At 46.9% G+C, this 71,060-nt stretch overlaps 3 protein-coding genes and 1 long non-coding RNA gene across 12 annotated transcripts; 3 read left to right on the forward strand and 1 right to left on the reverse strand.

Annotated features, from left to right (window-relative positions):
* The first annotated feature begins 14,396 nt into the window (after positions 1-14,396).
* Positions 14,397-20,634, forward strand: LOC136489635 (putative disease resistance protein RGA4). Its single transcript, XM_066486213.1, has 4 exons — positions 14,397-15,230; positions 18,531-18,792; positions 19,017-19,087; positions 19,429-20,634. The coding sequence occupies exons 1-4, from the start codon at positions 14,397-14,399 to the stop codon at positions 20,632-20,634; spliced, it is 2,373 nt and encodes a 790-aa protein (XP_066342310.1).
* A 9,242-nt stretch (positions 20,635-29,876) lies between these two features.
* LOC136487234 (uncharacterized) lies at positions 29,877-34,546 on the reverse strand. 8 transcript variants are annotated; one of them, XR_010767188.1, is made up of 7 exons: positions 34,208-34,538; positions 33,291-33,346; positions 32,356-32,485; positions 31,879-32,184; positions 31,689-31,790; positions 31,428-31,613; positions 29,877-30,116 (listed from the first exon to the last, which is right to left on the reverse strand). XR_010767188.1 is itself a non-coding variant. In XM_066484356.1 (6 exons), the coding sequence occupies exons 3-6, from the start codon at positions 31,885-31,887 to the stop codon at positions 30,084-30,086; spliced, it is 327 nt and encodes a 108-aa protein (XP_066340453.1). In that variant the 5' UTR covers positions 31,888-32,184; positions 32,356-33,346; positions 34,208-34,538; the 3' UTR covers positions 29,877-30,083. The 8 variants fall into 8 exon arrangements, 2 of the variants coding, with proteins under 2 accessions (XP_066340453.1, XP_066340454.1); XR_010767187.1 differs by having other exon boundaries at positions 32,356-32,742; XR_010767186.1 differs by having other exon boundaries at positions 33,287-33,346.
* Positions 34,547-35,790: 1,244 nt separating this feature from the next.
* LOC136489636 (vegetative cell wall protein gp1-like) lies at positions 35,791-37,093 on the forward strand. The gene is made up of 2 exons (XM_066486215.1): positions 35,791-35,816; positions 36,553-37,093. Exons 1-2 carry the CDS (start codon positions 35,791-35,793, stop codon positions 37,091-37,093), a joined length of 567 nt encoding a protein of 188 aa, XP_066342312.1.
* An 8,641-nt stretch (positions 37,094-45,734) lies between these two features.
* On the forward strand, positions 45,735-48,141 carry LOC136485708 (uncharacterized). Of its 2 annotated transcripts, none has more exons than XR_010766527.1 (5): positions 45,735-46,088; positions 46,194-46,884; positions 46,994-47,299; positions 47,490-47,561; positions 47,632-48,141. It is a non-coding gene; the product is annotated as an uncharacterized lncRNA (long non-coding RNA). The 2 variants fall into 2 exon arrangements; XR_010766526.1 differs by having other exon boundaries at positions 47,062-47,299.
* Positions 48,142-71,060: the final 22,919 nt, after the last annotated feature.

The following is a 71,060-nucleotide window of genomic DNA, read 5'->3' on the forward strand; positions in this document are numbered from 1 at the left end:
TGGTTCTACGTGAAGACTTACGGGGTCCACAGCACAACAGAGGATGGCGAGGAGCTCTCGGAGTATCCATTGACTTCTCGGATGGAGGAGATGGCGCCACACATGCGCGTGGATCCACCGGAGGAGGTGTCTCCGACGCGGGAGGCCTGTGATCAGGCTTTTGCGGCAGCGTGCCGCTACTCTGGTGGCCGTGATCTGGTGGAGGAGGTCATGGCCTCCAACTACTGGCCCTTGGGCAAAAACAACCCAGCTTTTCAGCTAGAATAGGTCAAGGTTCCCGTTTTTGGGCCGGAGGCCAGGATTCCGTTCCCCCGCTTCGGTCGGTCTTTGGGGGAGGGGGTGACGGAGGACGGTTTCATCTCCGAAGTTGAGGAGGCCGCCATAGGGTTGGTTGGCAAGATTTCCGAGCATGAGTACACGTCTCGGATGGCCGTGGCAGGCACCATGCCACGGCTCAATCGAGTTTTTGAGGAGGTTGGGATCATCTACCGGGAGCGCGAGGTTCCTGCTAAGGTCCTGGCCTCGATTGAGAAGAAGAAGAAGAAGGCCTACGCAAAGAATGTTACAGCGGAGGCCGAGTCTAAAAAGAGGAAGGGTGCCGTCGGCTCTCAGACGCCTATGAAAAAGAAGAAGAAAAAGCGGAGCCCCGTTGATCGTGCCGGCCTTGTCTTCTGCTAGCAGTGCGGGCGCTGCCTCCACCGGCAGCAAAGACGTTGAGAGCTCCTCCGCCCTGTCAGCGGACGCTCGAGTTGCGAGCGGAGGGGATCACGGCTCTCCCGTAGCTCTGGTGTGCCCAACGAGCGGGGCTGTGAGCGGTGCCGGGCGTCCGGAGACCGGCGTTGTCCCAGCGTGCTCTTCGCATGGTGCTACGAGCGTCGGCGAACAGCCAAAAGATAGCGACGTCGAGCCTATGCCCGACGTTCTTGGCGGGCTGTGCTCAAGCTCTGAAGAGGACACGGAGGCCATCCCGCGGCATGTTCCTTTGTCCCCTGCCACTATCGCGCCTTCGCCTGTGCCTGCGGCCGACATCGGGCGGCTGGAGGCTGCTCTTGCTGAGGAGGCTCCGGCGGCTCGGCCTTCTTCGAGTCCTCCACCCGCCGGGCCGCTGGCTGAGGAAGTCCGGTCCTTTGGGCCTTCGCCACACGATACGGCGGAGACTTCTGCTCAGAGGGCGCGGCAAGCTACCCTGCCTGGGCTTTTTATGAGTAAGTTTGTTTGGTGCACATCCTTGTGTTTATTGTCTTCGCCCAGTTCATTCCTTTGCGTACTGTGCTAAGTGCCAATACTATGCATCTGCTGCTTTGTAGGTGATGTCATGGCTGGACTTCTCACCCTGGAGGAGCGAGCAGCCGCCGCTGGCGCTAGGTTCGGTCTGGGGCAACCGGGGCTGACGGCGCCGGGTCCGAGTAAGTAAAAATGTTTTTATTTTGATCATCATCTGGCCTGTTTGTGATCTGCGCTCTGACCTAAGCTATTGTTGTTGTTGTTTTTTTACGTAGGCTCCTCTGACACTTCTATCTCAGGTTGGGAAGAGTGTTATCTTGCCGTTCTTAGAGACGTCGGAGGTGGTCTTTGGCTGTTGGTGCGTTTAACGTGAGATTTGCTTTTCTCACCTCATCGTTTCGTGTTTGTTTGTTCTTCTTTGAACAGATCGCTTCAAACAACGTCTGAGGGATATGGATTTCTTCCAGCTTCTTCGCATTCACCTGGAACACCAGAGCCTGGTGCCTCTCCGGCGGTTTTGCCCCTTTCCTTGTTTTATTATTTTTTGTGTACGCTCGCTTCTAGACTTGTTCTTGATTCCGTTGCTGATCGCTTTGGGTTTTTTTTTCTGGTCGCAGGGGTATCACACGGGTGTTGTTATGGAAGAGCGTTGTACCCGTGAGGTCTCCGACTATGACGCCACGATCGAAGTGCTCAAGGTGGAAATCAAGCTCCTGGAAGGTGAAAAAGGGAGTCTGTCGGACTCTCTTACGGCTCTCCGCCTGTCTCTGACGGAGAAGGAGCGAGAAAAGGATGGCTTGAGGGTCGATCTTGCCAAGGCCCAGGAGGCAGACGTTTTGTCCGTCGAGCAGGCCCGTAGGGCGAATGAGCTGGCCGAGGGTCTTCGGCGAGAGCTTGCCTCCGAGAAGTAATCCGCAGCAGTGACGAGGGAGCAGCTTTCTCTGACGACGAGGCGTTTGGACTCAGTCAAAGGAGTCCTTGCTGCGACCGTTGGTCACTATCGGGCCACCGTCGTTGAGCTTGGAGGCGAGACCTCCGCTCCTCTAGAGGAAGACAGCGTGTACGCCCTCGCCTCCTGGCTAAAATGTCATCTTGCGAAGCTCCCTGGTCTGATCAACGGTTGCACGGACTACGGGGCGCTAGCGGGAGTGGCGAACTATGCCAAACTTTTGGCACGCGGCGGGTGTACGCATACCGAAAGTATTCTAGAGGGGGCGCTGCCTGGTCCGGAGGAGCTTGGTGAGACCTCTTTTGGTTTGCGAAAAACCTTGAGAAATTTCATCGGGCACTTTTGGGCTCCATTTGGGAGATCTGCTGCCCGGAAACTGGCGGAGGACAAGAGGGCGAAGGTACTTATAGTCTTTGTCGTCGCCCTTTTTTTTTGATGCTGCGGAGGCTTTCGTTGCTTTTGCCCCTGACATTCTAGCCTACGTTGCAGGATGCGCAGAAGGGTCTTGCGGGCAGGCCTCCGTCGGTTCCACGCTCGGCGACTGCGGTTGGTGCCTCCACCGCTGGTGGCGCTCTGAGGGGATCTACGATCGGCGGAGGCAGTGGTCGGAGGCCGCAGGCGCCGTGCCCACCCACAGCTGATGCGAGCTCCGCTCCAGGGACTTCCGCTGCGGCTAATATGCTGGAGGTCTAGGCTCTTTGTAGCATTTAGTTGTTCTAGCGTGTATCTCACAGTCCAACTGGGCTTTTGTGAATAAAGTTTATCTTGTTCTGAATGGTTTTGTGGAAAATTTTAACCTTGCGCAGGTTCCGAATAGGGAGCCTGCGCAAGACGTTGCTCCTTTGACTCTCTACAACGACGGTATTTACGTGAGCGGAGAGCTTTGGGAGTATTGGTGTTCGGCCTTTCCCCGCAGCATTGCGCACGACGTATTTGAGTCGGTTAGGTTTGACATAGACGATGAGCGCGCTAGGTTTACTCGCGCGCTCGCTTGGCACGGACCTCCACCACAGTAGTTAGGATTTTGTTTCAAGTTGGTGTCCTATAAGAATGTTTCTCGACGCTTTATAGAATACAAGATAGGTTCACTTTCTTGATTGTTTGTGCGGTGGCTTGAGCCCATCGTGGTAGTTTACATATCTCGTCTGGTCCCGAGCTCGCGCACCGTTGTCCTTTGCTTGGGCGATCGAGCGCGATACAGAGGTGGTGGCCAGGACCTTCGCCCTATTTTTTCTCATTCTCTGTGTTTGCTTGATGGCCGGGGTAGAAGTCTCCGTAGTTTTTCGACCGGCGGAGGCGTACTTGAAGTCCGCCTGGCAAGGTTTGCTTATTCGTCGTTTGATCCAGCTGGGGGTTTGGCGCAGCTTGTGCAGACGGCAGAGACTCTAGATATTTCTTTAGCTAGGTGTTTTAGCTGTCTAGAGGCATGGGTCTCCAACGCTGCACACCCGTGGGACATGGTTGATCTTTGGAGATGGCAGGTTAGGTCTCCGGTGTCAGGGGGATGTTACGAGTTTTCGTGCGATATCCCCCTGCTCCCGTAGGCCTTTGCTATTCATCACCGTGCCGTAGGCCCTCTCTCTTTTCCCACTGTCTCTGACTGTCTACCGTTGCCTCCGATTTTACGAGTTTTCGTACAATATCTATGGCCGATTTGGATATCTAAGGAGACCCCTGCCTCCATGGCTATCACTATGGCTTTTGCCTGCACTATGCCTTGCTCCCCCCTTGCGCCCTTACGCCTTATGCTGACCGAGTTTCTTAAGGGCACGGGGGGAATCCGTTTTTATAGTGGGGTGGTGGCTTTCGAGTGTTAACATTTTTGTACGTTGTTAGGTGGAACGTATCTTGGCTTTAATGGCCTGTATGTTGCCTGAATTATTCGTTCTCCTTGAGATCTTTGAAGTAAAGAGGCCTGGCGCCGCAGTGGTGGTAGTGTTTTGTCAGGCACTTTCTGTTTTTCCTGTTTTGGATGGCGAAGACCTTTTTCCTGGTTCTAGCGCCACAAATTTGTTGCCCCTGATGCTAGGTTTTTTTTTGCTAAGGTCGGAGGCCTGTTCCACCGAGGTTGTTGCCTTGATGCCTGACTTTGGTCAGGTCTTTGTCAAGGGTCAGAGGCCTTTTTGGCTAAAGATTTTTGCCTTGATGCCTAACTTTGGTCAGGTCTTTGTCAAGGGTCGGAGGCCTTTTTGGCCAAAGATTTTTGCCTTTGATGCCTGACTTTGGTCAGGACTTTGTCAACGGCGAAGGCTTGTTTGGCTATAGAGGTCATTTCAAATTGCCCTTGCCTATGGCTAGCACTTTGAAAGGACCTGTAGTTTTTGTTTACCGAATATTGCGGCGCCAGAGCTGGCCGCTTTCGGTTTTGGGATTCTTTGTGGCGTTCTTTTGGGGAATTACCTCTTTATACTTGTAGAGGATTTTTACATTGAGCCTGCCTCATTAAAAACCTCACCTCCGCTTGGAGTTCCCCTGTGAGGAAAAGAGTGCAGGCTCTTTTACATTTTGTTTTGAATGAAGTAAAAAAACTAAGGTAAATGCATGTAGGGGCCTCCGCTTATATTTTGCGGAGGTTGCCCTTTGGTACATTGCCTAGATGTAGTATCTACGAAGGCTGTCAATATTCTATGTGTGGGTTGTCGTGACACCTTCGCTGTTGGTCAAGTGGAAAGAACCAGGTCGGCCTGCTGCCGTTGCTGTGTATGGGCCTTCCCATTTCGGTTGCAACTTACCGACAAGTTGTGCGTTGGGTTTTCTCCTGAGTACGAGGTCTCCGTGTTTTATGTCTTTCCTTACCACCTGAGAGTCTCTCCACTTCTTGGTTTGGGACTTATATTTTGCAATGTTGTTGACTGCTTCCAGTCTGGTGGCTTCTATTGTTTTTTTGCATATTCTTCATCTTGCAACATCAGCTGACTTGTTGTGCGGAGGCTTTCGTGCTTTATTTCTTCTGGCATCATGGCCTCTTCTCCATAAAGCAGTTTGAATGGTGTGAATCCTGTTGTTCTTGAGACGGATGTATTGTGTGACCAAATAACTCTAGGTAATTCATCTATCCATTTTCTTTACGTAGGCCCAGTAGTGTTTTTGATATTGCTGAAAAGACTATTCTGTTTGCTCTTTCCACTGCTCTATTGGACTCTGGGTGGTATACCGAGGCGAAGGCTAATTTTGTCCCTATGCTTTTGCAGAATTCTTTGAAGTTCTCTGAATCGAATTGTTTTCCATTGTCTACTGTCAAGATCCTTGGTACACCGAATCTGCAAACGATGTTCTGCTAGAAGAATTTTCTAATAGTTTCTGAGGTTATCTTCGCCAGCGGCTTTGCCTCTATCCATCTTGTGAAATATTCCACTACCACTACTGTGAATCTATTTCCTCCTTGGGATGGAGGTAATGGGCCGACTAGGTCCATCCCCCATCTTTGCAGCGGACCATATCGGAGGTATAAGCTATGTCTCCGATGATGGTTTTGACTGTCCTGGAGAGAATGTTTGGCATGCTTTGCATGTTCTGACTGTCTGCTCTGCGTCTTGTATGTGTGTTGGCCAATAAAAGCCTTGCCTTATTGCCTTTGCTGATAAAGCTTTGGAGCCAATGTGTGACCCGCAAATTCCTGAGTGTATTTCTTGAAGCAGCTCTATGCCTTCGCTCTGCGATATGCATTTGAGGAGAGGCTGGACTACTCCTTTCTTGTACAGTATGCCATTTATGATTGTCTAATTTCTTGCCCTGGCCTGTATTCTTGCTGCTTTTGCTTCATCTTCTTCGGTGGTTTTGCCTTCTAGGAATTCTGTTATCACCTTTCTCCAATCTTCATTTTGCAGGTGTAGTATGGGTCTTAGTGCCTTAGATGTCTCCGCAGTTGCCGGAGACTTCAAGATCTGGTAAAAAGTGTTTGGAGGCAGTGGCAGGTTGTTTGCCGCAGCCTTTGCCAATTCATCTGCCTCTGCATTTTCTGATCTTGGGATGTGCTTCAGGGTGAAACCCTCAAATCTCCGCTCCAAATTTCTGACAACGGATAGGTATTTGATGAGTTCTGGCTCTCTTGCTGTGTATTCTTTCTCTACTTGGCCAGTGACCACTTGAGAATCTGTTTTGACTGTCAATGTTTTTGCCCCTAGGGCCTTTGCTTTACTCAGCGCTAAGATCAGGCCTTCATATTCTGCTATGTTGTTTGTTGATTTGAACTCTAGCCTTGCTACGTATTTCAGTCTAACACCGGAGGGTGCCGTTAGGATGGCGGAGGCTCTTGCTCTAGGCTTGGCCCCAGGCTCCATCCGTGAATGCTATCTAGCCTTGAGTTGTTGGTTGTACCTTGGGCTCTGTCGGAGGTGTCCAATCTGCTATAAAATCAGCTAATGCTTATGATTTGATTGCTGTTCTGGGGACATATGAGATTCCAAACTGTGATAGCTCTGTAGCCCATTTGCCTATTCTGCCGGAGGCTTCTTTGTTTCTGAGCAAGTCTTGTAGTGGCAGCGATGTTGGAACTGAGATTTCGTGGGCTTGGAAGTAATGCTTTAGTTTTCTTGATGCCATCAGCATTGCGTAGGCAACTTTCTCTACCTCTATATAGTTTAGTTTGGCTCCGGACAGTGCTTCTGAGATGAAATAAACTGGTTTTTGAATTTTGCCTGATTCTTTTTCTAGCTCATGGACTAAGACTGCGCTGACTGCATGGTCGGAGGCCGCCACATACAGCAATAGGTGGTTGTCCGATTCTGGGACGGAGACCATCAATGAGTTTGCCAGATACTTTTTCAAGTTATGAAATGCCTCCGACTGCTTGGACCCCCATTCAAAGTTGTCTCCACCCCTTAGGGCTTGGAAGAAGGGTAGGCTGCGTTCTGCTGATTTTGAGATGAATCTGTTGAGCGCTGCTATTCTTCCCGTTAGCTTTTGTACTTCCTTCTTGTTTTTGGGCTCTGCCATTGCCATTATTGCTCTGGTTTTGTCCGGGTTCGCTTTGATGCCTTCGCTGCTTATGATATAACCGAGCATCTTCCCTTTTGTGACTCCGAATATACATTTCTCTGGGTTGAGGCGGAGGCCAGCTGTCCTGAGGTTGGCGAAGGTCTCATGTAAGTCGGAGACATGATCATCCTTGTTCTTGCTCATGACCACTATGTCGTCTACATAGGCTATGATGTTTCTATCTAGCTGTGATCCCAAAACCTCCTTTGTCATTCTGGCAAAGGTTGCTCCGACATTCTTGAGTCCCTCCGGCATTCTGGTGTAGCAGTATGTCCCGAATGGGGTGGTGAAACTTGTCTTGTCTTCGTCTTCTTTTTTCATCCAAATTTGGTGATACCCAGAGAAACAGTTGAGGAGAGAGAACCTCTGGCATCTAGCTGCCTTGTCGACGGAGGCATCTATTCTTGGCAATGGGAAAGGGTCTTTCTTGCAAGCTTTATTCAGATCTGTGAAATCTATGCACATTCTCATTTTGCCATTTTTCTTTGGTACCAAGACTACGTTTGCAAGCCATTCTGAATACTTGACTTCCCTGATCACTTTTGCATCTAGTAGTCTTTGCACCTCCGCCTTTGCTGCCAGGATTCTGTCCTCTGACATTTTTCTCTGTTTCTGCTTTCTTGGTCTCATGTTTTCGTTGATATCCAGTTCGTGCTGTATGATATCCCTGCTGACTCCCTGGAGGTCGGAGGCTGACCAGGCGAAGATGTCCTTGTTTTTTACTAGGGTTGCCATGAGCTCTTCCTCTTCTGCCTTGCACAATTTTGAGCTGATTGTTACTTTTCTGTCTGGTAACTCTTTTTCTAGATGGATCAGCTTTGTCTCTTCTTGACCTGCCATATCTGTTTCTCCTTTGGGCATGTCTAGAGGCTCTAGTTCTTTGTTCGCCGACTCGACTGCATTGATGTTTCTTTGGGCTCTGTAGATAGCTTTCTCTATGTTTCTTGCTTCTTTCTGGCTGCCTTCGGACTGTGATAATACCATGGAGTGCTGGTATTTTCATGCATAGGTAGGCCATATGCAGGGCTACGTTGAATTTGGTTGTGAATCCTCTGCCCAACATGGCGTTGTATGGGAAATACAGATCGACGATGTCAAAAGTTATGTACTCGGTTCTGGCATTCGCTTGGGTTCCGAACGACACTGGGAGTGAGATTTTTCCTAATGCTTGTATCTGCTTGCCTCCGAATCCTATTAAAGGGGATTCGAAGGGCTATAGTTGATTTTTGCTGAGCTTCATTTGGTCGAAGGTATTTGCGAAGATTATATCTGCTGAACTGCCAGCGTCGATCAATATTCTACTTATCTCCCATGCTGCTATGTTTGTCTTGATCACCATTGCGTCTGCGTGAGGGTAGCTCTCTAGCTAGAGATCTTCTTCTGTGAAGGTGATTGGGACTCTGGACCAATCTGTGTTTCGCCGGGCCTTGGACTGCTACATTGTTTACCAGGCGGAGGTGATCCTTTTTCTGCTTTTTCGTTTGAAACTCCATTGATGATCCTCCGGTGATTGGCAATATCATGCCTATTGTTGGCAGTGCTCCATGAGGGTTGACTTGGTTTTCTGGGTTTGGCTCATTTTTTGGTGTTGGGGGTTGGTTGTGTGGTGGTGGCGGAGGCAGTTGCTGCATGTGGTGCTGTGGCTGCGGAGGCTCGAACCTTATTCGGTTTTGCTCCGGTGGGTTTGTTTCGAGGTAGGTTATATGGGGAGATTTTGGGTTTATGTAGGTCAGGCTTGCCTCCGACCTGTAGTTGCCCGCCGGAGGCTGCTGCGAAGGTGATGACCGCCATGCTGGTAGGAAGTTTGGGTAATAGGCAGAGGCCAGTGCGGAGGGATGTATTTGGGTTGCGTTTAACGCTGGGTACATTGGGCAGTACTGCTGGTGCCTAGTTGTGTATGTGGTGTTGACCTCTCTTGCTGCTCTGCTATGTCGGAGGTTGGGCAGTCTGCTTGTTCTTCATCCTTTCTTGTGTTTCTTTTGTCTCCGGACAATCTTTGGTGCTGTGCCCTACGTTTTCGCCGTGAAAAACGCAATATGGCCTGCGTTGTTTCTGGCTTTGGTTTCTGTTCTAGTTTTTGCCTTAGGTAACCTTGCCGACCTTGGTTCCTTGTCTGGGTCTCCGGCCGTGTTGGCGCTGCCTGTTGCCCTTGCTCGGGGTGGGGTTGACCCTCGATACTGAGCACTTGCCCCTGGCCTGGCTTCTGATTTGATACATTCTGGTTCGTATAGGTTTTCTGGGAATTTTTGCTGTTATTTTGTTGTCTGTTTTGACCTTGCTCCTCCAGCCTCTTGCGTAGGTCATTGTCTGATCTGCAGTACTTCTCAAACTCGTCATACAACTACTGAATGGAGGTTGGTTTCTCTCTTGCTAAGTGTGCTGCGAACGGCCCGATTCGGAGGCCTTTGATCGCTGCTTCAATGGCGATCTCGTCTGGGACATCTGGTGCCTTCGCCTTTAGTTGCACGAATTTCCGGAAGTAGTCATGTAGTGTCTCTCCCTGCATTTGCTTGCACTGAAACAGATCTGTGGAAGTCAGCGACTATGCTGTTAGCCCTTTGAAGTTTGCCAATATCTTGTCCCGGAGGTTCTCCCAAGAATAGACTATACTTGGTTTGAGCATAGAATACCAAGCCAGCGCGTCGCCTTCGGCTGCAATGACAAATGACTTTGCCATGACGGCGTCGTCTCCGCCGGCGGAGGCTACTGCTGCCTCATAACTCATAATGAACTGATGGGGGTCAGTCTTTCCGTTGAACTTAGGTAGTGTGATTGGCTTGTACGCTGTTGGCCATGGCTACTGTTGTATGCCTTCAGATAGTGGGGACTTGGGATCGATAGGCCTCCGCATCACCTGAGATGGCATCATCGGCTGGCTGATCACTGGCATAGAACCTTGAAGCATGGTTGTAGTTGGTGTTGCTGCGGAGGCTAGGATTGCGGAGGTTGTCGCTGGTACTGCATGCTGCATACTTAGCATCTCAGCATGTAGGACTGCCAACTGCTGCCTTATTTCTGCTGCTTGTGATGATGCTTGAAATAGCTTGCTGATTAGCTAGTGAATGCTGCTGCCATTCTGTCCCTCTCTTGTTGCGCTCTTTGCAACTGTGCTTGCAGCTGTTGCAGTTCTTGCTCAGGTGTTGTGGCTGAGTTTGGTTGGGCCTCCGGATCTTGAATCTCTCGGTCTTGGGGTTCCGGTGGTTGACCCTGGGCATCTTCTCTGGTGTCATCCTCCGCTGGTGAGGTTGCGTAGGCGCTACGAATGTTGCGCCTAGGCCTTCCTCGCTGACCCGTGGTCACTACTGCTCTGGTGGTGGTCTTTCCTTTCCCTGCCATCGTTGGTTTGGCTTGGCCCAACCACGGTGGGCGCCAATGTTGAAACTAGCGGTTTCAAACTACGTGGAAGAGACCGAGGCCTCCGCCCGTCGGACGGTCGGCCTCGGGCGGAGGCTCGGGATAAGGACGATAAGGGGGAGAGTGGTGAGTAAGGGAATGACACGGAAAGTTATGGTTTCGTTAATTCGTCCACCAACCAACCTCCACGGTTACAAGTGTCCCCTATTTATAAGACTCAACTACTACATAACAGAATTTATTACAATGCCCTTCAACTGCTACAGTACATTCCTGGAATATTCCGCCGCTAGCCTCTTGTTCGCGGGGCAATCTTGCCATACCGTCTTCAAGTGATGGGCTTCCATGAGCAGCCGGCCCACTGTAGCTCGGTCTTCGGCCTAAAGGCCTAGGTCCCCGGCGCTGGCCTTCATCTCCCGGGGCGTGTCGCTGCCTTGGCGGGTCTCCGCCGGACAGTCAGAGACATTACCCGTGGGTCTCCGCCCGGCCGCGCGGGGGCCATGGTTCTCGCCGCTGGCCTCCGCCCCCGGTCCGGGCGGAGGCATCATCTGCAGGTCTTCGCCCGGCCGCTGGCCTCCGCCCTCAGGGGCGCGCCGTCGCCTTGGAGAGTCTCCGCCGGTCCGGGTGGAGACATCATCCGTAGGTCTCCGCCCGGCCGCGCAGGGGCCATGCTGGCGCACTCGCGCGGACCGCGAGCGCCTGCGCTTGAGTACCTGCGCACACTTAGGCAAGATCGTTTGTTTGATTAGTTTAGAGATAAGGCGGCCTCCGCCCGTAATACCGGAGACGCCCGCCTGAGCGGTCGGCAGGATGTGTGCCTGGCCTTGGCGGAGTCCGCGATAAAAAGGAGATTCAGCACCCTTCGAGCATAGCCGGGAAAGTTCCTTTAGTCAGCGCCGGGCCTCCGCCCTAAGACGCTCGAAGACGCCTTGGCAACACCCCGCTGTCGGGGGCCTTCGTCACCCGCCAAAGCCATGTTACAACAGCATCCAGTTTAGATATGAGTTAGCTAATCTTAAGGTGATTTAATTAATCTGGTGCGTGCACACTGGCCCCTAATTACATTGGCTGCTCATTACAATCAATATAACGAAATACCAATTAAATGAGCTTGCAGCTATTCCTATGAGACTAATCTGTGCTGGGTTACTTGTTTACGTAGGACGTCCTCTGGAGCCATGGCCGCCATCCTGGATGCTATGCCGCCCTACGTGACGAAGCTGATAGCGGACATGGTCACAGAAGAGGTGGCCATGTTGCTGGGTGTGTCTGGCGAGACTGAAAAGCTCAAAGATAACATGTACGAGGCATAATCTTAGAGAACTTAGAGAACTAAACCTGTACGAGCTCACCAACCTGACACATGTGGAGAACTTCACTTCAGTTGTGGAACTTGACGTGTTTGATTGCCCTAAGCTCAAGAGGATCAGCGGACTCCCCATGTTGTAGAAGATTAGGATCGTTCACTGCACAAAGCTAGAGGTTCTAGAAGGTGTACCAGCACACGACAGCCTCGTACTGGAGAACTCCACCATGGACACGGTTCCAGAATACCTGCAAGCTGTAAACCCAAGGTATCTCAAGTTGTATTGCAACAAGAAGCTATATGAATCCTCCTCATCTCCAGGTAGCTCCGAATGGGACAAGATCAGCCACATTGGAAAGCACAAGATTGTCTGCCTCGAAGATTGAGACACAGGCGAAGACTGGTAACTGCATAGCTGCATCGGAGATGGCTCGTGTGTTAAATTGCATTATTTCACTAGGCCGGAAGTGGGTTTTCATATTAGTAATTATTGCTTGTACTCTGATTCATTGCAGGAAAAGCTTTCATTGGACCAAAATATATGGTGATTAGACAAAGTGTGGCTACAGCCTGCCCATCCGACGAGAGGTCATCTACAATTGTTAACAATCAATTCTCTTAGAACAAAAGAAAAACACAGTGCTTGCGTTCACCTTTTCCCTGTTGAAGTCAGGTGCTACAGCCTGCCCATCCGACGAGAGGTCATCTACAATTGTTAACAATCAATTCTCTTAGAACAAAAGAAAAACACAGTGCTTGCGTTCACCTTTTCCCTGTTGAAGTCAGGTGTAAGTATGTTTATTATCATCTCCTATATTTGTAACTACAATTTTTCTCTCACTTAGTACGTAGTTTCAAATGTCATTATGCACTGACCGTGTAAACTAATGTATGCAGGGATCCAGGATCCTTACGACAGAGCCACAAGATGCTAGCTTGCAGTGGCATGAGAGCATATGACGCTGAAGCAGGGGAGGGAAGTGGAAGCGATGTACCAACTCTAAAGTAAGGCATAACTTGCCATGTGCGCAACTCTGACCTGCTGACGGCATGCATGCTGTCTGTGTACAAAAAAAACCCTGCCGCGAGATTCCAGAAGGAAGGAATTGTAAGTGAGACACAACAACTCTAAAGTTTGGTTCTTAAGAGTGTGTAACAAGCATTGTATCTTCGTCTCCTTTCTTCCATTAACATAGCGGCTGTGGTGGCAGATGTATTGCCTTTAACAAAAGCGGCTGTGGTGACAGTTGTCAGCAGCGTGGAAACCCAAGCTCTTCATCAACCTAGATCCAAAGCCCAGTATCAGTTCCAGAAGCAAGGAAAAGAACAAACTATCAAGCAAGCACAAATTAAGTTATTATATATTATAGTTAATTAACAGTACGTGCATTTATCAATCATCAAGCAAGGCATAACGTGCGTGCAATATATATAACAGCAGCATGCTGGTTCCATTCTAAGTTTGGTACTCGATTCTTGTAGCAAGGATTGGATCGTCGCCTTTTTTTTCCATTTTCCAGCTGGTCCACCTTATATATATAAGCTAAGGCTCATGCCTGATGCCTTGCCATTTGCCTTACACCCTCAAGAGCAGTTAGCCCAACTGAGACGCAAGCAGTACCTGCAAATTGAGGTGCCTCCATCCTCTATCCCCAAACTATATATGCAGTGAATACTTTAAAGTTCATTTGTGTAATGTCTTCTTACTTGCTTGCTTGCATTGTTCGACCATCCTTTTCCATTATATTCTCTAAACTTCACCTATATCTGTATTTAGAGAACCATGCCATAAATATTTCCCACATATATCTCTAGGTTTTGTTCTGTATACAGTAATACCTTATCACCATTTTTCTTGTGTGAAAATTTCATGAGAGAACTACCATATCTTGAATTTAGAGTCCAGTGTAGCCTCGCCATTTTCATCAAAAGCGTAGCCTCTCTATTGATGGAGAGTGAGAAGGGTGGTTTTAGATTGCAAAAGAGATGGAGAGTGCTTTAGAGAGTCTATAGGAGTCTGGATTTTTGTTTTGTTTTCTAAATTTTATGATAAAGCGGTGTGTAGAGATCCTCTTGGAGAAGTTTGTTTCTCTAGCTAGCTATACATGCATGCATGTTCTATTCACATTAATGCAGGATCATGCCTGTAAAATGTATCTGTAGCGAATCTACATGTTAACTGCAAGTTCTATCCTTCTAAAAAAAGGAAAAAAGAATGAGTGAAATAGGTAGCTAGCGCGAGGCTGGTTCTTTTCCAGCGTTAGTTTTAAACTCCCCGCTGCTCGCCTTTTGGTGTAAGTATAAGCATACTAACGTCTTGATCTTTGAACTCCCAGCTGCTCGCCCTTTTGGTGTAAGTAAGCATACTAAATGTCTAGTATCCCTTGGCAAATCCTAATTCACTTTAAAACAATAGATCTAGATTGAAAAAAAGAATTATCATGATCCAAACTATATGAAGGTCATGTATAAGGTGATTTAGTACAAGTGGCACAAAAGAATAAATGATCCTGTGGTTGTTCTGATGAAACAAGTGTATGATTCTGATGTAATTGTATATGTATAGGACAGACGTTTGGGGGAGCCATGGCCGCAATCTTGGATGCTATGGGACCCTATGTGATGCAGCTGATAGCCGACATGGCAACCGAAGAGGTGAAGATGTTGCTGGGCATATCTGGCGATATTGAGAAGCTAGAGAACAACATGGAAAGTATCAAATGCTTCCTTGCTGATGCTGAGAGGCAGCGCATCAATGAAGTGAGGGTGCAAAGATGGGTTCAGATGCTCAAGAATGCCATGTATGACGCCACTGACATCCTAGACCTATGTCAAATCGAAGCTGACAAGCAGAGGGAGTCGAAAGGTAGCAGCACAGATGAAAAGGCTCCAGGTTGCTGCCGGCCATTGCTCTCCTGCCTACGGAATCCTGTGTTCGCACACAAGATAGGCAACCGCATCAAGGAGCTCAACCAAAGGCTGGACAACATATACAAAGAGGCTCACAAGTTCAACTTCGTCATCAATCTAGGCTCCCACCCAGAGCAGATTATGTCCACTAGCGAGAAGATGACATCTGAGTTTGTTGAGTCAGCTATTGTTGGTGAGAAAATTGAGAGGGAGACAAGGGAGCTTGCTCAAATGCTAACCATCAATGGACACCACGACATCAAAGTGGTGGCCATTGTGGGCACAGGTGGCATGGGCAAAACCACCTTGGCCCAGAAGATCTTCAATGAGACCACCGTCCAAGGACACTTCAAAGTGAAGATATGGCTAAGCATCACCCAGCACTTTGATGAGGTTGAGCTTCTCAGGACAGCAATTGAACATGCTGGGGGAGCCCATGGTGGGGTGCAAGACAAGACCCTCCTCTCACGGAAGCTCACCAACACCTTGTCCATGGGTAGGTTTCTCCTGGTACTGGATGATGTGTGGAGTAATGTAGCATGGAGCAATGTGCTTAGTGTTCCAGTCAGAAATGCAAGTAAAAATCAACAGGGCAATTGGGTGCTAATCACTACAAGATTAGAAGACCTAGCTCTACGGACCGGAGCCTCCTTCTACCAACATCATGTCAGCCCACTCAACGAAGATGATGCTTGGTCCTTGCTCAACAAACAGTTGTCGCCAACACCTGGTCAAGTTAGTGAACACATATACCATTTATTTTGCAGTTTAATGCACATTATTCCCTTAACTCTATCTATTCAGGGCCTATTTTGACATAGTAGGTTTAGAAAACTATGGTATTACAAACTAGTTACAATATACAACTCCTAGTAAAGCCATAAATAAGCATCCAAATTATCGAGCTTTGTTGTTGAATCTAAAGTGACTCATGAATATGCATCTAAATTATCCGCACTAATCCATTACGTGTCCACCTATACAGGTTTGAACCTTTGAGATATAAGTCTTAGAAGTTTGTGGAAATGTTTAGTACCTATATCTAATCAAATTGCTTGTCTTTGTGCCCTTTGTCTCTCTTTTATTCTTTATACATAATAACCATATATATACTCTATTACCTCTACCGAAGTGTGATAATTTGACCAAGTAATCTATATGTTTTTCATCAATATTCATTATTTCTTCCTTTTTGTATCACAAAATTGTGTGTCCGCAATGGTTATAGTCCATGATGAGCTACGATGTCATGGACTGCGTCTTTTATCCTATTATTAGTCATTGTAATTTTCTATGCATATATCTTAAGTTGAAACTCTAGTTGTATATTCACCTATTAAGAAAAAAATAGCAGATATTAGGGAATGACCCCATTACATGGAAGGAGCCACCTTGCAACAAGACATAAAAGCTTAAGAGATCCTAAAGACAACATCCACAGTGATAACCTAAACAACACATATTTGAGAATGATTTCCAAGTTAAATCCCACAAAAGTGCCAGAAAGTTTTGACAATGGCTCATTGAAAACATGGTGAACATTGTGTAACACACCAGCCGTTAGAAGCATGTAGTTGTGTTGTTGGACCATGCGTCCCATCTGCCAAATGAGGAGTTATAGTTGGTGCGTTTCGTACCACCTTGGAAGCTTAGGAGCGTGAGGGCGCGTGAGGGCTAGCTTATAATCCTTTTCATTCCAATTGTAGCACCTCTGGGTTAACATTTTTATTATACAAAGTGATGACGAAAGTGCAAGAGATGTGCTATGCAGACCCGTTCCACGTGAGGAGCTGGGCTATAAGCAGATTTTGGACATATGGTGTTATAGGTAGTATTCAGAGCATCAACTCTTTTGGCATGTGACCAGAGAGGGGTGTACCAAGGGGTGGTTCTAGGCATCTGCTGTGTGTGGTGAGCTGCCGAGGACATCAACCCTTCATGGGATGAATGTAACACCTCAGCCTGTTAGATGCCTGTTGTTGGCCCATGTGGCACATGAGCAGTTACAATTGGTGGGTTTATTACCACCTTATATATTTATTAGGGTGAGGGCTTGTCATTCGAAAAATAGCATCTTTGGGTTAATCCTTTTACACAAATTGAGGACTGAAGTGCAAGAGAGTTGCTATGTGTATGCAGGCCCGTTGCACTTGAGGAACTGGGTCAAATAACCAAATTTTGGACGCAAAGTACTACACACTGTCATCGGATAATGGCACCAAAAACTTCCTAGTGATGCCCTTGAAACTGTATTAATTATTGCTTCCATCATTCAAAAATAATTCTCATTTTTTGTTTTATTTAAAATCTTGTCCGGACAAATGACACATCTTTTTTCAAAACTCTTAGCCATTCTTTCATAGCAACGCGCACGGGCCTTCTTTCATATATTAAAGACCAAAAGGTTTCTTTATCTTTCATCAATCACAATTGCCCGATGGGATCCAACAGACTCAATCCATTACATTTGTGTACAAGTTAGAGTAGGATGTCTAAGCATGATGCAAAGTCTATTTCCAAAACAAATTGGAATACAAAAGTGTTACCATGGTCCACCACATTTACCTATGTCCGTACAAGTTAAGTGTTTAGGCATGGTGGATAGCCCGATTCCAAAATGAAATGGAACAAATAACATGATTGTTGAGAGTTTCCTCCCATACACATATGAGTAAAAATATAGCATGTGTCAAGGCATAATATAGAGTTTGATTTTAGATGAATTCAAACACATGAAGTGATTACTAAATAGATATCCAGCATTACATGAGTAATCTAACTACATGACAAAGTTCCCATTGCAACGCATAGGTATGTTTGCTAGTAATAGTTTAAAGAAAACCCCTAATATGCATCCAAATTATCCATCTCTATCATCATGAAAATAACAAAAGTAACACCTAAATATGCATCTAAATTACCCATATTTTTCATTAGTAAAAATAATCTAGGTAACATAAACATCTGCATCTAAATTATCGACTTGTACGACTATAAAAAGGTAATAAATGTATATCTAAATTTGCATCAATATTATTATTTTTTTAGTATTAAACATAATCTAAGGTCACTTATAAGTCTCCAGTAAATTACTCATCTCTCCCATCTACATGTAAGATTGGCCACTAAGTCATAATTTGATTTTGGCAATTTATGCATATTTCAGGCATGCTTGATTGGCTCTCGAAATTTTCTATGCCTAAATATTCAGTTGTGAAAAGTTGCACAAAAATATTTGTCATCGATTTGTCAACCTAAATGTGCGATGTAGGCAAATTTAGGTAGCAAACTGAATGGAAACCAAAAATTTAGCGTCCATCAACAAATCAGCCAATGCATTGGGCGAAACTGCCATGGACAGCTCCCAATGTGAGGTGGGCCCACAAATTCCAAACTGAACCTTTCTACTCCCTCTGTTCCATAAATAATGCAATTCTCACTTCCCAAGAAGTCAAGTAATTTAAATTTTTATCAAAATTATATAAGAAACTACTAACATTTATGATACAAAGTAAGTGCCATTAAATTATTACATAATATATTTTCATAATAAATTCGTAGGGAGACATAAATGCTAATATTATTTATTAAAATTTTGTCACTGGAGCTATTTCGGCTAGTGCGAATCCCATAATTGCTCTTTTTGTGATAGGGAGTATTTATCATTTTAGCTTCTTCCGTCCGCGCAGGCGGGGCAGCATATACAAAAGATTATATAGTATAACAAATCGGCAAACTGCTTACCATTATTTTACAAATTAAATATTGTAAATATGTTTTATGAGTGGAAATGTTTGTTTGTGCTGGTAGGTACATGGAACAGATCACCTGAAAGTTGTCGGGATGAAAATTATCAGTAAGTGTGGAGGTTTACCACTTGCTATCAAAGTGATGGGAGGACTGCTAAGTACGAAGCCCCGAAGCGAGGGTGATTGGGAGGCAGTTTTGAAGCATCATGCATGGTCAGTAGCTAGATTGCCTAAGGAACTGGACAACGCGATCTACTTGAGCTATGAGGATTTGTCTCCCCAGCTGAAGCAGTGCTTCCTATACTGCTCACTTTTCCCTAAAGGTACAACTATTTGGCAAAGTGTAAGTTGTTCCGAATGTGGATCAGTGAGGGATTTATCCATCCACCAGACAGAAGCAGTAGTTCATATGATGATTGGCTAGAAGAAAGAGCAGAATGGGTATTACCAAGGAGCTAATCACGAGGAATCTTATTGAACCAGCAACAGAATCAGCTCGTCACTCGATACTCATGCACCATGCATGACGTGGTGCGATCTTTTGCAGAGTTTATGTCTAAAGAAGAATCATTGGTGGTCCAGGATCAGCAAGATGATGGTGGTAGCAAGATCAGCCATGTACGTCACTTGTCTATAGGATCAACCAAGTCAGCACTAGAATGGGATATTCTACAGAAGCACAAATCAGTAAGAACATTAATTATAAATAAAAGAATTAATGTTCAGCCTAGTGACTCATTTCGGGAGATTGTCTACCCTAAGAGTGCTTTTTATAAGGGGTACTGATTGTGATAGATTGGTTGACTCTCTATGTCAGCTGAGGCACCTGAGATACCTCCACTTAGAGGATACAAATATATCTAGGCTACCTGGAGACATTCATAGGATGAAGTTCTTGCAGCACATTGTGGTTCGATAGATGTCCACAGCTAGACCATCTTCCTAGCTGCATTACACAGCTTCTACATCTAAGAACTCTTAGCATGTATGGTTCCCATGACAATGTTTTAATACCCAAGGGGTTTGGTCAGTTAAAAAATCTAAGAACACTTTATGGGTTCCGAGTACATTTGGACAAGAATGGGGGCACGGGCTGGTGCAGCTTGGAAGAGATAGGGCCTCTGTCCCAGCTTAGGGAGCTTACTTTACATGGTCTAGAAAATGTGCCTGCTAGCTCGTCCGCTGGAATGGCCATGGTTAGTAGCAAGGAGCACCTTGATTACTTGGAACTACATTGGAGTAGCAGCGGATTCATGGGATTGAGGGATGAAACCAACAAGCAGCAGCGGCAGAGAGTAGTGGAGGAGGTAATTGAGGTGCTCAGCCCTCCATCCAGCATACGGCATCTAAGCATTGAAGGATACTTTGGTAGCCGGCTACCAAATTGGATGATGGTTCCAGCTACATGTGTCTTCAAGAGCCTGAGGCTTTTAAGGATGGACAAACTTTGTTGTTGCACCCAACTCCCTGACGGTCTGTGCCAGCTCCCTAGTTTGGAGTCGCTGGCCATTAATGACGCACCTGCTATCAAGAGTGTTGGGCCTGAGTTCCAGTCACCCTCCTCCCTGCCAGTTGGTGGAGGTATTGTCACTACTGGATCAGTAGTAGGTTTTCCTAACCTGGCAACTCTTCGTCTGGCTGGCTTGTGCGAATGGGAGGAGTGGGAATGGGAGGAGCAGGGTGAGGATGCAACAGTAAATGCCATGGCAATGCCTGCACTCAAGAAGCTCATAATTATTAACTGCAAGCTGAGCTGTCTTCCACCAGGGCTCGCCAGTAGAAGGAGGCATGCTCTAAGAGAAGTGCTGCTGTACAAGCTGAGCAACCTGACATATATAGAGAACTTCCCTTCCGTTGTGAAGCTTGATGTATTCGACTGCCCGGAGCTGAGAAGGATCAGCAATCTCTCCAAGTTGCAGAAAATTGAGATCTCATACTGCCCAAATATGGAGGTGCTAGAAGGAGTCCCGTCACTTGACAGCATGGAGATGGAGGACGGCACCATGGAGACAGTTCCAGAATATGTGACAACAGTAAGACCAAGATATCTCAAGTTGACTTGCAGCAAGAGGTTGTACGAGTCCTTGTTAACAGGAAGCTCATCTGAGTACGACAAGATCAGCCATATCAAGTCACGGACCATTTGTGCTGAAGATGAAGACTAATTGCTGCACGACTATGCCAGAAATAAATCACGTACTATATTTTCAGGTAACAAGTGTTCCACATTACTTTTGGTTCACAGTGCAGTGCACCGCACCTACATGTGCAGTCGTAGTACTTACTACGTAGTAGTAGTACCGCATAATACGCACTCAATTTTGAAGTATCATTATCCATTGACCCTGTATGTAACTAATATATATGCAGGGATCCTTATGGCGGAGCCGCATCCTGCTAGCTTGCAGCGGCCAATACTCTGTTTTGCTCAATTGCTCCGCTTGATGCTGCCGGTGGGAGGGTCACACCCAGACTGAGGAATCATTGTAACCGGAGGCGCTCTTGTATTACTTGGGCCTCTATATTTCATCTACTATGTATGTTTTTTATTGAAGTAATGGACCTATATATTTGTACAAGTAATGGACCTGAGGTGCAGGATTTGTAATAAACAGGGAGCAGACATGGGAGCACCATAATGGTATGCTGATCCCTGCCAGATCATCATGGTGATTATGACCTGTCGTTCTTTTTGTCTTAAATCGGTCGTTCTAACATTGTGAAGCAAAATTGTCTAAAAAAAAACTTGTGAAGCAAAATGACCAAAAAAATAAAAGCCACCCTGTATTGCCCGACAGACCAATTCACAATTCCACTCGTAGAATGAAGATATCCGTCAAGTAGCATGTACATAATCTTTGTGAAAAATAAAAAACTAGCATGTACATAATGATCTTGTTCTTCCTAGCCCATTCGTGTAAAGCAAACAGATACTTTTTCTGATGACAACTACATTTAGGCCTTGTTTGGATATAGTCGGATGCTGCATCAATTCACATGTGTTGAGGTGGATTGGAGTGTAACTTGAACTAAATTCCACCACAATTCACACCAACACATATGAATTGAGATGAATCTGACATCATCCGAACAAGACCTTAGTGGATTTTTTGTACGAGTCTTTGTTAATAGGCAGCAGCTCATCTTAGTATGACAAGATGAGCCATATCGTCGCCAAATATCGACTACATTCGCTGAAGATGAAGATTAAGGGCATGTTTGGTACAGCTTCACCAACAACTTCATAAGCTATTATGAGCTATCTTTTTGTCAAACACCTTTTTTTCGAAACAGCTTCCTGGGTGAAGCTGTTGTTTTCTCCTCTGATAGAGGCATAGGGTGGCAGAGAGATGAAAAAAAGCTGCTTATTCCATCTCCATCTGATACAAGTGGGCCCCAATTTCCTAAAAGACTGCATTTGCCCTCTCTCAGTGACGTCAGCATGTAGTGCTCCTTGTGTGTCTCCGATCCTGCTCTCTGCATATGCAGTATACGTATATACGTCGTGTGATGCCTAGTTGACTACGCCAGTGGTCGGATCACCGCACCGCAGGAAGGCGTTCAGAGGGCTGCGAGGATGACTTCGGGGCCAACTCCTGCGAGTTCGAATGCGGCTGCGCCGTTGCGGTGAGGACGACGACATGATGCAGCGACGCAAATGATGCGCATCCAGGATGGGTCTCCGTGGCTACTGGCTAGTCCGACTCCGAACAAAGGGGATCCGGACGATAAAAACAAAATGGATTGAATTTGGACTGGGCTTGGAAGGGTTAGGCCCATATGGATCCAGATGGACTAGAATGAAGAAGATGTTTAGTTAATTCTTAGAAGTTGCTCAAGAAAAAAAAAGTTAATTCTTAGATATATTCTTTGAGATGCGTATAATTTCTAAAAAAGAGAAGTACCGGAGCAGTTCTCGAAGATTAATTGCTGCACGGCTATGTTGGTGTTTAAATCCAGGGGCTAAAGTTTAGTGGTGTTACATCGGGTGTCACATGGGGTGTCACGTGGAGAGTGTTTAGATAGTAATAATAAAAAAACAAGAGTAAATTGCACGGCCGGTCCTTAAAGTATTGGGCTGATTTCGTCTAGGTCCCCAAACTATGAAATCGCACTTTTGGCTCCTCAATCTACTTAATTCGGTCCATCTAGGTCCTAAACAGCCCAGGCGGTGTCAAGCAGTCGACGTGGAACACGTGATGCACATGTGACCCTCAGCGGCTGCTGGCTTTTTAGCCAAAAAGCCCCCGCACGATTTCACCTTCTCCACCTCATTCCTTTCCATAACTCTCAGATCTTGACGAAGGGGAGAAGGGGCGAAGGTGAAAGGTCCTAATGGCTAGAGGGGGTGAATAGCTTAATAAAATTTCTACAACAACACTTAACAAAATGGTTAGATAATTACGAGGCAAAGCAAATGTTGCGCTAGCCTACTCAAAATGCAAGCCACCTACCACAATTCTAGTTTAGATGATATTTATCCACACAATGGCTATATCAAAATACTAGGTTAGTGTGCTCTCAAAAGCTAACTAAAGAGCCATACTAACTAAGCTAACAAGCTCTTACAACTAGTTACACTAAAGAGCTTGACAACTAGTTTGCGGTAATAGTAAAGAGTAGGCAAGAAGGTTATACCGCCGTGTCGTGGAAAGAACCAATCAATCACAAGAGTGAATACAATGAAGATCAATCACCTCAGAATCAAATGATGAACACAATGGTTTTTACCGAGGTTCACTTGCTTGCCGGCAAGTTAGTCCTCGTTATGGCGATTCACTCACTTGGAGGTTCACGCGCTAATTGGCTTCACACGCCAAACCCTCGATAGGGTGCCGCACAACCAACACAAAATGAGGATCACACAAGCCATGAGCAATCCACTAGAGTACCTTTTGGCTCTCCGCCGGGGAAAGGTCAAGAACCCCTCACAATCACCACGATCGGAGCCGGAGACAATCACCACCTCCGCTCGATGATCCTCGCTGCTCCAAGCCGTCTAGGTGGCGGCAACCACCAAGAGTAACAAGCTAAATCCAGCAGTGAAACACAAACACCAAGTGCCTCTAGATGCAATCACTCAAGCAATGCACTTGGATTCACTCTCAATCTCACAGTGATGATGAATCAATGATGTAGATGAGTGGGAGGGCTTTGGCTAAGCTCACAAGGTTGCTATGTCAATGCAAATAGCTAAGAGTATGAGCTTCAACCGGCCATGGGGCTTAAATAGAAGCCCCCACTAAATAGAGCCGTTGTACCCCTTCACTGGGCACAACGCGGGCTGACCGGACGCTCCGGTCCTACTGACCGGACGCTGGCCCTCAGCGTTCGGTCGCCCGATGGCAGCCACGTGTCCCCTGCGTTCAACAGTGTTCGTCAGATTCCAACGGTCGAATTACTGACCGGACGCTCCGACAGAACTGACCGGACGCTACGCCTCCAGCGTTCGGTCGTTTACAGTAAGGGTCCAGAACCGAAATTCTTCGACCGACGCGTCCGGTTGACCTTGACTGAACACAGACCAGCGTCCGGTGGTTAACCCTAGTTACTGTGCAGACTCGTCAGTTGGATCGGACGCTGGACCTCAGCGTCCGGTCAGTCCAAGACCCAGCGTCCGGTCGCTTGACCGACGCCGACGTCTGCGCTGCCACGTCTGACCGGACGCGCCGGTCCCTCAGAGACCAGCGTTCGGTCACTTAGTGACCAATGTGACTAACTCCATTTCACCTCTAACTTCTTCACTCTTGCTCAAATATGCCAACCACCAAGTGTATCACCTTGTGCACATGTGTTAGCATATTTTCACAAACATTTTCAAGGGTGTTAGCATTCCAATAGATCCTAAATGCATATGCAATGAGTTAGAGCATCTAGTGACTTTTTGATAACCGCATTTTGATACGAGTTTCACTCCTCTTTATAGTACGGCTATCAATCCTAAATGTGATCACACTCTCTAAGTGTCTTGCTCACCAAAACAAAAATAGCTCCTACAAATTATACCTTTGCCTTGAGCTTTTTATTTTTCTCTTTCTTCTTTCCAAGTCTAAGCACTTGATCATCACCATGGCGTCACCACCATCATGCTATGATCTCCATTTGCTTCTCCACTTGGAATGTGCTACCTATCTCATGATCACTTGATAAACTAGGTTAGCACTTAGGGTTTCATCAATTCACCAAAACCAAACTACAGCTTTTAGAAGGGTGGTGACGCCGGTGACTAGAGCTATTCGTGGAGGCGGTGTGAGCGGAGAGCGAGGACGACTCGACGGACCGTGCCTAGAGGGCCCTGTAGGCGTGGGCGTTGGGGGAGATGGCCGCTAGATTGCGTCAGAAAGGAGAGCTGACGGTGGGAATACGGTGAGTTGAAGAAACCCTATCTTCATCTAGACCCTCTATTGAGTTTTTGCTATGGAGTTGTGGACATTATAGTAGATTTAGTCCATTTTCATTTGAAAGTAGTTGATTTGTAGGCATGAATGGCGGTGTTCTAGGGTTCTTGGTACGGATGAGAAAATTTTTGAACTGAATGTTGAAAATTGATTGAAATATAGGTCCAGGGTCTAACTAGTTCTGTCTAAAGGTGTATCATGGTGGGTTTTTTGTTGGTGTTCGGAAGAACCATGCTTACCTCGATGGAAAAATTGACTGGTTTGATCAGTGTGATGTTGATACTTGTTCACCCTATGGATAAACAACTTTGTGGAATAGTTAGGTTATGATAAGGAATCACGTACACTCAAGGTGCATTGGTTATTGCCAGGGGAGACAATAACAGATGGTTTGACACTTATAGAGACTGATAGTGACACAATGGTCATGATGATGACTTGTTTAATGATAATGATTATGACTCAGACTTTAATGATAGTGATTATGATATTGGATTTTCTGATGATGACCTGTTTGGTAACAATGTCGATGCTGGTGTGTTTGATGAAGGGGCAACTAAGGGTTCTAAAATGTTCAAATGGAAGAAGGCTATGGGCAGCAAACTCAAGAGGAAGCAATCTATGACAATGTCAGTTCGAGATGAGGATGAATCAACAGAAGAGGAAAAGATTGACTTGGCAGATTATGATGAAGGTAGCAATAGGAACAGGTTTAGGGAATTTTGGCAGGAAGATTTGTTGAATCCATCATTCAGGGTAGGGCAAGTATTTGGTACAGTTGAGCCTATGAGGAAGGCCATCATAGAGTACAGCCTTAGGAATAGGGTAGAGATGACTCAGGAAACAATGCTTTCATAGATGCTCTCTCAGGTTTGTGTGATTTTAATTTTACTCTACCGTTTGCATGACCAACTTTACTCTACTAATCTCAATCTGCATTTTTCTTGCCGCCTGTAGCCTACTCATTGCAGCAGCCTAAATCAGCAGTTGGGACCCTTACCAGACTCTACCTTTATCGGGTTCATAAACCCAGGGTCGCTCATGGACCGGCTTCTCAGCAAAGGCTCGGCCCAGCAGACAACGTTGTGAACCAACGCGCAACTCCTAGACTGGCCCAAGTACCTAAATGACAGGCCGAGAAGGGCGATCCAATCTCTGACCGGAAGGCCTAACTGAGGAGGAACCACGCCCGCTTCTGACTCTAGCCCGCCTCTCCGACCGAAGCGCTGGCTTCGGTCTCCTAGCCCGCCTTCGGACGGCCTCTCCGACTGAAAGGCCTGGCAAAAAACACCACTTCCGACTCTGACCCGGTTCTCCAACTGGGAATGCACTGGACCCCTGCTTACAGCTCCTCTCCGACTGGCGCAATCAGAGCCGACTAGGACCAACTGACCGGGGAGGCCCGCTCGGTAAGGACCAAGAAATGGACAGAGAAAGTAAGGCAGCGCACTCAAGTCAACCGTAATACCAAGGACCATACCTTGTACACCTGCAGGACAGTACCCTTCGATCTCCCTGGCATGACAGAACGCAAGTTGTGTTGTAGGCGCCGCCATTTTCCCCTACAGTGTTGTGGGCACCATCAACTCCCATACCAGACAAATATGGTAGGGCTCCCCCCACGTGCCTCTAAGGCATCAACAATGTTGTGGGCGCCGGCATTTACTGTACCAGGAGAACATGGTAAAACCCATTGTATGCCCCTAGGTATCAACAGTGTGGCAGTCACCGACGTCTACCATACCTGAAGAAGACGACGCAACCTCCCACGTGTATTCGACATTAAATAGTATTGTGGGCGCCTACCATCATCTTATACCCTGCCGGTGTGGGCAACAAGACTTAGCAGCATACACACTCTCTCCCTCTCACTTGTAAGGCCATCCCCTTTATCTATAAAAGGGGATGCGCTCTCTCCAACACGACTCAGTTCATTCAGGTAGATCAGTTCACCTACATTGATTCACCCTCTATAACTTTAGACACTCTAAAGTTATACCAAGCACACGCTCAAACACTTAGCACATAGCGGGGCTCCCGTCACTCTTGGCCCTTCAGACCAGAGTTCGATCGGACCTCTTGTACCCCCCATCTTTCTCCCTTCCGTTTGTAACCCCACTGCAAACTTCGAGCACCTGGGCTCAGGAATAAAGTCATCGACCGACTCAAACTAGATGTAGGGCACGTTGCCTAAACCAGTATAAATGCTGTGTCATTGAGTGCTAGGCCACCTCCGATCACAACGTACAGCAAAACTACAAATATTTACGTGTTGGTCACTTTCTGCACCGACAATTGGCGCCGTCCATGGCAAAGACGATGTACGTTCAACACTTTTTGGTCATTGGATGGCCCACTTTTCTGCCACCCTCGCCATAGTGGGCTTAAGCGATACGACTCGCTTTGGCTCACTGGAGTTTTCCCACACTCCCACCTGTTGGGATGTGGGTCCCACCCGTCTTCGAGTCATCCCAGGCCTTCCTCTTCGGAAGCCTAGACTTCGTCGCCAACCGACTTGGTGTACTACACCCCCGTGAGGAGGCAACCATCCCGGTGCCTGTCGAGGGGGCGCCCTCCATTAGCTCCAGGACACACGACGACTTCAACGACGAGGCACCTGCGCTTCATTCCGAGCAAACTCTCTGCTCAAACCTCGCTGTGAGTAACGTACATACTGTTATTTACTCTCTATTTACTATCTCCCACCGGTTATCTGGAGGGACCCTTTTGTCCGCACCACAAACACCGTACGACCGGTTCCCCTGTGGCCTCGCGTCCCCCGTCGATGAGTGCGCTCAGGGGCTCCGAGGGATACTAGCGCCACCCCCTCTCATATCCGAATTCGTGGGAATGGCGAGCTATGCTCCTAACACTTTCCACGAACTCCTAGATGATAAGGTCGAGAGCAATGGCTCCAGCATCGATGACGTGGCGCCTAGCCACTGTCCATCCTGGGAGTGCGCCATGGTGGACGCTCCGGGGCAGCCATTGGTGGTTGCGGAGTCTGCACAGACTCACACCCCTCTAGGACCCATGTGCGGGGGCCCTAGCGCTCGCACAAGGGCATGCCGAGGAGCTACGGCAACGGCAGCAGAAGCAACTGCCGCCTGTGCCGGCGTGCTCGGTTGCGCCCCATGCGCATGACCTGGCGGGTGGCGCCCAGGGTCACGCCCGCCTGGTCCAATGTGACATCATGAACGAGGGGAATGACCCCCCACAGTTCGCTCGGGCTTCTGCGCGGCTTTCCCGAGCCCATCAACCCCTAGGAGCGGGCGGTCTACCGGAACCTCCGAGCACTGGTAGAAGCCGCCGCCGTTCAACAGGTGGAAAGCTCCGCATCACGACTCTGACACGTGCCCTCTCTCCCCACTAGGGGAGTGGGAATGCACTAGACAGATCGCTCCATCCGCTCACCGCTACAGCCGCCAAGCGCGGCTCGGGAGGCAATGGCTGCGCCGCGGTCCGACCTAGCGCCTGCTCTACACCGACCGCCGGTATGCGAACAGCCCGATCCACACCATGACGCTCGCAGCATCATCAGCAACCAGCATCAGGCCCGGCATGATGATGACGTCAACCGGGTGACGATATGGGCAGGCAACACGGGTCCCACCCGTACCATCGAGGGGAGCGGTGAAACATGCCCCAGGCATGGTCGCCGACCAGAAGACCGGGGTCCTAGCCCTGAGGGCCTGGGAACACAGGCCTTTAGCCAGCGCATCCGGAGAGCGCCGTTCCCACAGCGCTTCTGACCACCCACCAACATCACCAAGTACACCGACGATACGAACCCCAGTATTTGGCTCGAAGATTTCCGGCTCGCCTGCTGAGTCGGAGGGGTGGATGATGACCTTTTCATCATTCAATATCTCCCCATCTGCATGGGGGAACATGTTTGGGCATGGCTCGAATTCCTCCCACGCGACAGCATCTGTGACTAGGTGGACCTCAAAAGGGTTTTCGTCGGAAATTTCTAGGGGACGTATGTCCACCCTAGTAACTCCTGGAACCTCAAGAGCTACCAACAGGAGCCCAGCTAGTCCCTATGGGATTACATCCGCAGGTTCTCCCAGTGATGCAACTGCCTCCCTGATGTTGTCGACTTGGACGTCATTAGCGCATTCCTCTCCGGGGTGACCTATGAGTCTCTGATCCACAAGCTTGGCTGCCTGAAGCCCCGTACCACCCATGACCTGCTCGCACTACAAACTTCTAACCCTTGCGCAATGATGAGAAAACGTTGCAATAGGCCCAATTTTGTTGCAAAAGGTAGTTCATACCATGAAATCGCGTTCGTTGACAATGGTTGCAAAAAGTCACGTTGCAATAAGAACTTGCAACCGTTGCTAGTTTGGCAGTTGCAAGAGTTAGCTTTTCTTGCAACGTTTCCAAGCATTGCAATAGGACGTTATTACAACATTCATTGGCGTGGCAATACGAACACTTGCCACGTTCGTCTTTGTAGCGGGAGGTGGTAAATACGAGCGATAGCGTGGCAATAGATTTTTGTTGCCACGCTATAATTTTATTGCTTAAGGTGTTGTTGCCACGGCCGTTGTGCCGTGGCAAGTAAATCATTTGCCACGCAAATGTAATCGTTGCGAGAGAGTATACATTATTGCCACGCTTGTCTTGGCGTGGCAATAGTATCATTTGCCACGCAAATTTATCCGTTGCGAGATACCGTTCATTATTGCCACGGCCGCGTTGTCGTTGCAACAGTATCATTTGCCACGCAATTTTATTCATTGCGATCTACCGTTCATTATTGCCATAACCTTGGTGCCATTGCAACAGTAGAATTTGCCACGCAATTTTATTCGTTGCGGAAGATTAATTGTTATTGCAACAATAGTCATGTCGTGGCAATATTATTATTTGCAACATAAATAAGTCTGTTGTCATACAGCATATTGCCACGCATCACGGCTCGTAGGTATAGCTTTTATTGCAACGCTAGTAACATTTAATTTTGGTTTAATAAATCATCATTGCAAATCAATAAACCATATCAAAAGCAATTGCACCCACATATATTAATTATAATTAATCATTCAATATGTTGCCAAACCCATGAAATAGTAGCTAAAATCATAAATGAGTGTACAATTAACTCATTATTTGACAACTTTTTACAAACTTCCTAACATCTATGCAGCACTTGTGAAATTCCTAGCAGCCCAACATGTCATCTCCTCGGCTATGTCCTCGCTTGATTATGAGCCTCCCACTGAAACCTTGTCCACCTACTGCCAAAAGAATATGATTGGGATATTAGAACAATATTAAGTTTACTAATTTTTGCACAAATATAAAGAGATAAAGATATAAAATGGTTCTAATTTCTAATTTCATATACAAAAGCCATCAACCAAGCTTTTGAATAGTTGAAGTTCTATTGCAATTCTGCAAATGAGCAAATGTTGTCGGTCTAGTTGCTGCAATTCCTTTTTCCATGAAAAAGATGGAAGTCATGTTCCATTGTTCTAGAACCACAAACGTATGAATCAATTTCTAGTTTTACTCAAATTCTTACTGTATGCTTATTACAATTATGTTTTTCCATGAAAATAGCATTCTGTGTTTTCACAATAACTTGATATTTTGTTCTCTACTTTCTCAATCTTTATTTTGGTCTCTATATATCCCTCTCTTTTCAGAGTTTAAATGTTGTTCAAGATGTCAGCAATCCTTACTCCTTGGAAGCGTAGATGGCTGGGAATTTAGCAAAATTTCATTGTAAGTATAGGTCGATTATATAAGTTCAATTGACTTTACAAATGATAATCTATATTTTTTTTGCAGGCTACATACTGAAGGCATGGTTCTATTGGGTAATACAAGTTTTTGTAGCAGTTTATCAGACACATGCGGCTGTGTTCCATTTGATTGCATTATATGATGTATGCATTCTCTTTTGCTCTTTATAAATTCTGCTAAAAGAAGCAGAGTCTATCAGCAAGCCTTGGGGAGGGATGGAGAAGAAAATACGGCTTTGATCCTATCCATCGTGGCCTTTTCAACGGATCAGATGCAGCTACTGCATATGTTACAGTAGCAGCTGCCTTCTCTGAATTTTTAAGGCAGCAGCAGTTTAGTTGATTAGAAAAACCATAACTTGAGTTGTAGACAACGAAAAATTATATTCTTTAACAATACGGAAAGCCCATGAAATTCTCTACATCTTTCTAGATATTTGTTAAATAAGATTCTACAGTTATCATGGTCAAAAAACACAAACACCCACTGCTGTCCAGACCAAGGTCAAAACCTGACCGGCTACTTTCAAAATTCATAACTCTAATTCTCTAGGTCTAAAATCATGACCTTTCACGACGACAAACATCTCTAAACCCTCTACAACTTTGTATTATCAAGTATCACAGAAAAGGTAGATTACTACTCAGAACAACTCACCCAATCAAACCTACACAAGCTGCAGTTTTCAGCACGCGTGTTCAATGTATTTTCTACATTTCCTAGTTCAACAAGGAAGGTCACATTTGATAAAATTTCATTAAATCATGCAAGAATTTAGATTCCAATTAGCTGGTTGTTACCTTCCTCCTTTTGGGATTATTTCTTGTCCTATTCATCAACTGCTGTGAAGTGATATATGTCTTCGATGCAGTCACATTTGCAGTGTTTTCATTGAAAAGAGCTCTGCCGGGAGGTGCAGTACTTCTAGTGGAGCGAGTAGGTGCTGGTGCACCTTTTTGTACGGTGACAACGCTTCCAGGCTGAGTCTACAAACATCAAGTTGTTTGATCTATTTTAGCTACAGTTCAAGGTACATGAACATAGTGAAATAATGTCATTACCTTCTGTAACCCATCTTCATTTTCATTTTCATGTCCACCGGTCTCATCTTCATCTTCTATGATTGGTGCAACTTGTGTCCTGGTATTGTTTTGCAGGGTACTCTATACATACAAATATTGGGGGTGAAAGATTATGCATCACAATCATAAGATTATCAAGAGTACAAAGGATAAAAAATTATTCTAATACCATAATCATAGCTCCTTCTTGTGCTGCGCTACCATATTAAGAAATTCTTGCTTCATTTCTTCTCTTAAGTTTATCTTAGCATTTTCTAGCTCCTCTTGCATCCTCCTCCTATTTTCTTCTTTCTCCCTTTCCCTTTCTGCAGCTTCTTGCGCAATCTGTTCTTTGAGCTTGTCAACCTCCGCTTCTAAAGCAATGCTCTTCTCCCTAGCTGCAGCTTGAGCACGTGCATGTACTTCAAGGTTCTTTGAACCCATCACATGCTTGGTTCTTTGCTGCTGACGGTTGGGAGTTCTGGCTGCTAAGTTTCTGCAGAATGAGAACAAGTGGTATGTAACAATGCAACTTTGGTCCATCAATTTTGTTTGACAAAGTAGATTTTACTAGCACTGGCCTTGAATTTATCAGATCCAAAATACAACTGCAAGTAGTGCCACTCAAAAAGGTGTATTTCTTCGAGTTTATTTCGTATCCTCTCACCATAACTATTATAAGCCTTGTATGTGGCACTCAGATCAGATCGCCATCCTCTATAACGCTCCTTGGCAATTTTCCATATTTTCTCTTTTCTTTTATCCACATCATCAATGTTGATGAAGTTCCACCTAAGCTGTTTACAATTAAAAAGCAATGAAATGTTTTATCAGAACTAGTATAATGCCCGTGCTAACGCTAAGGTGGCGTGTAGAAAAAATAAATCATAAAAATTAAAAAAAATTCATGCTAGTGCAACAGTACTAATCATCCAGTGCAACAGTACTAATCCTAGTTGGAGAGCCTGAAATAATCATCTGTTGGTTCAGGTTCATCTTGCAACCCAAAGGATAAAATTCACTTCTTATATCCTTTATTCTTCACATGGCATTTCTGTACAGAAACCAAGAAAAGTTACTTTAATCATGACTCATAGAACAATCAATCAGTAATGTAAACCATAGCACACCAATCAACCACTAACAATGGTTTGCTTTTAAATCAAGAAATGTGAGAGAACCCTATGGAAAAGAAGGAGCGATTACTAGCAAGAAGGTGCGCTTGTTGACATAGCAGAACTTGTTGTCAACTGATGTGGATTAGTACAAGCAAGTGGATACATTGGACTTTTGTCATAATACAATAAAAATGAAAACATATGATGATTCAGATAAACAAAGAGGCACCAATGATTTGTTTTGAATCATCATTTAAGTTAAAATTCAGAACAAAAGAAACTATATTGGCAAAACTAATGCTAATTATTTATGATAGCTAAATTACCTACTGCTAGTTATTTGGAACATACATGTACCAATTCACATTTTTTTATCATCTCAGCATAGGTGTGTCTAGGTAAGTTCATCCAGACACATTATTGTCAATTTAATTTAAAGATACTGAAAAAAAAATTGTACATTTAATTGATCCATCTCACCTGCCTTATGCTTAGTTACAGTGAAGGGCTGTCTTCTGTCCACCACCTTCCTCCAAGCTCCTTCAAGTATGCAAAGTTCAGAACAAAAAACTTGATCAGAGTTGGGCGTCTGTAGAATATAGAAAAATATAAAAAAACAAAAAAACTTGATACATAGAATGGGCAATTGATCCATAAAAAACAGTATACGCATGCCCATTTGCTAGATGACATTCAGGCTGAACACATTGTGCCTAACAGCAAGGTCATGCATCAAAACAGCTGTAACTTCCACATTACCACACCTGGCAAAAAGATCACAATTTGGCTCATTGAATACTTGCTTTCTAAATGAAATAATGGCAGAGGTAGCTTCTAAAAAATCCCAAGCCTTGCATCGTACAAGTAACTAGTTCATGTTTACTTGACACTATAAATTAAACAAAGGCAGAGGTAGTTTCAGAAAATTTGGTCAGTGTCTGCAGAGCTAGACTTTCTTTTGGCAGAAGTAGCTAGTTTATGTTTACTCCATTAATTTTGTATCAATCTATCAAATCATTTACCTATTAATTAGTGTGGTTGAGTGGGTTAGAAATGCATCTAATTACACTGACAAAAGAACTACTCAAACTTCCATCTGAAAAGAAACAAAAACAATGGCTAACCGATGCATTGATTTGTGTTGTCACGGAGACTACATTCAATCCCGAACAGGTATACTTAGCAACGAATCTGAAATCTAAATCGCATAGGGCTGGACTAATCTACTAGAGTTGTGAGCACCAGGACATCCTTCCTCTCCTCACGACAGAACAATCACATGCTTTCCTCCTCGTTCTTAATGAATCCAACACCACTTCTCCCAAAAATCAGAGCAGACGCATGTGCCATCAGCCGGGGCATGCCCTAAGCTGCCAACAGCGGGAGGAAGAGAAGGCTCACCTGGATCTTGTGGAAGTCGAGAGAGAGCTGGAACTGCACGCCACGTCAGGAGGAGCACGAGGTCGGGGACGAGCTTGATCGGCAGTGAGTGCTAGGACACCACAGTTAGCCGGGATGCCGCGCTTCAGCTGGGCAGCCATGGAGTGGCGCAGCAGCAGCGGGGGGCAGCTGCAGCCATGACGCACGGGGAAGACCGGAAAAGGAGCTTACCCTGGCGCATCTGCCGACGAACGCGGTGGCGAATCGAGTGGTGCTCGGTCTAGGCTCGGCGGATACGGTGGTGAGGGGCGGACGGGAGGAGTCGTGGGGTCGTGGGGAGGAGAAAGTAGGGTTGGAGCCGGACGCTGCTTTTAGCTCGGGTGGGCACAAGGTCACCGTCGGATCAGTTCGGGCGGACGAGATCTTCTTACCGGTTATTTGGGCCTCGGGGAGATATGGCCTAGAGCAGATTCCAGAACCAAGCTCAGGTCTTGGGCTGTAAAAAAGATTCAGTATTTTTTTCAAATACATATTATTTTTTACCTTTTGAATGCATATTACTATTATATTTGTGTTTTTACACAAACTATAATGCAAAAATAATTTATAAATTTTTAAGGAAATATTCTAGTGTGTATAGAATTATTTTCATTCGTTATTGAGGACACAAATTATTTATGATAAAATAAATAGGCAAATGTGTGTGTGTGTTTTATTTAAGTGAACTTAACAAGTTTAAGTGTGCTATATGAGTAAGTGAACTTAAGAATAAACACTTAAGCTTTAAAACAAATACACACTTCTATTTTCCATATATGTTTACGTGAAAACTTCAAGTGTACATGTTGAATGGTCAATATATGTTCAAGTGCCATATGTGTAAATGCATATATACTTTAGCAAAATATAAACACTTAACATTATATTCAAGTCTAATAAGCATATCATGTTTATATTTAAATAGCTAGGAACCATTTTCTTGGGTGCCAACCTCCAAGAAACTAGGGGCATGTTTGGTTTATGTTTTGGACCTGACATGGCTAGTCAACTAAACTTGGGCAGCTAAAGCCTAGCTTGTGCAATGCAAGATGCATAGTCACCTCATTCTTTCTTCAAGTAGTGTTTCCTCTTTTCGACATTATGTTGAACAGGTGGTGAGCATCGGAAAACGCCGCCGCCATGGGGGCTTCTTGCCCCTTGCTTGGAATCCTTGGATCCTAGGATCGAGGTCACTCACTAATGACGAGGATGGGCAGCTCGGTGACGATGAGGACTACAATATTAGCATAACTTCTAGTCCCTCGAAGGCGTCGAGGATGGGCGGTTCAATGGCGTGATGATGTAGGCGCCAACGGGTTCCACAAGTTGTTCGATTTCGTGCAGTTGCTCCATCTCCTTCCGTGCAGGTGGCACCACCCTCGAGAAGCCCCACCACTGTCACTCTCGTCTCCATGCCCGTCCTCCAACCGCCACCACCACATTCGTCGCGGTCGTGCCCGACGACGAAGAAAGGGGACTAGAGAAGGGAAGAAGGGAGCCCCATGCCATCGACGCCAGACGCTGCCCCACAGTCTCTCCATCGTGAGCGAGGAAGGGAGCGAAGGATGAACTGCCTCACTGTCTCCACGGGGTACGCGCACGGTTGTGCGAAGGGCCCATGGGTGGAACTAAACCGTTCCTTAGCCTAACCTAGCCAACACTACTGGAAACACGTGCTTTGCCGAGGGCCTGAGGCTTTGCCGAGGGCCAAATTTCGGGCACTCGGCAAAGACACTCTTTGCCGAGGGCCAGCCACAGGAGCCCTCGGCAAAGAACGACCCTCGGCAAAGAGGCCTTTGCCGAGGGTACGGCCCTCGGCAAAGACAGGCCCACGGCAAATCAAATCTTTGCCGAGGGCCGTGGCCCTCGGCAAATTAGGCCCGTTGGGTCACGGCGGCCATTTCCTGTCAAGCTTTGCCGAGGGCCACCCGTTAGGCCCTCGGCAAAGGGTTTTTTTCTGTGAAACCAGCTTATTCGGCAAAATTTTTTGTAAGTCTTTGCCGAGGGTCCCTAGACCAGGCCCTCGGCAAAGATTTTTTTAAAACCAGTTTTTCGCCCAAAATTTTTTTTAAATCGCCTTTGCCGAGGGCCAGGATAGGCCCTCGGCAAAGATTTTTTATTTTTTTTAAAATTCTTTGCCGAGGGCCACGGGCCAGGCCCTCGGCAAAGAATTTAAAAAAAAAATAAAAAATCTTTGCCGAGGGCCGTGGATCTGGGCCCTCGGCAAAGGACCGAAACCTAAATCGGGCCGCAGCCCAAATTCCCGATCGGAAATTGTGAAAAAAAAACCCGCTCGACCATCTCCCTCCCCACGCGCCCACTCGCAGCTGGCCCCCGCGCGTCCACCACCGCCGCCGCGCACCCCGCCGCCAGCGCGCCCGCCGCGCGCGCCCGCTGCTGTGCGCGCCGGCTGCCCCGAGCCCGGCCGCCCGCGCGCCCCACTTCGTGCGCGCACCCCGGCCGCCCCGCGCCTCCACCACCGCCGTCGCTAGCCCCGCCGCCGCGCACCCAGCCGCCCCTAAGCCCGGCAGCCCCGCGCGCCCCACCGCCGCGCGTGCACCCCGGTCACCCCGCGCCTCCACCACCGACACCGCGCGCCCGCTGCCGCGCTGCCGCTACGTGCCTGGCCACCCCAGCGTGCCCCACCGCCCCGCGCTCGGCCACCCAGCGCGCCCCGCCGCCGCACCACGCCCAGTGGCGGCCGAGGTCGCGCCCTGCCTCCATTCCCCGTCTCCGTCGAGCAAGGGGAGGTCGACCGCCCCGGGCGGCCCTCCGGTGGCTCCCCCTCGCCGGCCTTCCCGCCCCGACCCCAACCCCCAGGCCGCCCCCGTCGCCGGCTGTTGTTGGAGGGGAGGAGGTAGAGGGTGAAGTTGGAGGAAGAAGAGAAGGAGAAGAGGAGGAGGAAGGGGAAGAAAAGGAGAAGAAGAGGAGAAGGAGGAAGGGGAAGAGAAGGAGAAGAAGGGGAAAAGGAGAGTAGAAAGCGAAGAGGGGGAGAGGAGTACTCCAACGCCGCTCGACCTCACCGGAGAAGAAAGTGACCCCTGCACCGCGACGCCCGACTCCACCGCAACCCTAGGTAAAACTCTCGTTGTTGGCCTTCGTGCCGTATGTGGTTGTGTGGGCCTTCGTGCCGTTGTGGTTGTCGGCCTTCGTGCCGTTGTGAATGTCGGCCATCGTGTCGTTTTTTTGCAGGTTTTGGAAACCTCCCCGTGCAGGGGAGGTGCTGCCGAAATTTTGAACAAAAAATAACCTATTGTCTTTTTATGCAGGAGAAGAGTACGTCGGAGGGGACCCAGAGGACCCCGATCGTCTTCGTCGACGTCACGGTTCTGCCTGCACTGCGTCGCCTCGCCACTGCCCCGCTAGCCTTACTTCATCGACACCCTAGGTATAAATAACCTCTTTTTGCGCATGTCTGTCGTAGCCTGCGCGTAACCCAGTTAGGCGTCTCCCGTCCGAAAGAGATACGGTCGTAGGTATGCGGATCTTTGCGTATCTGCGACCGTATCTGTTTCGGATTGCCCACGTTTTTTGGATAGCCCGTGGATGCGTAGATGGGTTAGTTTCCATGGTCCGCTCTGGTCCAAGAAGGAGTTTCAGCAACACCTCCCTGTTGTTCTCCGGATACACACTCTCCCTTGCAGGACGTGTATCGGGAGAACAGCGGGGAGGTGCTGCCAAAATTCTATCTCGGAGAGGAGCGGAGCATGGAAACTGACCTCATCTACGCATCCGCGGGTGGGATTAGGACCTATCCTCACCTATTAGACAGTAGGAACACCGCGTAGATGCAATTGATGGTCACAATACTCTATGCTGTAAATGTTAAAGGATGGAGGACCGTCAGTGGATGTACACGGGCTGGAGAAGCGGGAGTGACTACGACTATGAATGGGTGAAGGGGACAGATGGTTTCTTGAAACATGCATTTGCCCCAGGAGCAGGAGGACATTCTCTAGTTTGGTGTCCCTGCAGCAAATGTGACAACAGGAGAAAAGTAGACGAGAAGACCATGGGTAGACATCTTGTGTTCAATGGTTATACGCCTGGCTACCAGCAGTGGATCTACCATGGTGAAGCAGATCGTATAAGAGCGGAGGTGGTGAGACCACGCCTCGAGGCTTTTGATGATGATGCCGGGGTAGCAGACATGCTAGATGACGCCCACCAAGCTCACTTCGCTGAATGACGTGAGAAGGAGGAGATGGAGGAATCCACAAAGGACTTCTACAAAATGTTGGACTCGGCACAGAAACCCCTTCACGAGCGTACAATGATTTCTCAGCTAGATGCGATTGGATGCGTAATGGGGTTGAAGGCCGAGTTAAACCTAAGTCGAGAAGGCTTCGATAAGATGTTGGCCATGTTTGGCACCATGCTACCGGAGAAGCACACTTTGTCGACGAACTTGTACGAGGCAGAGAAACTCCTTCGTATGCTTAAGATGCCGTATGACAAGATACATGTTTGTCCGAAGGGGTGCGTCCTATTTAGGAAAGAACACAAGGATGTAAATTACTGTCTGAAGTGTAAATCCTCCAGGTACCTAGAGGTAGACTCTGGTGATGGTCAGAAGAAGTAGCTTTCGATCCCCGCGAGAGTGCTATGTCACCTTCCTTTCCTACCGAGGATCCAATGGCTATTCATGACTGAGGAATCCGCGAAACAGATGACATGGCACAAAGATGGCAAACGGTACAATCCTAGGAAGATGGTACATCCATCTGATGCTGAAGCATGGACGTATTTCAATGACAAACATCATGACAAAGCAGCTGAGGCTCGTAATGTACGTGTCGCGCTGGCAACAGATGGGTTCAATCCTTATGGAATGATGGCTGCCCCATACACATGCTGGCCCATTTTTGTTATCCCCCTCAATCTCCCTCCCGGCATCTCCTTTCAACGGCATAATGTATTCTTGTCGTTGATAATTCCTGGACACCCGGGGAGTAATATGGGTGTGTTCATGGAGCCTGTGATTGATGAATTGATCCACGCTTGGGAGAAGGGGGTATGGACATACGATCAAGCTACAAAGACAAGCTTCAAAATGCACGTTTGGTACCACTACTCCCTGCATGACTTCCTGGCGTATGGGTTATTCGCCGCCTGGTGTGTTCACGGGAAGTTCCCATGCCCAGTATGCAAGGAAGCCGTGAGGTTCATTTGGTTGAAGAAGGGTGGCAAGTATTCGTCGTTCGACCAGCATCGTCAGTTCCTCCCTCTAAACCATGAATTTAGAGAAGACATCAAGAGCTTTACGAAAGGTGTCAAAGTGACAGACCCTAAACCGCACTTGAGGACTGGTGCCGAGGTTCATGTTCAGATAGATGCTCTTGTGCCCAATGAAGAAGGTGGTTTTGTGGGATATGGTGAGGAACATATGTGGACTCATAAATCCGGCTTGACGAGGCTCCCCTATTTTGATGACCTTCTTCTGCCACACAACATTGATGTAATGCACACTGAAAAGAATATCGCCGAGGCACTTTGGGGAACTCTCATGGACACTGACAAGTCTAAGGACAACGTTAAGGCTAGAGTGGACCTAGCGACGTTGTGCGATAGACCGAATTAAGCGATGCAGCCTCCTAGTGGCCGAAACAAGAACTGGAAAAGGCCTAAGGTCAATTTCATCTTGCAAATCGATCAAAGGAGGGAGGTACTAAAATGGATGCAGATGTTAATGTTTCCAGATGGATATGCAGCGAATCTTAGCAGGGGAGTGAACTTAGGCACTCTACGAGTCAACGGGATGAAGAGTCATGACTACCACATATGGATTGAGCGGCTTCTTCCGGCGATGGTCCGAGGCTATGTCCCTGAGCATGTCTGGCAAGTGCTGGCAGAGTTGAGCTTTTTCTTCCGCCAGCTTTGTGCCAAGGAGATATCTCGGACTGTCGCTCATGACTTGGAAAAGCGGCACCTGTGTTGCTCTGTAAGCTGGAGAAGATCTTTCCACCCGGCTTCTTCTTGCCGATGCAACATTTGATTGTGCACCTCCCGTCCGAGGCACGTTTGGGGGGCCCATGCAGGCCCATTGGTGCTATCCAATCGAGAGATGTCTAAAGACTCTTCGCAAAAAATGTACAAATAAAGCCAGAATTGAGGCTTCCATTGCAGAGGCATGCCTTCGGGAGGAGGTGGCAAACTTCACAACGCTATACTACAAGCCAAACCTTCCTAGCAATCATAATCCACCCTCTCATTACAATACTGGCGAAAATGAATCGACCCTGAGCCTTTTCCAAGGCCAACTCGGCAGCGCAAGTGGATCAACCCCAAAGCTATTGGGAAATGAAGAGTGGCGCAGTATCATGCTATATGTGTTGAATAACCTTACTGAGGTGCAGCCGTTCATCAAGTAAGTTCTCAATGAACTTATTTCAATATGCCGTCACTATTCTGCATCCAACCCCATTGATTCTCGTTCGGACAGGGAATTTGTTCGTGAATTCTGGCATCAATCAAGGGATCCTACCTTGCAAGAACAAGACACCCTTGTTTCGTGGGGTGCGGGAGCGGGGAGGCCTGATTTCATTTCTTGGTTCAAACAAAAGGTAATGTCCAATTTAGCTCGTACGTTCGATCGTCCAAGGTGATCGTACGTTTGATTAATATAACGATCTATCATGATTCACCTTGCAGGCCCAGACCGATTCGTCCATGAGCGACGAGTTGAAACAGGTTGCAAACGGCTGTGATGTTAGGGTGAAGTCATTTACCGGCTATGACGTGAACGGATATCGCTTCCACACAACAAGTTATGAGCAGATTCGGCCCAAACGAAAAACCACAAATAGCGGAGTTTGTGCGCCCGGCACTGATGGCCTCAACTATCATGGTAGAGTTGAGGAAATCTATGAACTCTCATTTCATGGAGACGAACCTCTTAAACCTATCATGTTCAAATGCCACTGGTTTAATCCTCGATCAATGAGACGAACCCCTCATCTTGGGCTAGTGGAGATTCGAGAAGATTCCATCTATCCTGGAAAAGATGTCTACATTGTGGCTCAACAGGCCGTGCAGGTGTATTATACTCGATACGCCAACCAAGACAAAGAGGATCTTAAGGGTTGGGCTATTGTGCACCAGGTATCTCCACATGGTAAACTACCTGCCCCAAACGATGATGATTACAACTTCAACGCAAACACATATGATGGACAGTTCTATCAAGAAGATGGGCTACCAGGCATGTTTGAGATAGTCTTACCCGAAGCAATCGAAATGGAAGTAGACAACGAAACGGTTGATGACGAGGTCGATGGAGATGTGGTGGTAAATGCCAAGGACATAGCAATGCTTGAGCGATTACTTCTAGGCAATGACGACGATGACAACATAGAACCTTCGGATAGTGTTGCCCATTTGGACAATTTTGACAGTGATGATGAGACCTATGATCCCAATCATGAAGATTATTCCTAATACATGTAATACTATGGTTTTTTAATTTGTGTTTTGTTTATATATTTTGAATCTATTTCTAATATATGTACTAATTAGTCTTGTTCATTCTTTGTGATTGCAGGTGATTGGACAAAGATGACGAGCAGACGTCCACGCCGTGACATGCCCTCGGTTTACGGGAGAGACCGCCCTCTCCTTCGAGGTGAGGGGTCGTCGTCCGGGGTAGCGTCCGTAGGAGGTGACGAGAGGAGGACTAGGGGCAGCCGCCACAGGAGGCAGCGGTCTCCTCCCTCGACACGTGACGAGGTGCTGGAGGAGGAGCACGTGACGGCCATGGCCTCGTCCTCGTCGGAGGACGAGAGGGGTCAGCAGACGGGCGAGGGAGGCAAGGCGCTCGAGGGCGAGGGAGAGGGTACCGCTACCTGGACTCTCTACGAGCGAGGTCCCGCGCGCCTCCCTCTGGTTCCGCTTCCTCACAACCACTCAGTGATTCGGCCTATGGCAAAGAGGTAAGTAACTATGGATGTTATCACAACTACTTCATAAGATATGTTGGAAATCTTAAGAGAAACTGATAAATTTTCTTAATCACTTGTGCAGGGCCTGGTTGGTTTTGTCGGGTACTCCAGCACGCACCCCCGCGAGCATCCTTGGTGTTTTGTGCAGGAAATGGTACCCCGGCATTGTGCAACTGTCCGAAGAGCCGGTGGTGCGGGAGCCGGCCTCCAACTGGGACAGGTACGCGCTGGTCACGGATGACACTTACCGCAACAAGCAGGAGCGAGTATTGGCGGCGTTTTGGGTAAGTCTCTCTCGCACAACATTGCTTAATACATCGCATTCATTGGTTAAATCTTTTATTGAAATAATGAATGGATACATCGGTTTTGTATGCAGAAATATTTCAAGGCCGAAGAAGGACTTGAGGCCCAGGCGGATCGGGTGGCTGCAATAGCTTGTAGGAAGTACGTCACCGAGATGCACCACCATGGCTGCGTCCAGGCCCACATAGACTACTACAGGTCGGTACTTAGGCAGTCCCTCCCCAAGCCTCAAGCAAGACGGATTACGCTGACCCGGGACCAGTACCTTGAGGTAGGCGAATAACATTCATAATGATTCGTTTTGATATTAAGTAGGTTCAATTTCATCTTCTTATATGTCAAATACCCGATGACTTGTAGGTGATTCCCTGGTGGTGCCGATCGTATCCCGAGTGCTGGGCCATGAACGTGGACAAGTGGTTATCACAGGACTTTGTTGGCATGCACGAGAGGCAGCGGGAACAGCGTCTGATGAGGCAAGGTCCAACTCACCATCAAGGCAGCCGTAGCCTCCCCGGATACAAACAAGCATACGTAAGTGATTTCTTTCATTTATTTTGATGCTCAATTCTGCTTGATTTCTCACCATCTTCCCGTCTTTCTCGCAGGAGGCTACGCACCCGGGCGAGGAGGTCTCGGAGTTCTCTGCGTGGGCTATGTCCCACATGGGCAGGGCGTCGTCCTCTGTCTCCTTCGACCCGGCTGCCCCACCCCAGGTGTACTCCAACCCGAACATGTACACTAAAGTCCAAGAGTACACGTCAACGGTAAGGGAGATCTATGGGGAAGATTACAATGTGCGCATTGAGCCCATTGATGCAGAGGCAATCATGAGGCTCGAAGGAGGCAAGAAGCACGGGCGGCTGTGGATTGCAGATGGCGCCATCGACTCCACCACTGTTCTCCTCCCTCGACGCTATCCGAGCACGGAGCACGAGCTCCAGCCAGCCCATACGTCCACGGCCTTCTCCAGCACTGCAACAGGTCCAAGCACTCCAGGTAATTCCTGTTTTACTCATCGTACATAGATATTTACACACCTAAATTAGATTTGCATTACTGATATATTGGAGTGAAATATTGCAGGCCGAGCTGCAAGAAACAAAAAGGCAAAGTCAAGAGCAGAACGCGGAGCTGACCGCACAGCTGCAGGCCCAGAAGGTCGCGTTCGAGGCCGCGCAGAAGTAGATGGCAGAGATGATGGTGATCATGCAAAGTCTTGGGCAAGCATCGGGTGTACCTGTATAGTTTTCAGCTCCTCCACCTCCTACTCCTGCAGCTACTCCTGTAAGTATGAAAGTTCACTTTTCGCTTGTGCTTTGCATGTATGTCGGCCTTCGTGCCGTTGTGGATGTCGGCGTTCGTGCCGTCGTTTCTTGCAGGTTTTGGAAACCTCCCCGTGTAGGGGAGGTGCTGCCGAAATTTTTAATTGAGTCTAATCTTTTTGTATTCCTACAATACTAGATGCAATCTCTAAGTTCCAAAACTGTTTTCCCGGATTACTCACACATGCAATCTCTGCTCCTTTGTGCAGCTTCCGTCCGCGGGTTCCAATCAACCCGCTAGTGCGTCACCGGGTGATCCTGCTTTTCCTTCACCATCGTCTCATAGGCTAGCTTGATGAGGACTCGTGCTAGGTGATGTGGTTGGACTTTAGCGTGATTTGTGATTTATGGTTGTGACTTGTGCTTGGATTTCATTAACTTATCGTAATAAACATGTGAAGGATGATGAACATGTGACTTGTCGTTGTAATATATTGTGATTTGTGGTTCACAATTATGGTTGTGATATATTGTGAGAAAATGGGTTCTGTGTGATATATATATATGTATATATATGAAATGCTTGTGTCGATGGAGTACAAAAAACAAACAAAAATTTAAATTTCTGCCTCTTTGCCGAGGGCAATGACCAAGGCCCTCGGCAAAGAAGGGTCCTTTGTCGAGGGGCCAAGCAATAGCCCTCGGCAAAGATTTTTTTGGAAAAAAATCCTGACAATTTCTTTGCCGAGGGCCAGGGAGCAGGCCCTCGGCAAAGGGTTTAAAAAAATTCAAAAAACCATTTCTTTGCCGAGGGCCGGCCCTCGGCAAAGAATTTTTAAAAAATCCTGAAAATTTCTTTGCCGAGGGCCAGGGAGGAGGCCCTCGGCAAAGGTTTTTTTAAAAAAAATAAAAAAATTTATTTGCTGAGGGTCGGCCCTCGGCAAACAAATTAAAAAAAAAACCATTTCTTTGCCGAGGGTCGGCCCTCGGCAAAGAAACCGCCAACGGCGCCGGCGCCTGACGGCTTCTTTTCTTTGCCGAGGGCCGTCCTGGCCCTCGGCAAAGGCTTTGCCGAGTGCCTGATAAAGGGCCCTCGGCAAAGACCCCTTCGCCGTCTAAAAATTCCCCGAGGGGTCTTTGCCGAGGGCAGCCCTCGGCAAAGCCTTTGCGGAGGGTTTCTGGGCCTTTGCCGAGGGCTAGAGGCCCTCGGCAAAGCATGCGCCTCCAGTAGTGCAACTAGGAATGATCACCCCTACAGTCCCACAAGACTGGCCTAAGGGAGGTGGGTGGCTTACCTAGACTAGGCTTTGGGCTCTAAAAAGGCAACAAAATAGACCGAAAGGTGGCTTTCCAGAGCCTAGTTAGGGGTTAGCCATCCAACCAAACAGCCCCAAGAAGACCCTTGAGGAGATGCCAAATTTCCTTGGCGGCCTAGTGAAACATTTATACTCTAGATTCCTCTTGTTTATTTTATTTTTATATTGAAAATCCATATGCATATTAATATGTATTTAGTTAGAGTGTATTTCTTGCTTATTTTTATATAAGAAAAACGGATTAATGATGGTCATGCATTTAGTACATATAGGAACAACATGCAATTAAGCGGTAAGATAAGATTATTCAAGCATTGTAGTATGGTTGTGAGTTCAATCCCATGAGATTATTAGCCCTCCTTTTCCTATTTTATCATTTAAAGATTTTTTATAGCTACTATCAGATTTTATGAAGTTTCCTAGTGTCTGAGAGTTTACGAGTGTTTCATATTACACTCGGGAGATAAAGCAATGGGTATATTGATTTGTTCCCGTGCGTCTTCATTCGTCTTCGGGATACTTCTGTTTTAGACCTATAAAGTTTAGTCGGGCACAGTCAAAATGAACGGCGTCAGGAGACTCCCGAGTGTTTCAAGAAAAAATGGCCTTCGGGAATTATTTTCGCTAATACGGAGGCAAAAAGTGGCACCCTTTCCGCCGCTCCTGTGATATGCGCGCCCAACATTTCAGCTAGACCAAAACCCTCGAAGCCTCGGCAGCGAAGAAACAGTCCAGCTGCGCAAGCACGCGACCTCCGACATGCCACCACCATCGTCTCCGAACCCGGCGCAACCTTAATCCCACCCGTCCCTGTGCCCAGTGCCGTTCCCGCTACCATACCCATGGGCTAGAATCTTGGAGCACTAATAAAACTCAGCCACATACCCTAGCTCCAATTTATTCCCCAAACCACAGAGCCCCAGTCTGCTCAGGCCCCTACGATTCCCCATCCCTCCTTAATCCCTAGCTCCATAGATCAGATCTTCCACTACAGATCCGTGCTCCATCCCCTTTCTGGATGCAAACGGGGCAGCCTGAGGTAAGAGAGAGAAGGTGGAAAAAAGGAGGAAATTTTGTTGTTTTTTTTGTTTTCCTGTGATTCGGAGGTCATGATTTAACTATAGATTTCCAATTTTGATGCAAGCTGTCGGATTAGAAGAAACCTTGCTCAACCCCCTCCATGGATCCAAATAAAGGAACGTAAGGTAAGGGATGAAGCAAAATTTGTGGTTCTGAGGGGAACTGTCGGATTTGATGAAATCTTGAAGCATCACTCTGTAATGTTACAAAGAAAGTCCTGAACCATGCCTATGGTAACTTTTCTGCATTTTTTTGCTCCATTTTTTTCCATATTCAGTGAAGTAATTTTTTTACAAAAAAAATCTACGGAAACCATTTAGGTGAACTTAGATTGATGAATACAATATAACTACAAATCGACACATAAATCCTTGTGCAAAATGGGAGGAAATCAGGGAACAGTAGAAAGAAAAAAAATGAGTACGTCTGTTTGCCCTGTTTAGTTGGGTGTAACTTTGCAGCTTCAAAGATTTTCCTACAATTTATTTATTCCAAAATTAATCCTTGTAGTACTTAAAATTAATACGAACTACTGAGTACGTCTATTATATCGATCATAATTGCTTACTGATATCATTTGCCCTGTATTTGCATTTATCTTTGCTGCTTTACTACAAATTGTGTGGTTTTAACAGATACTATATTGATCTTAGCTATTTCCCCAAATTAGCTCTGAAGTCACCAAGTCTGCTAAAAGGATCTGCTGCTCAATAATACACCATCACTGCTGCTGCACTTGAACTTGTTGGGAGAAGGTAACTCAGTTGTAATTCTTCTTCCCCTTTGCAAGTAAATTTTCTATGGTGCCTTCGTGTGCTGAATATATGTCTAGTGGTCATGTTTATTGCTGTTTAATATATGCAGGTCATCTGCTGCCCTTTAGTTTTAGTATTAGCTACTGGATAAGCATGTCTAAGGTTTGTTTAATTCAGGTAATACCTTGGTGGGCACAGAAGCCTCCAGAAGCATGGGAGTTGGCTGCAGAACTGAAGTTGTGCAACGAAGATTGGAAACTGAGGTTATGTGCAGCAAGGGCTCGCCGACAAATGAAGTACACTCTCAGAGTTCCGAGCATCAATTGTAGGGTCACAAAATGAAGTACTCTATCAGAGGTGCTAACAAATTGAGATAACAAATTGTTTGAAAGAAGGTTGTGCTGCTTTGGCCATGGTAATTTGCCTCTTGCTTGAATGATGTCAAGAATTGTTTCTTTACAATATGATAGTATTGTGAGTTTCTGCAACTTATTGCTTAGCCAAACAGGATAAAAAATGTATAACATGCATGCATGTTTTTATCTGTCATGTGATTTATTTAGTGAAGTTAGCCAACCAATATTCACTTATAATTTTTTATGTAGATCATCCAAACACAACTGAATATTCTAATACCTCCACTGGTACTGCCATCACAAAATGAACCATCTCATCAGGTTTGTATAGTTTGAACCATGTGATGTCACTTTTAAAATTCAGTGATATAACTTTTTTCTAAAAATGAAGGGCACATCTGGAGGACCAGTGGGTCGGTTTGGCTGCTGGTTGAGGCAGCGCTGCTACTGCTAGATATGCTAGAGAAAGGGAATTTGCTGCAAATGGAGGTCACATAGATGAATCCATGTTGATCAATTAGGCTAATCTCAGTATGATCTTACGGTTCGCAACATGTGAAGTTTGGGATTTGGCCATGTCCTGCCCTTTTGTGAACCTCTAGAACTTCTGACTTTTGTCAACCTAATCATCCTTTGTGCAGATTTTTAGAAGTACACAACAACAACAACAAAGCCTTTAAGTCCCAAACAAGTTGGGGTAGGATAGAGTTGAAACCCAGCAGAAGCAATCAAGGTTCAGGCACGAGAATTTTTAGAAGTAGTAGAAGAAATAAGTTAGCCAGGAGACTCAAGTATGTTAGCAACCACTGCAGTCATTATATGTAGACGAGCTAATTTTTCTTTTGTTATAGCAACTGTTCTGAACAAAACTCAATGTTTTTTTCATTTCGGCTTAATGATATGTTCCTCGTGAAACTGCAAACATTTATTCAAGGGGGAATTCCCTGTGTGCCATTATAAAAGATCGCAATGCCCTGTGTGTCCCTGGAAAAGTTCAGCGGTCTTCAGCGCCACTGTTCTAACTTTTTCGTGCCCTCCATGCCACTTTCATCAGTTCGGGCTCTAATGCCGTCAAACTGCATGTGTGAAAAGACGAAAATACCCTTAAGTCTAAATATGCCATTAAATTTTTTTGAGCATCTTAACGACTTCAAATAAAAAAACTCAAAACTAGAAAGTTGTAGATCTCGTCGAGATCTATAATTTTCATATAAAAATTATTTTCATTTAATTCCACAAAAATATATATATAATTTTTCTAAGATATATTAATCATATCAAATCATATTTTTTGTGGAATTAAATGAAAATATTTTTTATATGAAAATTATAGATCTCGACGAGATCTACAACTTTCTAGTTTTGAGTTTTTTCATTTGAAGTCGTTAAGATGCTCAAAAAAATTAATGACATATTTAGACTTAAGGGTATTTTTGTCTTTTCACACCTGCAGTTTGACGGCGTTAGAGCCCAAACTGACGGAAGTGGCATGGAGGGCACGAAAAAGTTAGAGCAGTGGCGCTGAAGACCGCTGAACTTTTCCAGGGGCACACAGAGAATTACGATATTTTATAATGGCACACAGGGAATTCTCTCTTTATTCAATTGCTTGCTGAGCGGGGCCTTGGACTATCTTTATATTGAAGTTGTCAACTCTACCATTATGAAAACTACAGGCAAAAGTAGGATAATGTTGTCTGGCAGTTTAAACATTCAGAAACTTGTGGTTGGTGTTTTGGAGCTCGGAGCTCCTACTATCTTTGTATGCTCGTGGAGAAGTTTTTCACCTGACGTAATTCCAAATTTTCTTATTTTTTGTATGTTTTCCAAGTGCCCAACTCAAATTTTCTTATTTTTCTTTACAAATACTCCAACAAACACAGTATGTTCAGTCATTATATGTTTGTGATGCTGCTTTTTCTGTGAGCTATAATTACTGGAGATGATTGAGATGGGTGGTCGCTGATCATACAAGATCCTACTCTGGGTAATTTGGTGGAGTTTGCCCTGAACCTAAGCAGTTCGCATACCGGGCTCAACGAATGGATGAACCTGGGAGAGGCAAGTGCAGGATCCACTGTAAACAAGATAGGCCAAGATATGGGATGACAGATGTGCTCCAAGCTGCATCTAGACATCAATATTGCACATTTTGGTTTGGTAATTATGAGTATAGTCATATGCAAGATGCTAATATCAACTGGAGGGCGCCATACCGATTTTTAAAATGTATTTGCTAAATGTTATTTATTTTTGTTCTTGTAGATTCACTTCATAGCTTTTCTTTGCATAGATTATAAGTCAGTGCATGCCGTGTGAGTCTGTCATTTTTAAAAAATAAGGAGTTTCAATTATTTTCTAAAAATAATTAAAACCTCACTAAATCTTTAGAAAAGTTCATACTAATTCATTATAGCTCAAAAAATAAAAAAATGTGTATATAACTTTTTCTGCGGCTGGCCCCAGCTTTCGTCCACAAGTCACTCCTTGTTTCCCTTGCCTCCCTCTTCTTGTCTGCCTCGTCTTGTCCTGGTCTGCATGCTTTATCTCTGCGCTGCCCTGTGTTCTCATTCGAGTAAAGGCCTATTCCTCCCCGTTCTTCTCTGCTCTGTCTGCCTCTGTCTCTGGTTGCTTTTCTGAGCCGAGCTGCTACCGCCGCTGTTGGCTGATTTCCTTCCCTCTGCTTGCTATGCGCTGAATCGCAGTCCCAGTTCATGCTCTCCCTTCCCTGCTAGCCTCCATTCGCACCTACGGCATTGTTGCCCTACCGTGCAGACCATGCGCCCATGCCCGCAGTCGCCAGCGCTACCTCCCCTTCCTCCCTAGTGCTCGGCGTCCTGGTGTCCATGCCCTTGCCCTGCACGCTCGCACCCAGCTGAGCCACAGCGCCTCGCCGGTATGCCCATGCCGAGCTCGGCCACCGCCTCTGCATCTGCACCTGGCCGCCGTTGCCGGTTGCTGCCCCACAGTTCCGCGCTGCTGTCGTGCCTCGCCGTCGCAGCGTCTTTCGGACCGTGCATTTCCCTGCTGCCACCTGAGCCACCTCGCTAGCCACCGCGCCCTCGCAGTGTAGGATACCATTTTCCCCTGCCAGCGTCGTAGTCGAGCAGAGCAGTCGTCCACCATTGATGCCCTCGTGCTCTTCCTTCTTTCTCCAAATTGGCCACGCTCAACTCATCCCCCTCCAATTGCTCGCACCCACAGCTGCGCTAGCTCCTTAGCTAGCCTTCGGACGAAGCCTCGATGAAATACGTCCACTGGGGCCGCCGTGCATGGCCTCGCCATTGTCATGGTTACCATCGACGCCGAAGCTTGGCTCCACCGTGGGCATGTTCTCCTCGTCTATCTCCTCTTTCTTTTTACCTCGTCTCGGAGCCACCTTGTTACCTTGCCTCTTCTACTGCAACCGGTTCTCCGACGGAGTTTCATACCGTCGGGAACGATAGCGCTGCTCTAGTTCGCCGCCACCACCTCACTGACGCACGTGGGCAGCTCTCCCCATAGCGTATCCGATCGAACCAACGCCACTGGCAGTACCTAGGTGAGGCCCTGTTGTTTCCTCTCTCCTCGGATTAAGCTATACCGTGCTCATCTCGATGGTGCACATACGCCACAACCACGCCGATGCGGGCAGTCGTGGCCCGCCCCCCACCCCCCCCCCCCCGTTGGGTGTCCTGGTCCCTCGGGTCGCTCTCCATGGCCATGTAGTCTCCGCGTGGGGGCCCGCGCGCCTCGTCGCTCGTCCCGCGCCGCCGGTGAGCCCTCCCGGACAGAACCAGCACTGATCGTCCATGACCAGCTGCACTTCTATGCTCTGGTTTCCCTCGAACGTGTGAAAACACGAATTTGTTTTGTCTAAGGAGTAAAATGCGAATAGCATGACTCATAGGAATAGTGGCCTCAATGGTTTTGTAATTATGGGATAAAACAAGGACACTTTAGGAAGATTGCCGCGACCGCTGCGGATCCCTCCTGGGCCGGCCTGCTCCCACGCGGGGCTGGCTGCTCACCCACGCCTGGGCCGGCTTGTTGGGCCGGCCTGCTCGCACTGCCGGCTTGGTCCGCTCGCGCCTGCCCCGCCTAGGCTGCCGTGGCCGCTGGTCTAGGCGAGCTGGGCCGTTTTGGGCCCAAGGGGTCTTTTCTTCTTTCTTCGGTATTTTGTTAATATTAGTAATCGGCTGAATGTTTGGAAATTCATAGTAAATAGTAAAAAAATCATAAAAATGCTAAACTAGTTTCGTTGAGTTCCTAAAATGATGATCTATCTAATAGTTTATTTCGTTCGCATAGGTTCTGTATATTTTTAGGATTGCTCTAATTATTTTAAAATGTTTAATATTGTTAAAAAGGTGAACTTGTAGGAATTTCTGTGATAAATTTGCGATAGGGTTGACTCTAAAAATTTTACAGTAAATTACTAATATTATTAGCTGCTCACTGCAATTTTTGTAGCTCTAGAACAATTAGTTTGTTAAATAGATATTGAAGTCCTTTTGCGAATAAAGATTAAATTGGTAGTATAGAATAAAGAAACAACTTGGGTTTATATAACTAAAATAATTGTTGGGAAATAACGCCTTATTCGACAACATGGATACGTAGACCAACGTTAGAGCTATCTCGTTAGCTTGTGAGGCATGATCGGGTTTCTAAGGATTCCGGCTATCGTTGATTATTTACATTTATGCATTTGCATCCATGCATATCATATAGGTACGATGATGGATCAACGGATCAATTGAAGGATGATTGGGAATTCGAAGATGGTGTAATGGTATTCTCTCCAGGAGATGATGCAATGGGCTTTCTATTCAGATGATGATGGATGATATGAAGATTCAAATACTAACTTTTGGTTATATTTTACCCAGGCAAGCCCCGGTGCATAACCCCTACTTTTCTGCAGTTTAAATTACATTTGTGTATTAAGTTTTAAGGAGTTGAATGAAACCCACTTGCATATATATATCTTTATCCTATGAGTCTTACTAGTATGACAGGATCGTGTAGATGCTATGCTATAGGACTCCGGTAGAAGTCGAGTGATGGATGTCACTCGCGAGAGATAGGAAATATATTATTGGATTATCATCACTTGAAAAATATAAATGGTGGAAATGATAAAATGGTGACCGGGCAGGGATATGGTTTGGGTATTGGTGGGTGTAAGAGGTTGTGTCACCATGGATGCAGGGCATAACTTAGTTACACTACTTTCTCTGTCTGTGTCGGTTAAGGATCGGTCGTTGCATAAGCCATCGAGGCAAGTCACAGACTTATTATCCCGAGCACATACTTGGGTATGGGCGCTTGGAAGACTTGTTGCTCTCTTGTTGTGGGTTATGGCTCTTTCTGGACCGACTATCAAGGTTTCTTTTTGGTGGAGGAGGTTCTTGCACCGCACTGAGTCTGGGACTCAAGGGCGGGGGCTTGGAGTCCCAGTTTGGACGGGGACCTAGGACCCTAGGACAAGAGGGTGTTGGGTCAGTCCTGCTTGTGCCTTGGGTATAAGCGGGGCGTGTCTTTTTGGGGTACCCAGCTGGGGGTATTGATTCGCGAATCGCTGGCGATCCGGTATGGCTTGTCTTATTTCTAGCACCGTAGTAAGAACTAGAAGATGAAAGATGGAATGGAAAAAGGAAATCTGATTGCTTACCACCTGCTTGAAAGTAGCACAGGTGCTTACATAGAATGGTTAGTTAATGAACCAATGCGGCTATTAACAAAAATTAAATATAAGGACGCACGCTTAGTAATGCTTCCTGCAATTGCAATAAAACCCACAAGCCAGATAGCCTTGCATATCTTTGGAGTCTTTTCTTTCCTTCTGTCGGGTAAGTCTTGCTGAGTACAATTGAGTACTCAGGGTTTTATTCCCCCTGTTGCAGGTGACAGGTGGATGCTAGAGCTGACTCTTATGTGTGGATTCCTCCTGGTGGGCTCAGCGAGGGTTCCTTTACGTTACGATCGTAGTTGTTATTTATAACTCTCACCAAATGTTTTACTAAATAAAAGTTTTATAATCTGTTGTCATAGTTTACCTATCCATGATTCACCATGCCATGATTAGATAATTATTTCCGCTGTAATTTTGATCACATGTTATATTCCGCTGTTAATTAAATTGTTCATAACTTTGATAAGATGATTACATTCCACTGTTATAATAATAAATCTTATACTCTAATGTTGTATTAAAAGTGATGTAAGAAATGGTTAAGAATGATGTAAGCTTTATTCTCTCATTTGTGATCCTGATGGAAAAATATGGAATTTCATATTCTCCTCTAGGGTGTGCCCAACGGAACCGAGTAATTTAGTGTTCTCCCCTAAGTGCTTTGTGTCTAATGGAAGACGAGCACTCCTAGGAGGCATTAGATTAGGCGGTTCTGCCACACACTTGCTCCTGTAAAGCACCCCAACCCAAACACTATGAGCCCGGGTCGCTCAGGGGCTCCATGAGGGTACAATACTAAATACTACTTTTCTCTTTTTTACTATCACATGGTAAAAACTTTGTCCCCTATTCCATTCATTTGATTATCCTACATGACTTTGTTCTTACTCCCAATCGAACACACCCCGACATGACCTACGGTTACGAGCAGCCAAGCCCCGCGGGCTAGGCCTTGGTTCCTAAAAGCTGCAGCCTACGGAACAAACGGGCAGGTGGGAAAAAGAAAGGATAAAAACAAAGCTATGCTAGGAAAAAAACAAGGAACAGATGGTGATTCTATCACAAAAACAGAACTGATGCATTCATTGATAAAAAAAAACTGTTCACACGGGGACTCCCCCACGAACTTAACGATCACATTTGCTTACTACTTCTACTCCAAATACTACTGTGGCCGCTCGGCGGCATCAGCTGATGCCAAAGGAGAAGCCACGACACATACCGCCGGACATAACCACCACTGCAAGGGCCCCGCCCGGTTCTGCTCCCTCGACTTCGACAAGTGCAATGGGTGCCTCAAGGACCCTGCTCGGTTCCACTCCCTCGACTTCGGCAAGCGCAATGGGTACCTCAAGGGCATCACACCCATAGATGCTTAGCAGAAGAGCATGGAGTGCCTGACCTTCTCATGAAGTCAAGGCAGCTCCTGGGCAGAGTTGCTGCCCGTCGAGGTATGGCCACCGTGGCTAGAAGATATCTCATCAAACTTTATGAACTGGCCAACCTAAGCAGCTACAGGCACGGAACCCTCCACCAGCACGATCTTGGGCAACTTCCCCTCTGACAAAGCTGGCCCGGTGAAGATCCACCGGAAAGAGTCCACGCACGGCTCCATCCCGAAAAAGGCCTCGCAGATGAATCCAGCGCGCCACCTCCTTCAGCGGAAGCCGCCCCTTCTCAAGCAAAGATGGCCAGCACTGCCTCTGGCAGCCTCTAGCTCAACATTGCGCTTTGGATTTATGAAGGGATCCATGAGTCCTCCCCCCTTGCTTACCCTCTCTCTCACTTATGAACCGCCATGGCATATAGGCACTCTCCGCCGTGGCATAAACAACGAGAAGCTCTCTCCTATTTAAGGAGAAAATGCGGCAACTGAAGAAGGGCAAAGGATCAAAGCAAAAAACTCTCTCCCTTCCCCCATTCAATGCAGATGCGATACGATGGGATGTGCCCTGACTGATGGGATGCACACTGACCGATGGAACGACGCCAGGTTAGATGGGACATGTCCTAGGTATGGCCCACCACTACCGCATGATGGGCACAAGAACCAAAGCACCACCACACGCAGGCGGCCCTCCGCCTTCCTAGGCGTGACTTGGAAAGACCCAACTATGGGATCTCCGCCCAAGAGCGACCATCAGGCTCCCTAAAGTCAATCGAATGGCTCAAGAAAACACCAAGTGACAAGTAAGGAGCAATGGGACGCCCCATGTGGGCCATGCCGACTCTGTCATGAACGACAAGCATGGATCCTGGTCAGACATTTCTGATTGAAGCTCTTCAAACCCCGTAACTCGAGTCATCAAGGTAACATTACCAAACCCCACTATTTCTTTATATATAATCATTCATAAATCGATACATGCATTCATTCCATACGCTCGCACCCCCTCGAATGATTCGGGCCCGAATGGCCCGGGGGCTCAAGAACTAAGGCATCGCACATGCGGCTAAATGCATCACAACAATCCGTGTTGCGTCACGAAGCGGTAGTTGCCTCATTCAACATGAGCAACGACTGACCGGGCTTCGAAGGCCGGCCCATGAAGTTCTCGAGGTCGCCTTGCGTCAAATAGAGCCAGGTGAGAAAACACAGATGAGCCCCATGCGTCCCTCGCCCAGTCTGCCCCAAAGCAGACAGGGTCATCTCAACCTTCTCGTTCGATCCTAAACCTCTACCAAATCCATAGAATCTCCATCGAGGGGAGGCCAGCGGGCCACTTGGGTCGGTCTTCGGAATGACCCAGGCATCTGCCGGGTTGTAGGTAAAGGAGCAGTCGAATGTCACAAGAGGGCTATGGTGGCTCCATCACGAATGACGGACCTGGATTCCACTCGATCATACCCGTCAGCGAGCACACCGAGCGTGTCACTCAAGCCCGAGTGATCGAGGCAAGCGACAAAGCTCAGCCCCTCTGGTTGTGAGAAACCGAGGATGGGGTAACGCACAAAACTCAAACCGACCCCTACCAAGCCTAACGGGGCTCAGGGGCTCAAGACACCTAAAACTAACTGCCTTAGCTCCATGGGCTACATTGATGCCAGGATCCGCGAGCTCCGTCTCGTCCGATCCCCAGCTAACTAGCTCGGCTACGTGGGCTGCACCGACGCCAGGATCCGCGAGCTCTGTCTCGCCTGATCCCCAACTAACTAGCTTGGCTACGTGGGCTGCACCGATGCTAGGATCTACGAGCTCTGTCTCGCCCGATCCCCAACTAACTACCTCATCTGTGTGGGCTGCACCGATGCTAGGATCCACGAGCTCTGTCTCACCAGATCCTAAACTAACTACCTCAGCTGCATGGGCTACAGCGACACCAGGATCCGCGAGCTCCGTCTTGGCCGATCCCCAACAAACTGCCTCGACTACGTGGGCTACACCGACTCCAAGATCTGCAAGCTCTGTCTCACCCGATCCTAAACTAACTACCTTGGCTGCACGTGCTGCACCAACGCCAGGATCCACGAGCTCCGTCTCGCCCGATCCCCAACTAACTGCCTCAGCTACGTGGGCTGCACCGACGCTAGGATCTGCAAGCTTCGCCTCGCCCGATCCCTAAACTAACTGCCTCGACTGCACGGGCTGCACCGACGCCAGGATCCGCGAGCTCCGTCTCGCCCGATCCCCAACTAACTGCCTCAGCTACACAGGCTGCACTGACGCCAGGATCCACAAGCTTCGTCTCACCCGATCCCTAACTAACTTCCTTGGCTGCGCGGGCTACATCGACACTAGGATCCACGAGCTTCACCTCGCTTGATCCCTAAACTAGCTACCTTGGCTGTGCGGGCTGCACCGACACTAAGATCCATGAGGTCCACCTCGCCCGATCCCTAAAACTAACTGTCTCGACTAAAATGCAAGCACAGATGCTCACTGACAAAACCCCCCAGGCGATCTTGCCCGAATCGCCCGGGGGCTCGGGGGCTACACCCGCTGGTGAAATGAAACCTCCCCCGCTGGCAACACGAAAAACCCCCTGACGATTCTGACCGAATCGCCTAGGGTCTCGGCGGCAACACCCGCGGGTGCACTCGCGCGCACCCGCCGTCAAGACAAAAATCCCATAGACGATTCTATCCGAATCGCCCGAGGGCTTGGGGTCTCCTGTCGGGTTCATAAACCCAGGGTCCCTCAGGGACCGGCTTCCCAGCAAAGGCTCGGTCCAGCAGACAACGTTGCGAACCAACACGCAACTCCTGGGCTAGCCCAAGTACCTAAATGATAGGCTGGAAGGGTGATCAAATCTCCGACCAAAGGGCCTGACCGAGGAGGAACGACGCCCACTTCTGACTCCGGCCCGCCTCTCTGACTGGAGCACTGGCTTTGGTCTCTAGCCCACCTCCAGACGGCCTCTCCGACTAGAAGGCCTGGCCAAAAACACCACTTCCGACTCTAACCCGCTTCTCCAACCGGGAATGCGCCAGACCCCTGCTTACTGCTCCTCTCCGACTAGGACCAACTGACCGGGGATGCCCGCTCGGTAAGGACCAGGAAATGGATGGAGAAAGTAAGGAAGCGCACTCAAGTCAACCGCAATACCAAGGACCATACCATGTACACCTGTAGGATAGTACCCTGCGACCTCCCTGGCATGACAGAACGCAAGCAATGTTGTAGGCGCCAACATTTTCCCCTATAGTGTTGTGGGCACCATCAACTCCCATACTAGACAAATACGTTAAGGCTCCCCCCACGTGCCTCTGAGGCATCAACAGTGTTGTGGGTGCCAACATTTACCGTACCAGGTGAACATGGTAAAACCCCTTACATTCCTCTTGGTATCAACAGTGTGGCATGCACCGACGTCTGCCATACCTGAAGAAGACGACACAACCTCCCACGTGCATCCGACATTAAACAGTATTGTGGGCGCCTACCATCATCTTGTACCCATCGGCATGGGCAGCAAGACTTAGCAGCATATGCACTCTCTCCCTCTCACTTGTAAGGCCATCCCCTTCATCTATAAAAGGGGATGAGCTCTCTCCAACATGACTCAGTTCATTTAGGTCGATCAGTTCACCTACATCGATTCACCCTCTGTAACTTTAGACACTCTAAAGTTACACCGAGCACATGCTCAAACACTTAGCACATAGCGGGGCTCCCGTCACTCTCGGCCCTTTAGACCAGAGTCCGACTAGACCTCTTGTACCCCCCATCTTTCTCCCTTTCGTTTGAAACCCCACTGCAAACTTTGAGCACCTAGGCTCAGGAATAAAGTCACCGACCAACTCAAACTGGACGTTGGGCACGTTGCCTAAACCAGTATAGACCCTGTGTCATTGAGAGCTAGGCCACCTCCGATCACAACATGTAAGGAAAATGGACCCTAGGACCATTTACTTTGGATTTCGGTGTTTGATGACCAACACAACCAAATTGGACTAATGAATTTGCAAGTGATTGTTTTGTAGTTCAATAGGGTGCAAGACGTGACTTGGACGAAGGCGACGTGATGATCCGATGATCAACACCATAAGCAAGACTCTAGGAGCACAAGAGAAGACCCAAAATATCAAGCAAAGTCCAAGCATGAAGATAGGAACCAAGCCGTACCCAAGATCATGAAGAAACGAGCTCACAGAGGTGACCGAACACTAGACAGGACGCTGGTAGAAGCGACCGGACGCTGGCAGAAAACAATTGGATGCTCCGATCAAGAGGCTCGGCAAACAGGCATCAGCAGCAGCGACCGGACGCTGGTGGCAAATCGACCGGACGCAGTACAACAATGTTTGATTGAGTACAGAGAGGTTCCAGAGCGGTGAAGTTTCGACCGGACTAGTCCGGTGGCAGGTGACCAGACACTGGCAGCGTTCGATTAGTTAATCGTAGCTCTAACGGTGGGGACGACCGGACGCGTCTGGTCAGGACGTGATCAACGTCCAGTCAGTAGCAGAAAGGTAGGATTTCGTCCCCAACGGCTACTTTCTTAGTGGGGCTTATAAATAGACCCCCAATCAGCCATTTGAGGTGTGTGAAGCTGAGGAAACATATCAAGGGTGTTGATACACCATTGTAGTGATCTCCACTTGCATAGTACTTAGTGATTCATTAGGTGATTACTGTAGGTGCTTTGCGAAGTTCTTAGGTTGATTAGACCACCACTTATGCGCTTGCTCTAGGTTTCGGCCTAGTGTTTAGTGAGGTTTGCATACCTCTTACCACTCGGTGCTTGCGCGTACCATTGTTGTACATCGGAGGGGCTTGTAGTCTTGCGAGATCACACCAACCGCATTTGTGGTGTGGACGCCACCGTGTACCGAAGGGAACAGGACCCTCAGTGTTTCGGCCGGAAGCTTGATAGTGAAGACGGCGGGAGCATCCGGGAGAGGCTTGCTAGAAGGCACGTCAGAGACCCACTTGCGCGTGGGGAAGGCCTGAGGCTATCCATGGAGTTACCCGACTGGGAGCTTGGCCCTTGCGAGGGATTCCTTGTGAGGGGCTCCAACGAGGACTAGGGGGAAGCTTGCGCACTTCTCGATACCTCGGTAAAAATACTAGAGTCGTCGACGGGAGTTTGCATATCTCTACCTTGCTCTTTAGCTTCCGCATTCAATTGATTACATTACTCCTTTTGCGGTAGAGATAGCAACACACTAGCAAAACCATAGTTGCGCAGCTAGATAGTTTATCTTTTGCATAGGTTTTGCTAGGGGTAGAAAAAGAGGCCATAGTTTAGAGTTAGATTTTTTCGTTGCCTAATTCACCCCCCCCCCCGCTTAGGCATCACGGTCCCCTTCAATTGGTATCAGAGCCGGTTGACTCAATTTAGACCTTTGGCTTAACCGTCGTTGAGCCGACGCTATTTAGAGTGGTTGGGATGGATACCTCCAGGCCGCCGCACTTTGACAGCACTAACTTCCCCTATTATAAAGCTAGAATGGCTTGCTACCTTGAGGCAGTTGATTTGGGAGTTTGGAGAGTCACTCGTGATGGGATGAAACCCATTAAGAATCCCAATAAACCCACAAAGAGTGAAAAAAAGGAAATACATTTCAATTCTAGAGCTAAGAATTGCTTGTTTGAATCTTTTAGCATGGATGTGTTTAACCAAGTGTTCACCTTAAATACGGCACATGAAATTTGGTTAAAACTCCAAGAGCTCCATGACGTCGCATCTAATGTCCATGAGCAAAAACATTATCTAGCTAAACAAAATTATGATTCCTTTACAATGAAAGATGATGAGCTTGTTCATGATATGTATTCTCGTTTGAATCTAATTATCAATGAGCTCCATTCAATAGGACTAACAAAACTAGATGATGCGGACATCGTGAGGAAGATCATCATAGTGCTACCACAAAAGAAATATGCAAGCGTCATCACCATCCTTCACAACATGGAGAACTTGAGCAACATGACCCCGGCCATAGTCACTTTGCCTCTTCATCAAGCAAAGGCAAAGCTCTCGCATGTAGCGAGAAAAAGAAGATGAAGGGCAAGCAAGTTGAGACAAGCTCAAGCTCAAGCTCCTCAAGTGAAGATGAAGAAGAAGATGAGGATGATGATGATGATGAAGATTCAAGTGATGATGATCAATCTTCCTCCTCCACCTCTGACCTTGATGAAGAATCAATCAAACTTATCAACAAGGTGGAGAAGATGATCCAAAGGCTCAATGTCAAAGGTGTGCCCATCCAAATCCAAGATATCATCTTCACTAATCAAAGAAATGAGAAAAGAAAGAGAGGATGCTATGAATGCGGCGAGTTGGGGCACTTTGTGGAAGTTTGTCCAAACAAGCCCACACCCAAGACAAAGAAGAAGGTGTGCAAGAACCAAGCCCTCACATCAATAAGGTCATGGGATGATTCTTCAAGTGAAGAAGAACATCATCACAAGAGGCGAGGCCGCAAGCACTCATCATCAAGCTCTTCTCGTGTGTGCCTTATGGCATAAGGTAACGAAAGCTCATCCTCTAGTGAGAGTGATAGTGATGATGAAATGCCTTCTTATGATGAAATTGTGCAACAAAATCTTAATTATGCTAAAGTTTGCGCTAGTGAACAAAAGAAGCTCGAAAAATTAAAAGGGAAGCTACATAGTTCACAAGAAGCATATAAAACTTTGCTTGAACAATATCAGACATTTTCTAATCTCAATATTGAACTATCTAATAAAATTGAGCAACTTGAGGCTAGTGCAACAACAAATGCATGCACAATTAATGATGAGCAACTTGTAAAGAAAAATGAAAAATTAAAAGAAAAGTTAGCTAGCTCACAAGATGCTTATAAAAGTTTGCTTGCTAAAATGGAAACCGTGTGCAAACATTGTGATGAGCTAACTAACAAAGTTGCTAAGCTTGAAGCCGTTAGTACAACCCCCACCAAGGCATCTAAAAAGAAAAGTTCTATCTTTAACATGTCTAAAAAGGATGCCTCTACTTCTTGTAATGATTTATGTTTAGACTCATCTTTGTGCAACCAAGTTTGTGTTGAGAAAGTTGTTGTAGCTACATGCACACAAGAGGTTGCAAAGGAGAATGAGCAACTCAAGCAAGAAGTAGCTCGCCTCACCAAGGACTTGACTCAAGGGAAAGGCAAGGCGAAGCAAGCCCAACTTCATCAAGATAACACCGTCAAGGGAGTGAAGAAGCTTGATGAAGGACAAACCGTGGTTTGCTATGTGTGCCACAAGGAAGGTCACAAGTCCTATGAGTGCAAGATGAAGAATGGGGGAGGAGCAAAGAAGAAAGAGAAGAAGCAAACAAGCAAGCTCTCCAACACCTACACCAACAAGGTGGACAAGAAGGCCTCCACACCATACTTGTTAAAGAAGAAGAAAAATGACAAGGTGGTGGCCATCAAGGTGAACAAGCAAGCTAACAATGGGGTCAAACTCTTTTGGGTGCCAAAGGAAATCATTTCCAACATGAAGAGCACCAAGAAGGTTTGGATCCCGAAAGGGAAGTGAGAAGTCCGATGGACTTTGAGGAATTTGGAGACTTGGCAAACTATGGGTGCATTTCATGGGGTGCATCATGATGGACAAGATCATTGCCAAGTGGGTTAGTGAATACTATGGACCCAAATTCCCCTTCCCATGTTAGGTAACTAGATTCAATTTCCTTCAAGTAGTATCAATTTGCATTTCCTACAAGTGGTATTGTTTTTACAATTTGGTATCTTTAAGCATCTAGTTACTTTTCACGCCTAGGTTTGCATTTGCATGCTTATATCTTTTGTCATGCATACACTAGGTATATCTTTTGGTAGGCTTGCTCGGTTTCACTCTTAACCCTTGGAGCAAACCTACATGGTTTAAAATTGTTTAGGAGCACGGCACATAGCTTGTTTTTCGATTGTTTATCTAATATGTGCCATAGTCCAAATTGTAGATAATTTCTCCTGAATATCACCTTCAAAAATGATTCTCACATTTATGTGATGTCATCTTTCAAGTGGTATTATTGATTCTAAAATCAATGTGCATGTCTTCTACAAGTATTCCACTTGTGTGCACAAATTTAGGGGGAGGTTACTCTACAAGTTGGATGCTTTGAGACTAACACCTTTTTAAGCTTATAATGTGTGCAGTAGTCTCATTGCAAGAAAAATGGAATCCCCAAAGTTAAGCATCATACTTCAAGTATACACCACATATTACAAGTGCTAGAAATCAAATTGGCTTCCACATGTGGTATTTCTAAACCGATATCATCATGTTGATTTCATTTTTGATATTTATATGCTTTCTCCATGCAATATATAGATTAAATTCCCTTGAGCAATAAATTGCCAATTATGCATATGCTTTGCCTTCCACCATATGTATGCATATATTTAGGGGGAGCTTAGTCTATATAATGTGAGAGTCAAATTTTGTGACCTATTCCACTCTACATATAAAGGATCACAAAGTTTGACCCTCCCTTGTGCTACTAATGTCTTCCTTTTTGGTGTTTGATTCCAAAGGGGGAGAATTTAGAGGACCAAAAGCAAGCATTAATTTGTAGGACAAAAACCTAGATCATATTAATTTACAAGTGGTATTGGTCTACAAGTGGTAATGATCCGAGAAAGGGAGGATAGTGGATTATGGATTAGCCTAAGTAATGGAGAGAATTTGTAGGAAGCAAGGCTTTAATCCATAATGCCACATGGGAACATTTGCAAGGGCAAGATAAGTGTTCATGTAGTATCTTTTAGTCTTACAAGTAATATCCTTTAGCATCATATAACCTTGCCCCTTGCATTGCATCCTAGCAAGTAGATAGTTTTTAAATTCCAAATTTTTATTATTTGCTTGTTTTGGTTGTGTTGTCATCAATCACCAAAAAGGGGGAGATTGTAAGGAAAATGGACCCTAGGCCCATTTACTTTGGATTTTGGTGTTTGATGACCAACACAACCAAATTGGACTAATGAATTTGCAAGTGATTGTTTTGTAGTTCAATAGGGTGCAAGACGTGACTTGGACGAAGGCGACATGATGATCCGATGATCAACACCATAAGCAAGACCCTAGGAGCACAAGAGAAGACCCAAGATATCAAGCAAAGTCCAAGCACGAAGATAGGAACCAAGCCATACGCAAGATCGCGAAGAAACGAGCTCACAGAGATGACCGAACGCTGGATCAGACGCTGGCAGAAGCGACCGGACGCTGGACCAGACGCTGGCGGAAAGCATCCGGACGCTCCGATCAAGAGGCTCGGCAAACAGGCGTCACCAGCAGTGATCGGACGCTGGACCGGACGCTGGCGACAAATCGACCGAACGTAGGACAACAGCGTTCGATCGAGTACAGAGAGGTTCCAGAGTGGAGAAGTTGCGATCGGACGCGTCCGGTGGTAGGTGACCAGATGCTGGCAGCGTCCGATCAGTTAATCGCAGCTCTAATGGTTAGGACGACCGAACGCGTCCGGTCAGGACGTGATCAGCGTCCGGTCAGTAGCAGAAAAGCAGGATTTCGTCCCCAACGGCTACTTTCTCAGTGAGGCTTATAAATAGACCCCCAACCGGCCATTTGAGGTGTGTGGAGCTGAGGAAACATATCAAGGGTGTTGATACACCATTTTAGTGATCTCCACTTGCATAGTGCTTAGTAATTCTTTAGGTGATTAGCGTAGGTGCTTTGTGAAGTGCTTAGGTTGATTAGACCACTGCTTATGCGCTTGCTCTATGTTTAGGCCTAGTGTTTAGTGAGGTTTGCATACCTCTTACCACTCGGTGCTTGCGCGCACCATTGTTGTACATCGGAGGGGCTTGTAGTCATGTGAGATCACACCAACTGCATTTGTGGTGTGGCCGCTACCATGTACCAGAGGGAACAAGGCCCTCGGCGTTTTGGCCGGAAGCTTGATAGTGAAGACGGCGGGGAGCATCTGGGAGAGGCTTGCCGGAAGGCACGTCGGAGACCCACTTGCGTGCGGGGAAGGCCCGAGGCTATCCACGGAGTTACCCGACCGGGAGCTTGGCCCTTGCGAGGGATTCCTTGCGAGGGGCTTCAACGAGGACCAGGGGGAAGCTTGCGCGCTTCTCGATACCTCGGTAAAAATACCAAAGTCATCGACGGGAGTTTGCATATCTCTACCTTGCTCTTTAGCTTCTGCATTCAATTGATTACATTACTCCTTTTGTGGTAGAGATAGCAACACACTAGCAAAACCGTAGTTGCACATCTAGATAGTTTATCTTTTGCATAGGTTTTGCTAGGGGTAGAAAAAGAGGCCATAGTTTAGAGTTAGATTTTTAAGTTGCCTAATTCACCCCCCCCTCTTAGGCGTCACGGTCCCCTTCACAACGTACAACAAAACTATAAATATTTATGTGTTGGTCACTTTCTGCACTAACAACCTTCATTCAGTCCAACCAGCCAACTGCAAGACCAGTAGTTATCACTGTTGCAACTAAAGCGAGCGGGGCAAGAGTGAACAAGAAGAAAGTAACTACTGCCGGCAAGAGCAAAGAAGCTGGACAAGGTGGAGGGAAGAAGGCAAGCAGACTGGAGGAGTTCAAGGAAAGAAGACCACATTTGAAAATGCTGCATGAAACTGTGGACATGCCAACCTGACTTTTGTGACTGAAATAGGAAAGCAATATAGTTGCTTTTGTTGATAGCAACATGGAATATGGTTGCAATATAGTTGCTTTTGTGGATAGCAACATCTTTTGTAATGCATAAACACTAGTATGCATGCCAAAAGTCTAGACATCTTGTATAGGGATGCCTACACTGAGCTGCAGCTGTCCAAGTGTAGATGGTTGTATGCATGTGATGCAATGCCATTGTCTTAAGCTATAAACTTCATGACTGGATGTACAATTTCATGACTGGAGGTACAACTTTGGTTGCTAAGCATCATAATGCAGTTTGCATAAGCCAATGTGCTTGTAGCACAGTGGTCAGTGCTCCCGTCGTGGAGGCCACCCACCCGCGTTCGAATCCTAGTTGTGGATTGGCCAGGTGTGGCACCGGGGGGTATTTTCCTCATATTTATGTCGTAGAACCGCCTAATATAATGCCTCCCAGGAGTGCTTGTCTTCCATTAGACACTAGCACTCAGGGGAGTACACTAAATTACTCGGTTCCATCGGGCACACCCCAGGGGAGAACCCGAAAATCCACATTTTTGCCATCAGGATCACAAATGAGAGAATAAAGCTTACATCATTCTTAACCATTTCTTACATCACTTTTAATACAACATCAGAGTATAAGATTTATTATTATAACAGCGAAATGTAATCATCTTATCAAAGTTATGAACAATTTAATGAACAGCGGAATATAACATGTGATCAGAATTACAGCAGAAATAATTATCTAATCATGGCATGATGAATCATGGATAGGTAAACTATGACAACAAATTATAAAACTTTCATTTATAAAAACATTTAGTAAGAGTTATAAATAGAATCTACGATCGCAGCGTACAGGAATCCTCGCTAAGCCCACCAGGAGGAATCCACACACAAGAGTCAGCTCTAGCATCCGCCTGTCACCTGCAACAGGGGGAACAAAACCCAGAGTACTCAATTGTACTCAGCAAGACTTACCCGATAGGAGGAAAGAAAAGACTCCAAAGATATGCAAGGCAATCTGGCTTGTGGGTTTATTGCATTTGTAGGAAGCATTACTAAGCGTGCGTCCTTATATTCGATTTTTGTTAATAGCCGCATTGGTTCATTAACTAACAATTCTATGTAAGCACCTGTGCTACTTTCAAGCAGGTGGTAAGCAATCATATTTCCTTTTTCCATTCCATCTTTTATCTTTCAGTTCTTACTACGGTGCTAGGCATAAGACAAGCCGTACTGGATCACCGGCGATTCACGAATCAATACCCCTAGCTGGGTATCCTGAAAACACATGCCCTGCTTATACCCAAGGCACAAGCAGGACCAACCCATCACCCTCTTGTCCTAGGGTCCTAGGTCCCCATCCAAACTGGGACTCCAAGCCCCCGCCCCTGAGTCCCAGACTCAGTGCGGTGCAAGGACCTCCTCCACCAAAAAGAAACCTTGACAGTCGGTCCAGAAAGAGCCAAAACCCACAACAAGAGAGCAACAAGTCTTTCAAGCGCCCATATCCAAGTATGTGCTCGGGATAATAAGTCTATGACTTGTCTCGATGGCTTATGCAACGACCGGTCCTTAACCGATACAGACTGGGAAAGTAGTGTAACTAAGTTATGCCCCGCATCCACGGCGACACAACCTCTTACACCCACCAATACCCAAACCATATCCCTGCCCAGTCACCATTTTATCATTTCCACCGTTTATATTTTTCAAGTGATGATAATCCAATAATATATTTCCTATCTCTCGCGAGTGACAGCCATCACTCGACTTCTACCGGAGTCCTATAGCATAGCATCTACACGATCCTGTCATACTAGTAAGACTCATAGGATAAAGATATATATATATATATATATATATATATATATATATATATATATATATATATATATATGCAAGTGGGTTTCATTCAACTCCTTAAAACTTAATACACAAATGTAATTTAAACTGTAGAAAAGTAGGGGTTATGCACCGAGGCTTGCCTGGGTAAAATATAACCAAAAGTTAGTATTTGCATCTTCAGATCATCCACCATCATCTGAATAGAAAGCCCATTGCATCATCTCCTACAGAGAATACCATTACACCATCTTCGGATTCCCAATCATCCTTCAATTGATCCGTTGATCCATCATCGTACCTATATGATATGCATTGATGCAAATGCATAGATGTAAATAACCAATGACGGCCGAAACGCTTAGAAATCCAATCACGCCTCACAAGCTAACGAGATAGCTCTAAGGCTGGTCCATGTATCCAAGTTGTCGAATAAGACGTTATTTTCCAACAATTATTTTAGTTATATAAACCCAAGGTGTTTCTTTATTTCATTCTATCGATTTAATCATTATTCGAAATAGGACATCATTTTCTATTTAGCAAACTAATTATTCTGGAGCTACAAAAATTACAATGAGTATCTAATATTGCTAAAAGCCTACTGTTCAAATTTCAGATTCAACAATATTACCAATTTATCATGGAACTTCCTACAAGTTTATATTTTACAATATTAAGTAACTTAAATTAATTATACAGCTTCCAAGAATATTATCCCACTATGTGAACAAAATATACTATCAGGTAGATCATGATTTTAGAAGACTAACAAAATTGGTTTCACTATTTTCGGACTCCTAAATGATTTTATATTTATATAATAAAATCCGCTCAGAATTTATATTAGACACCAACTCTAATTCACTGAAAAACAAAAAGGCGCACCGCGGTCCACGACCAGCGAACCGGCCTGGCCCGAAGACGCATGCATGGCCCAGGCGTGCGGCACCAGTCGGCCCAGGCACGGCGCAGCGGCCCAACAGGGCGCGGCAACGGCGGCAGGCCGGCCTAGCAAGCCACGCGTGGGCAATAGGCCAGCCCAACGGGGGGCGTAGCCGGTGGCCCAGTAAGCCGGCCCACACAACCAGGTTTGGGCGGCGGCTGCATTTTTGCGATAAGTCCCCTAAGTTTTCCTCAAATCACCTCACAGTACAAAACACTATTTATGTGAGTCTCGTATTTCGCGCTGAGAACCCCCGTACAAATATTTACTTGGATTCATACCCTTCTTTATCCTCCAAAGGAGAGCACCAGCCGAGGCTGTAATCTATCGGCCACAAGAGGGCTCGCCGACGGTGGTACCATCGTGGGGCGGCACGTGGGGGCATCGGCATCATTGGCTGCACCCGAGGATGGCAACAACGTGGCCGGGCAGGACACGTGGCGCACCCGCCACGCGCGCACAAGAACGGTCACGGGACAATGGCGGCGGCTGCCTCGCCAGCGCCAGGCAGCAGGCGGTGGCAGGCGGGGACGGGCCCCATGGCACCGGGAAGGCAAGGCGCAATGGCCGGCGCACGTGCGCGGTCAGCAGCAGGTTGTTGTAACTCGGGTGGCGGGAGCTCACGGCGGCATCGACAGCATGAAGTTGCGGCCGTCGCGGAAGATGCGGCGCTGTGGCTTAGCTAGGTGCGGGCGTGGTAGCCTGGCTCGAACGTGGAAGGGCAGCGCCGCGGAGCTTGGGCGCGCCGAAAAGGCAACGGTCCAGAGTAGGCCGGGCCACGGATGGCATGGACGGCGGCGATGCTCACACCCGAGGCTCACGACCATGGTGGATGGGAGCGGCCATGGAGATGGGGCGCTGCGTTGGTGCGGCATGCGGAGACGCGGAGTGGACCCCAGGGCGGTGGCGCTGTGTCAATGAAATATGGTCGGCAGTCTACCTAGGGGTATGCTCAAGGTAGTAGATTATCGGCAGACAGATGCGCAAGCTACAAACAAGATGGTGACGCAAGACAGACACGAAGTTTTATCCAGGTTCGGCCGCCGTGAGGGCGTAATACCTACGTCTTGCGTCTGATTGTATTGCTGTATGTAAATGAGATGATCTTTGAGAGGGGTCCCTGCCCGCCTTATATAGTCTGGGGGGCAGGGTTACAGATCTGGAAACTAATCCAAACCAGTTAAAATTGCCATAGGTGGCCGGATAAGGATTCCTATTCTAACCGACCAGGATCTTGCTTGATCTCCAAATCTGCCTTGATTCCTTGTGCGGCACTCCGAGCAGATCGGCTGGGCCGTGCGTCGTCTTCTGGTGGGCTGGACCCCCTGGTCCGGGCCGGCCCAATCCTTAGCTGTAAGGGTATAGGGGTTAATACCCCCACAGCTAGTCCCCGAGCACCATATATTATGTTGCAACACGCCGTTTGATCTTCTTCGGCTAATGCGGTCTGTCTTCATGTCATCTCCAACTGATTGAAACATTGACCAAGCAGATGTGCCAGTATTCTGGTCAGCACAGAGAGCAGTAGACCACGATTACAACCAAAGATTCCGGTTGTCCGAAGAATGCATGGTTCTCTAGAAAAAAGAAAAAGATTTCTTTCCTGATCAAGTGTGCCCACTTGTATTTCTAAAAATAAATGTAAGTGACCCTTGTACAGTAGTTATTGCCAATAGTCAGAGCATAGGGGTCGATAAAATAAGCACATTCACCGCAAGGTGAAGTGTGCCCACTTAGTCCCCAAGCCTGGTAGTAGGTGACGTAGGCGCGTGGTGCCAGGGTCTAAAAAGAATTCCCAGTTCAGTTGAGAATCCAATCGTCGTACAAGCGATACGAGCTGCACCGGCAGGTGCATCGTACTGATGTAGTCCCCCAGCTTGCTGGAAGGCGAGGTATCAGCCTTGTAGCAAGGTCTAAGTAAGAAAAAATAAATGCCTCTCAACTGTATGTGAGTACAAATCACATGTAGCCGAGGAGAGCGGTCCCCGATCAATGGTCGGAGAGTGGTTGGGGCAGTCCCCGAGCGCAACATGAGAAAATCGACGAATCCCCGAGAATAACCGTAGTCGGGACAGTCCCCGAACACAAAGGTAATCAGGACAGTCACCGAGCACGATGGCGGTCGAGACAATCCCAAGCACGAGAGTGGTCAGAATAGTCCTCGAGCACGATGGTGGTCGGGATAGTCCCCGAGCACGAGGATAGCCACGACAGTCCCCGAGCACGAGGGTGGCCGGGATAGTCCCCAAGCACAAAAAGTGTGGCAAAAAACCATATGCCACTTTTACTATTATTTTATGCATTTATTTATTTGTTCTGACAAGTCCGGTCCGACACGTCTGGTCAAAAAAGTAGACTAGTATAGCTCGTCATACTGCCTTTTTGTCTTGTCAAGCAAACAGTTGCGTGGCACCTGTCAGTAGGTGCGTCAGCGTGGGCCCTCCCACACTGGCAACGAAGAGGCGCATATATTGGCGTAGATCTCGAGGCTGTGAAAACAACCGTCTGTGGCGCGGGCGCACGTCTCCCAAGAGTCCTAGGCAAACAAAACAGCGTAACTTTTGGGTTAAATACGATATATGATAGGTTAGTTACTATTTACTAAACCCCATTTCCATTCGCAACCGCAGCTTTCATCTTCCTCTCGCCAACCAACCCTAACACATCCGAAATCGCCGCCAATCAATCTGCCGCCGCTTCGACTGCCAGCTCTGCTAATCCCCCGCTGCTGTTGAAGATCAGAGCACTCCCCGTGCACCAGCAAGGCCGGAGTGAGAGGCGGAAAACGAAAGGAAATTGTGAAAAGTGATGCGCAGAAGAAAAAAGGGGTCATGGCGAAGGAATGGTGGAAGTCAAAAAGCAACGAGCAGACCATTGAAGACCTCATCACCATGGGGGTACTCCACAATATGGAGCTCGTAGGATGGCGTGCGTCGGAGGGTGAGGGGTACCCCGATCCACAACTAGGTGAGATCGTGGTGTTCGAGGATTTCTTTAAACGGGGATTTGGAATTCCGATACATCCGTTTCTTCAGGGGCTCTGTCTTTACTATGAGATTGGCATTTGCAATCTGTATCCCAACTCGATCCTCCTTGTCGCCACTTTTATTCATTTATGCGAAGCGTATGGCGGCTTCCAGCCCCATTTCGATTATTTTCGCCATCTTTTCTGTCTGTGGAAGAAAGGAAGCGGTGGTTCGAAGATTGCCGGAGGTGTATACCTCAACCTCCGTGACGGCATGAAAGCCCAGTACCTGCTCTGCCCATGGAACACGTCGCTCGACGACTAGTACAAAAAATGGTTCAA

This window comes from Miscanthus floridulus, chromosome 10 (assembly GCF_019320115.1).
Source record: "Miscanthus floridulus cultivar M001 chromosome 10, ASM1932011v1, whole genome shotgun sequence".
NCBI lineage: Eukaryota > Viridiplantae > Streptophyta > Magnoliopsida > Poales > Poaceae > Miscanthus > Miscanthus floridulus.

What these genes read in the sequence shown, in the direction of transcription:
- LOC136489636 (XM_066486215.1), top strand. Translation starts at nt 35,791, where the DNA reads ATGAACTGCCTCACTGTCTCCACGGG. An exon ending in TGCCTCACTGTCTCCACGGG is followed by an intron (nt 35,817 to 36,552) that starts GTACGCGCACGG and finishes GCCCACTCGCAG; the next exon opens with CTGGCCCCCGCGCGTCCACC.
- LOC136489635 (XM_066486213.1), top strand. Translation starts at nt 14,397, where the DNA reads ATGGCCGCAATCTTGGATGCTATGGGACCCTATGTGATGCAGCTGATA. An exon ending in CTGCTCACTTTTCCCTAAAG is followed by an intron (nt 18,793 to 19,016) that starts GTACAACTATTT and finishes GATCTTTTGCAG; the next exon opens with AGTTTATGTCTAAAGAAGAA. An exon ending in GTGGTAGCAAGATCAGCCAT is followed by an intron (nt 19,088 to 19,428) that starts GTACGTCACTTG and finishes TGCATTACACAG; the next exon opens with CTTCTACATCTAAGAACTCT.
- LOC136487234 (XM_066484356.1), bottom strand. An exon ending in ATGAAGATGGGTTACAGAAG is followed by an intron (nt 31,614 to 31,688) that starts GTAATGACATTA and finishes TGATGTTTGTAG; the next exon opens with ACTCAGCCTGGAAGCGTTGT. An exon ending in ATAATCCCAAAAGGAGGAAG is followed by an intron (nt 30,114 to 31,427) that starts GTAACAACCAGC and finishes TTTTGGCAGTAG; the next exon opens with GTGGACAAGGTTTCAGTGGG.